Source organism: Pelecanus crispus, chromosome 12 (genome assembly GCF_030463565.1).
Source record: "Pelecanus crispus isolate bPelCri1 chromosome 12, bPelCri1.pri, whole genome shotgun sequence".
Taxonomy (NCBI): domain Eukaryota; kingdom Metazoa; phylum Chordata; class Aves; order Pelecaniformes; family Pelecanidae; genus Pelecanus; species Pelecanus crispus.
Genome location: NC_134654.1, coordinates 20168692 through 20239324, shown reverse-complemented (window position 1 = coordinate 20239324; position 70633 = coordinate 20168692). Strand labels below are relative to the sequence as shown.

General features: G+C 45.2%; 1 protein-coding gene and 1 non-coding gene across 3 annotated transcripts; both read left to right on the top strand.

The window, feature by feature from the left end:
* Nucleotides 1-2159: 2159 nt before the first annotated feature.
* Nucleotides 2160-2339, top strand: LOC142594773 (small Cajal body-specific RNA 16). Its single transcript, XR_012831579.1, has one exon.
* Nucleotides 2340-22718: 20379 nt separating this feature from the next.
* On the top strand, nucleotides 22719-65733 carry SEC14L1 (SEC14 like lipid binding 1). Of its 2 annotated transcripts, none has more exons than XM_075720051.1 (16): nucleotides 22719-22750; nucleotides 24358-24448; nucleotides 46814-46963; nucleotides 47054-47185; nucleotides 49219-49347; nucleotides 50177-50411; nucleotides 51154-51263; nucleotides 52084-52273; nucleotides 55203-55291; nucleotides 56249-56319; nucleotides 57953-58124; nucleotides 58441-58575; nucleotides 60309-60443; nucleotides 60903-61154; nucleotides 62209-62387; nucleotides 62937-65733. In XM_075720051.1, exons 2-16 carry the CDS (start codon nucleotides 24386-24388, stop codon nucleotides 63040-63042), a joined length of 2148 nt encoding a protein of 715 aa, XP_075576166.1. In that variant the 5' UTR covers nucleotides 22719-22750; nucleotides 24358-24385; the 3' UTR covers nucleotides 63043-65733. The 2 variants fall into 2 exon arrangements, with proteins under 2 accessions (XP_075576166.1, XP_075576165.1); XM_075720050.1 differs by lacking the exon at nucleotides 22719-22750 and adding an exon at nucleotides 50587-50589 and having other exon boundaries at nucleotides 24363-24448.
* The last annotated feature ends 4900 nt before the right edge of the window (nucleotides 65734-70633 follow it).

Sequence of the window (70633 nt, the reverse complement as noted above, 5' to 3'; positions counted from 1 at the left end):
GGCCCGGAGCGGCCTGCGCGGCCCCGGCGCCGGGGGGGGAGCCGGGAGCGCGGAGCGTTACCGCGAACGGCAGCGGCCCAAGCCCGGCGCCCCGGGCTGACACGGCCCCGCCGCCCGGGGCGCTCGCTGCCCGGCTGCCCGCCCCCGAGGCCTGGCCCGGGCCCTGCCGGTTGCCATAGCGACGCCGGCCGGGCCGCCTCGGGCCGTCGCTGGCCCTTTAAGGCGGCGCTGGGGACCCGCCGGAGGTCGGAAGTGCTCGCGAGGCGCTCTGCCCCGCGCTGCCTCTCGGTGGGCTTCCGGCTCTTCCGCTTCCGGCCGCGCGGGGCCTCGTGGCGGGCGGCCAGGCTGGGGGGTGCATCGGGGGCTGGGGGCAGGATTTGGGGGGGGCTTGGGGTGCATCGGGGGCTGGGGGCAGGATTTGGGGGGCTGGGGGTAGGATTTGGGAGTACGGGGGCGTGCATCGGGAGCTGGGGGCAGGATTTGGGGGGGGCTTGGGGTGCATCGGGGGCTGGGGGCAGGATTTGGGGGGGTGCATTGGGGGCTGGGGACAGGATTTGGGGGGCTTGGCGGGGTGCATCGGGGGCTGGGGGCAGGGTTTGGGGGGGCTTGGCGGGGTGCATCGGGGGCTGGGGGCAGGATTTGGGGGGGCTTGGCGGGGTGCATCGGGGGCTGGGGGCAGGATTTGGGGGGGGCTTGGCGGGGTGCATTGGGGGCTGGGGGCAGGATTTGGGGGCGTGCATTGGGGGCTGGGGACAGGATTTGGGGGGCTTGGCGGGGTGCATCGGGGGCTGGGGGCAGGGTTTGGGGGGGCTTGGCGGGGTGCATCGGGGGCTGGGGACAGGATTTGGGGGGCTTGGCGGGGTACATCGGGGGCTGGGGGCAGGATTTGGGGGGGGCTTGGCGGGGTTCATCGGGGGCTGGGGGCAGGATTTGGGGGGGTGCCTTGGGGGCTGGGGACAGGATTTGGGGGGCTTGGCGGGGTGCATCGGGGGCTGGGGGCAGGATTTGGGGGGGGCTTGGCGGGGTGCATCGGGGGCTGGGGGCAGGATTAGGTGGGGTGCATTGGGGGCCGGGGACAGGATTTGGGGGGCTTGGCGGGGTGCATTGGGGGCTGGGGGCAGGGTTTGGGGGGGCTTGGCGGGGTGCATCGGGGGCTGGGGACAGGATTTGTGGGGGCTTGGCGGGGTGCATTGGGGGCTGGGGGCAGGATTAGGTGGGGTGCCTTGGGGGCTGGGGACAGGATTTGGGGGGCTTGGCGGGGTGCATCGGGAGCTGGGGGCAGGATTTGGGGGGGGCTTGGCGGGGTGCCTTGGGGGCTGGGGACAGGATTTGGGGGGCTTGGCGGGGTGCATTGGGGGCTGGGGGCAGGATTTGGGGGGGTGCCTTGGGGGCTGGGGGCAGTATTTGGGGGGCTGGGGGTAGTGGGGGGTGCATTGGGAGCTGGGGGCAAGATTTGGGGGGCTGGGGGCAAGCTTTGGGGGCCTGGGGGCAGGATATAGTGTTAGGGTAGTGTGGGGGTGTATTGGGAGCTGGGGGGCAGTGGGGAGTGGGGGGCTGGAGCACAGGTGGGGGGTGCAGGGGGGGCTTGGGGTGCCGGGGGGGGGGTGCAGTGAGGGCCTGGGAGGGAGGATGTGGGGTTCAGCACGGGGGTTGCAGTGGGGCTGGGGTCAGTGGGGGGGGTGCAGTGGGGCTGGGGTCAGTGGGGGGGGTGCAGTGTAGCGGGGGCAGCAGGAGAGCTGGGGGCCATGCAGGGGTCAAACCTGACTTCTGGTTCCTCCGGGGGGAGGTGTTGGAGCCCGCACTGGGGGTGCGGGTGCAGGCGGGGGGTGGGCAGTGCCGCGGGGGGTCTGGGGGACAGCTGAGTTGGGCGCGAGGGGTGGAACGGGTGAGCCGTGCAGCGGGGAGGGGGCTGCGTGGCCAGGGCAGGGCGTGCTTGTGGTGCAGGCTGGTGTCCTTGTGAATTTTCCCAGAATTTCGCATGTCGCAGGATTTCCTGCTGGGGCTGAGCCCCCCAGAGTAGCCGCAGCCCCGAATGGTGACCGCGGGTGGTTACGTTGGCCCCTGGTGCTCCCGTTTGCACGGTGAGTGAGAACCGGGTGAGCCCCGTGCGTCCCTCCTGGGTAGGGGGCACGGGGGGTCTGTGGGTGCTGCAGCGAGCGCAGGGCTGGGGAAGGGCTGCTGGGTGGTGGGGCCAGCGGGCCCAGCCCCGTACCAGCCAGCCTCACCCGCGCCCCAGATCAACTCCCAGGCGGGCTCCGTGCTGGGGTTCATCCTGTGCAGTAACAGGTGTGAGCATCCATGCAGCGTTTTGATGGTCATGTATGATACTGCATACAACAGGCTCCTACCTAAGCCAAGGAAAAACAGCTTGTAGATTAGTTCCTTTAACATATACTAAATCTTCTTTTGAAAATATTCTAGCAGAATTAAACTGACATTGCCCTTCCTTTGCAGGCAAGTTTTACAGACATGGAGAGCAGAACTTAGATACGTTGCTTGTGTATTTTTTCACGTGATTTATCACTGGTGCTATCTGAATTCCAAAACTTTGTTCCCCACAGAGTAGAGAATACTGATAAGGTGGTTTCTTTACTTGAGCAAATTGTAAGGCTTTGTTGGAAGTTGTGTACTTTGCTCTCTTGTTACATCTCTGATTTTCTTTACTGTTTGGTTTTTCTCCTGCAGTTGGGGAGTTCAGCTGGGGGTCACAGCTCAGGTGAGCACGTGCTCCTGCAAGCATGGGAAGGGGAGCGGGAAAGGCCTGTGCTGTGAGCCTGGCACCAAAGTCATGCTGGCTTCTGACAAAAATTCTTTGCCAAAAAAAAAAAAAAAGCACTTTTCCTGTTTGTTGGTGTCAGCTGGGTGATCTGGCTCACAGCGAGGTCACCCCAGATGGTTGCTCCTGTACAAGTGAGGAGCTGTCAGACAGTGGGAGGAAAAAGATGCTCCTTAAAGCAGCTTTGCCATCAGACTGTGTTTTATGTGTGGCTGCAGCTGATCTGCTGGTGGTTGGTGAGCTCTCAGTGCAGTTTGGGATAAAATTAATTAATATTTCATTGCTCCTGAAATGGGAGGTGCTCCCTGCCCCCAGTCCCAGCAAAATGTTTCCTTTGCTCACCTTGACCTGGCTCTGGGATTTGTCAGGCCCGTCTGTGAGCAGATTTAACCCAATAAAGCAGCAAAAACAAGGAGAGAAAAATAAGTAGCTTTCTAGCACATTAATGAAGTTATGGGATAGCTAACAGTATCAAAGGTTGGGAGGGAGAGGAAGGACTGTGTAGTTTGGGGGAGGGAAAAAACTTTTCTGCCCCCCTTTCCTCCCCGCTGCAGTGGCTTTGTTTTGCAGGGGAGTTCCGCTGTGCTGTAGAGACCGCAGCGTGCACAGTGGCTGTGCAGAAGCTGCTAGATGCATATTTCCAATTAGATCTTAAAAACAGGGGCACTGCACACCAGCAGCACCTGAGCTAGAAGGGTGTGATTGATGTGTTTGTCTTGGGAGCTCTCATATGCTGTTGCTCTGTCCAGCTTCATGCAGTTTTAACCAGATGTGTGAACTGTCCCTGATAATTTTAGTGGGCTGTTAATTTGGGAGCCTGATGGTTTAACAAGCTCACTGTTAATTCTTTGTGTTGCACCTGCTTGTCCTTCAGGTGGTGAACTTCTTTCACTGTAGCTCTTAGCCAGCTGATTCTGCCAGGGTAACTGCAACAGTATGAAGTATATTTTTGAAGAAATGCCATTCATACTGTGCCTCCTCAGCAGAAATGAAGCAGTGTTTCTGGCTGGGGGCCTTCTGGTGCCAGATGCAAGTGCTGCGTCCCTGTGACACAACACTGATTCACTCTAAGAGCACTTTGCTGGCTCTGATTTGCTCAGACCAGTCTAGGAGGTTAATGCTGTGCTGGCAGGCTTTCTGCTGGCCACACGTGTGACCTTCTGCTGTCAGCGTCAACCAACACGAGCTCTGGGCTGTGTGTTACAGCTGTTTTGGCAGAAATGCAGTCATGTTCTCATGCCTGGTATGATCGGGCGTGTGCTTGGGTTGATCTGGCAGCCTTATTTTACCATGACATTGCAGACTTGAGAATAGCTTCCCCCTGGCTGGAAAGGAGACGGTGCCAAAAGTGGTGATTGGCAGTGGTGTGCTGTTGGAAGTTTTCATGGTAGAAATGCTATCGGGAAGGATTTTAAAGAGCTGCGGGTGGGATGCTGGTTCTCTTAGATGCTTCAGTTGATGCTGATTGAGAGCCGATGGGTCTGTGTGGGGCAGTGGTCTCTAACTTCAGCTGGATTTCTGGCTAACACCCTGATCGGGTAATGTCTCCTACACCAAGTGAAGCTGCACTCTGCGTTCACCAGATGCAAAGTTGCATGCTTTGAATTTGCAGTGTTGAACTGACCTGCGCAGAGCTGTCTGACAGTCTCAGGCTGCAGGTAGAAGATGTTTCACTTGTGTGCTGCTGCAGACTGACATGTTTGATCACGCATTATTATTTGAACAAGCATTTCCCTTTCACTAATACTGCTCTTTCCTGGGTTACAAATTGGTATTTCTGGCCACATTGGCTGTCAGAATAAAGCATATGGAGCCCTAGATAGGGTGATTGCAAATATCCTGATCTTAGTTGCACTTGGAACATAAGCTGTATTTACCATTTAAATTCAAAACTTACAAAGTTTGCCATATTTAAAACTTGTCAGGTTTCTAATAAAGGAGGGAAGAGTTGGATATAAGTCAGAAAAGTATCTTCTAAGCTTGAAGAATCTTATTTTTAACAACAAAGTTATTTGTCTGACCGAGGATTTTCCTGTCAGCCAACTTCTAAACAATAGAGCATTTTCTCAATTTAATTGATATGCACCATCTGCAGGAGGGCCCTGGACCATGAGCTGTTTGTGAGAGCCTTGTGGGGTTGACTACCTGGTGCACACACTGAGCAGCTCTGACGCCCGTGCCTAGCTTTCCCTGCAGCGTGCTTGCTGCAGCTGAATGTCCTGGTCGTTTCTTTTCAGGTGGCGGGACCGGAAGATGGCTCTGCAGGATGGTGAGAGTGCTGCCCTTGCAGTTTGGTTATACATGTGTGGTCTTTTTAGGTCATAGATAGTAGTTTTGCCTTAACTAGATGGTAAACATGAATAAACTCTGGTTCTCAAAGTTTACTTTCTTCCTTTCTTCATGTTTAATACTTGCTGTTGTGCGTGAACGAAGTAGAAAGATTTCTAACATGCTGCAAGTGTGCATACAGGCAAGTAGGCTATAAAACTACTTCTACACTGACACTTGTGGCTTGTGCCTGGGGTAGTCACATGCTGGAGATGTGGTGCTTTGGGGATTTGTAGGGGTAATTCAATCTTGAATTAGCAGTGCTGAAGGATTTGAAAGCATCTCCTCAGCGTGCCAAGCTCCCATCTCCACTAGAGGGTGTGAAGCTCCGCAGAATGGATCAATTTCACTGAAACTGGAAAACAGGGAGACTTCCTTCCTTTAATCGGATGCACAGGCAGCAAGGCCTCGGCAGGATTACATTCCCGTTGAAGATCCCCGGGCTGTGTGTTGGCAGCAGCCCAGGTTGCTTGTGCATTATACAACCATCAGGTGGGCCTGCCGTGCGCTCCATGTGATGATGCTTGGCCCTGGCCAGCGCCCAGCCAGGAATTACTCATAAGCAATGTGCCTGTGTGCCCAGGGGAAAGCAGCTCTGCTGTAGGTTTGATACAGTTAGTGCCCACTTCCAATGCTGGTACTTGGAAGAGGTCACTTGGAGGGGTTACTTGCATGTGCCAAGTTCCCTTCCACCTGGGTAGTAAAATGTACCCTTGCTAACACCAAGTAGAAGCTTTTCACTTGCACTGCATAGAGCCTGGCTCCTAGATTTTCTTTCATTGATAGAGGGAATTTCCACTCGATCTGCAACACTCCTAAGCCAAGCCTGAGGCAAATGTGCTATGAAATGCCATGAACCTGTGCTGCTTGCTGGGTTGTGTGTTGCGGGTTGTTGTGTGTTCCCTGTGTTTATTGCTCATAGGAAGTGCTGCAGAAGCCACTCAGCTCACGGTGGCCATGCTGGCTCCTTGGCCAAGTACAGGATTTCTTCCTCACTAAATTTGGCTTCTAAGTGTCATGTTAAGAATGAATTCCTGAGCAGAACCATACCCAGCAATGCTGACTTTGCTCCAGCACTGGCAGTGCTTGAGAAGTACCCAAGGAGAGATGGGCATCTTTGCAAGTATGTGATTGCTGCGACTTGAGATGCAGAGGAGCGTGCGCTTCTCTGGCTGCTGGTACTGGGGGGGTGGTCTGTGACATTTTGGAGCTCGATCTTTACATCTGAGAGGGGAGCAGTTCTTGGCTGAAGGATGATGTCTGCCAGTTATTGCTCCTAACACAGCCGGTTGAGTGTCAGGGTGGAGGCTGGCTGGAGAGCAATGGGGAGGCGGCTGAAATGGGGTGGTGCTCGAGGAACACGAATGCTGAGGGTGGGGAGGTGGGGCAGTGCCTGGAGGAAGGGTGGTCCCTTGCTTTGTTTTCAAGGAAATTTTACATCTTTTTGACTTTGTGGCTTCTGCAAAAACAATGTCAGTGTTCTCTTTGAAGGTTTTAATTCAGAATGGGTCAGCAAGGAGCTGGTCACTGTTTGTGTTTAAAAAAAAAATGTGTTTTTTCCAAGCTTCCCTTGGGCTGTGCTGTGTCTTGCTATGGTCATATGCACATGACTGCCAAACGTGGTCCCCCACCCATCCCGGCGCCTCTCCCGGGGTCTTGCTGTGGAAACAGGCCAGCAGCTGAAGTAATTCGTTGCACTAGAAGCACTGTTACAGTAAGAGCCTTTTTGGGCTGACAGGTACAGGCACGACCAGCCTCTGCCAGCTCAGTGTGCTGAGGTCTCTGCTTAACCAACATGCGTAGTGGACTAGAGGTTGTAGACAGCCTTCATTTGAGGAAAGCACAACCAACCTGGGAGAAGTGGGTCAGTTGGATATTTTGGGCTGTGTTACTTGTAAATCATGCTTAAGGATCTTATTTATCACCTGAAGTGACTCAAATTGCATTGTAAAAGTGGCTTGTGCCTGTCTGGAGCAGGGTGAGGCATCCCCTGTCCCTGCTTGCCTGTTCCAGAGCCTCTTATGGCCTCGGGAAGATGGGTGCACCTGGGTTTGCTATTTGGTTGCCCATTTGTTTTTCCTACAACTTGAAGCTGCTGTAAGCCTCTTAAATAGCAATTGAGAATTTATTGCCAAGACAAGCGAGCGGGCAAACACCTTAGCCAGTCAGTGTTGGTATCACATGGATATGTTTTGAAGCCTGTGCTGTTTTACTAGTCTTGCCCGCTAATTGGGCAAAATTAATCCCCACTGCAGTTAGCTCCAGGATCTCCCAGAAGGGAAATTATTTCTAACCCTGTGGTCAACAAGGTGCTTGTTTCCCTCTCCCTCGCTGCTCTCTCTTGTCTGTGTGAAGATGGGCAATGTCAAACAGCTTGTCTTTTCCAAGGATTTCAAACATCCCCTTTAGGTTGGTGCTGGGCAGGGCGCTGGGCAATGCAATGGCGGCTGCGAGCCCTGCATGACTTGCAGAGGGACCCAGGAGAGGTGCTGAGGGCGCTGGCGGGGATGGTGGGTTGCACCCAAACGCAGTCCTTGGGTGTTGTCACCAGGCCCCCAAAGCGGTCCTTTCCCCAGCTCTCCAAGCATACGCCATTTATTTTTCTTCCCTGGCTGTGAAGGAGGCTGTGCGCAAAGTGCTTTGGCCGCCACTGTGACTCTGTGTTTTTGCAAACACAACCTCACTGTCAAAGCATGAGTAATTGTTTGGAGGAGCCTCGTCTGTCATTTGCGCCCTGCGCACTGTGATAAGGTCAAGCCATGCACTTGTTTGTGCCATTTGCAAGCCGTTCCTTCCTGAGCGGGTAAGAATAGTTCATCTCACGAGTACACGAGTCTCCAGAGCAATGAGTTATCTGCTTGGACATGCTCCCCACGCTGACGGTGAGCCAAGAGGAAGCACCTCTTTGTTGGAGCAAGGCCTTTGCTTGCTGGAGGGAGCATTCCTCTTTGGTAGGTCGGAGTCCTGGTGGCCCTCCAAGCGCTGGTTTACCCTGCCCTGGAGCAGTGCGGTGCCTTCCCTCCCACATGGCCCCTGGGTCTCTGCAGCTTCTGGTCCATCTCCGGCTCTGTCAGCCTCCTTGAAAACAGTTCCATGGATGGGAGCTGCTCTAAGCCTTTGCACAGGTGGGTGGGCTGCCCGGCTGCAGCATCCAACCTGTTCTTCCAGCCCCAGGCAGCTTAGCTCTCCTCTGCTCTTCCCTTACGCTCTTGGGTCCCTGTTGCCCAGCACATGGGATTTCTCTGCTGGTTTTGCCCTGTGCCATAACATGGTTCCTCTGGCCGCTCCAGGGGCACAGGGATGGGAGCTGTTCCAGCAGCCTGGTGCCACAGGAAGGGAGCTGCAGTGCTTGCTGTGCTCGGCTCAGGCTGATACTTCTTACTCCTCACAGGGAGCTGATGCAACTCACTTGCCTGGCAGAAAAGCATTTTATTGTTGCTGGATTAAGGAGCTAGGCTGGCCCACAGAAGGTTCCGGTGGGCATTGGGTGAGCCGGACCTCAGCCTTCTGGCAGCATCAAGCCCTTACGTCAGCTCTGCGGGTCAGGGAGCTACAGCCTCGCTGGCTCTGCTTGTCCTAACCTGCTGCCTGTGCACAGCTTTCTTGATTCCTCCATTTCTGACTGGTGAGGTCATGCTCTGCGCCTCCCGTGGCTTTTTGGAAAAAATTCTGCCCATTGTGTTTTTGTGGGGGAGACTGGGATCCATCCTCAGCTCTCCTGCAATGTGAACCCAGGGCACCAAGCAAAGACACTGCTTGCAATCTTCTCTCCTGCTTCTAACCACAGAACTGGGTTTTTTAATGACTTCTCAGTAGTTGTTACTGCAGGGGAAAATCCTGCTGGACTTGAGGCCCTGGAGATCTCACTGCTGAAGGTGAGGTCAGTGCCGAGCTCTGCCAGCCAGCCAGCAGCATCTGGTCCCTGCTGAAGCTGCCCAGGAGAGCAGGCAGCTCTGCAGTGACAGCAGCCAGATCTTCATCACAAAAATGGGTATATGTGCACTGAATGCAGGATGGTAGAGTCAGGGCACTTGGGTTTTGGGAAATATTGGCCTTTCCGACATGCAGCTAGTTCCTTTTCCCGGGCAGGAAAGTGCCCTGTCGCTGTACGTGAGGGTCAGCTGTGGCACAGTAGCATCCATGGGGGATCACTTGGCTTTTCAGCCCATTGGGATGTCAAACTTCTTTTGGGAGAAGTAAAACTCCAGGTCGGGACTCTTGGACCAGGATGCAAATTTTCTACAATAACTTTTTTCTTCCATAATGGAAACAAAGGGGAAAAAATCCCTCTCAACGGGAGAGCTCTGGTTGGAGGTGCAGTAAAAGCAGTCAGTGCCCTCTTTGTGGTGCTTGCAGACACCAATGATAACAGATAGTGCCACACACAGCTCTGCCACCCTCCAACGTGGCCTGATAAAGGGTTGTGCTTGATAAAGTTTGTATAACCTGCTGGGCCAGAGCGGCCACGTTTGTCGTCTTCTCAGACTAACCAGGGTCTGCTAAATGGAAAAAGGAAAATCAGTCTCAGAGAAGGTGGTGTGGGCTGTCAGGCTTCTCTCGGCAAAGCTGAGTGTGAGGCCGACAGCTTTTGCATGGCTGGAGCGGGCACTGCAGGTCCTCCGTGCTTTCCAAACGCTGCCATTGGAAATGTCTTCAGAACTGGAGGCCCAGCTTGAATTAGAGGGCAAACCGTTCCCTCCTTGCCGGCCAGCACAAGGCATGGAGGACAAGCCAGAGCCAGCCTCCTCCCCTGATTTTCCACATCAAATTAGTTCTCCAGGCTGAATAATTATTCTGTCTTCCAGGCAAGGTTTAAGGGGGTTGTTTTTATTGACGGGATGAGCATTCTCCTCCTAAATAATGAATCCTGGTCACAGAGCCCCGGTCTGGCCATCTCCTGTGTATCCCCAGGCTGAAGGATGCTGCCTGGGTACAGAAAGGTTGGGACGTCACGATGCTGTGAGTGTTTCTTTTTACAGTCCTTGATCCTGAATCCAGTGCTCTAGAATTACAGCTTCTTCCTTTTTCTCTAAAATTTCAGGGGAAAAAAAAAAAAGACCTAAACTGTTTGAGTTTGGCCTGATTTGGGTTTTTTGGTGTTGGAATTTCCTGTGGAATAGAAAACCTGGGACTGGCCAAGAGGTCATAAAAGGTGTGTGAAAGTAAAACCCTCAGCGAGGCACCCTGCTCTGCTGGGCTCCCTTGATTTTGCTGGCATCTGTTTTGTGCTCTCACCTGGGTTGTTTGTTTTTAACTGGTCCGTGCATGATGTCCTGGATTTAAAGTATGTGCCCTGTTCCCTGAGTGAGAGGGCAGCCCCATGGGACTGAGGGGGAAAAAGGACCTGCCGCTTCCTGCAGCCAGCTGCAGCAGAGAGGGGTGCGGAGCATGAAACCCTGTGGGCGCCCTGGAGTAGAGAATGGAGCCCTTTCCCTGGCCACGGGGTGTCCGATCCCTCTCATGAGACATCGAATGCTCAGCATTTTTCCTCCTCGATGCAATGCAAAAGAGCAGTCGGTGCCTTTGGCCACTGTGGGAGCCTGGCTTATTCCATTTTATGGATGGGAAAAGCAAGGTGAGCATGGCCAGGCTCGTAGGACCCTTTTGTGCAGACAGAGCAATGGGCTGCTGTTTCTGGTGCTCTCTCCTCCTGGAGCTGCGGGCAGGAGGCTCGAGGCAGGGTGAGGGGAGGCAGCCGCGCTGCAGCATGCAAGGGACGGGTCCCAGCTCTGGGGCAAGGGAGGCCAGCAGGACCACTGGTGCCCCAACCCCTCCTGTGAGATTCTCTGTCCAAGTGCGTTGTTGCCAACACTACGACCCAGCTGAATGGGCGCCGGTGTGAATTGACTCAAGGGCAAACACACACGTGCTTGCAGCCTGAGAGCTGAGCGGAGCCAGGGTTGAAGCTGAGCCAGCCGGAGGAGGCTGGCATGCAGCGCCGCTGGGAGAGGGAGAGAGGAAAGTGAGGCTTGTGGAGCTGTGCTTGGATGGTATTTTCTCTGCACCACTGGTCCGTCCCTGTCCCTCTCCATGCACAGCCTTTGCTGTGCCCTGATACTGTCTTGCGGGGCAGAGCAGAGGGAAAGGACTGGCGGGGCCTTGGTGGACGGTGCCACGCTGCGTGCAGCAGCAGCGCCCAGCAGCTGCATCCCGGTGTGCTCATCCAAGCCCAGGAGTGATGATGGAAGGCAGGTCAGAGACCGACTGTGTACTCCAGTGCCAGATCCTGGTACAAAGCCAGCTGCAGAGCAGCAGCCAGGGTCGTAACCCAGCCAAGCAAAGCCTCCATCAGCTGAGCATGAAATTGATATTTATGTGTGCAAGTCAAAAATAACGAGGAAGGAGGCAGAGGTGTTTGCATATGCACCCATGTTTTACATCAGCTGCACAGAGGCCAAATCCTGAGCGCTGGGGCCAGGCTGGGAGGAAAGCCAGACCCCACAAAAGGGGAGCAGGTCCTGCGCGGGCAGGGGCTATGTCCTGGCTGCAGTGAACGGAGGCTGGGGGTGGGCAGGCGGATGCCAAGGTAGGGCACGTTGGTGAGCGATGGGGAGAACTGCTTTGACCTCCAGAGCACATCCCAGCAAGTGCCTTGCTGTGGAGGTGGCTTCTCCCCTCGCACTAAGCCGTCAGCCCCCGTAGCCGTGAGGCCACCTTGCTCCTCCGCTGGGTCAGTGGTCAGGAGCTGGCCAGGAGGCAGCACCGTGCGACCACACGCTGGGAGCCTGGCCGTGCTCCGAGGCCACCTTCTGCTCTCCCCTCCCCTCCCCTGTTCCTGCTTTGTGCTCAGGCTGGAAAAACTTTGAGGTCTGTGCCTGGCAGGCTGGACCTTGAGCTGGGACAGGAACCGGTTAATGCTGCCAGCATGTTATGCAAAGCGTTGAACTTTGCATTGTCGGAAGAGGAAACGTCTGTACTTTTGCTCTGATTTGTACAGGAATTGAGAGCATGGAGATCTGGGGCTGTGGCCACTTCTGCTGGGTAAACAGCTGGAGAACTGCCTGGTTTCCACCTTTCCTCCCTCTCCACCACCCATTGAAGAGGCTCCAGCAGCTCTCTTAAAGCGTGACATCTGGGAATAGTGCTAGCAACCACCCAGATCCTTCCACTCGGCACTGCTCAGCCTTCAGCGAAGGCTCACCTCTGCTAAGAGGCTGCTTTCAGCTGCTCCCTTGAGAGCCATTTTTAAGTCTGGTTGTAGTATCGGTCTTCTTTCAGCAGCAGATAAAGTCTGATGTTTGCCAGTCGTATCCGGGTGTCTCACTGCCCTGACCCTGGGGAAGGGATGAGGCAGGGCTGGGTACAGCCTGAGTGTCACTTGGGCCCTTAGTTCCCACCCATGCCAGGATTGCACAGCAGGAGTTGATTTCAGTCACTGTGCTGTGATGATGAAGGGAGGGGACAATTGAAAGAAAGCTTAAAAATATATGTATTTTTAAGCTGTAGCTAAGTCGTCTGCCATTGCTCCAAGTTGGACCTTCCAGCCAGAGGTGAGCAGGCTTAATTTGACAGCTATTTCTTAAATATTTAAAAAGCTGCCTGGAATAAACTGAATGCTTCCGAGTAGTGACCTAAATTCCACTTGCTGTAAATTTCATTAGAAAGCGGATTTGTGTGCCTGCCAGGAGCAGGCCGCTTTGCAGCTTCATTGATCTGCCCAAACCATGTGCTGTGCAAGTGCCTTCCTCAGCAGATTTTTAAAGAGCTCATAGCTCCATGCTGCTATCCCAAAATGGGGCTTGTTTCCTTGTTTTCTCCTCCCTTCCTCTCTTTTTTTTTTTTCCTTCTTGGTGCAAATGCATCATTTGTTTACTAATCATGTCGCATCGTTAGCTGCACGGAGTCATCCCACCGGCTGTGTGGGCAAGTATATAGCAGCTGGGAAGGAAAATGTCACTCTCCTTCAGCTCGCTTGATGTGCTTTGCTCTCAAATCCCCATCCCATGCTGTGGAGGCCAAAGACTTTTGCAATACCAGGGGCTGCCTGCAGCTCTCTGCTCTCCAGCGAGGTCACCTGTGGTTCTGACACCCACTTGAAGAAGCTTCCTTCCCTTCTGCTGTTCCCAAAGTGCTGTCTATCCCTGTGCAACCGCGGCTTTGGATCTTGTAGAGAGGTGTGATGGTAGCACAGATGGCACATACTAAGTCTCACTAGGGAAAAAAGCCTGGGGAGATGTGGTACTGCCAGACCTCTGGATGCACGAGCAACATGCGTCTCCCCAAGCCTGAGTAGGGTCACGTAGCTGATGCTGAACTCCCCATGGCAGCATGTTTGCAGCCCACCTGCCCAGGTTAAAGGTAGTGTAGGGGGGCTCCATGCAGCTACCAAGGGGACATAGGGTCTGTGCAAAACTACAGTTGCTCCGGTGTTGTCAGACATGGAGCGATTGCCTGGCTGAGCTGAATTAATGGGTGAGGAGAAAGGTGATGTGTCCCTGTAGCCCTCAAGTTGGGTACCCAGCCCCGCCTTCCCCATGGGATCCCTGTTCTGGGGCCAGGGAAAACATGACATCCCTGTCCCCTTGCCACTTCTATCTTTGTCTCTGCACGAAGTTGATGGTCTCATGGGGACCTCCAGCCTGGGGATAGGCCACGTAACAGCACAAAACATGCTGCATTTTGGAAGCCGCATGGCCTTGCTGTGGCTCAGGGAGGGTTGTACATCCTGGGCGCTGCATGAGGACCGGGCAGACTGTGGCTGAGGCAAAGCAGCAGAAAATAAGGGACTAACCGAGAACCCTGTCCTACCAAATGATGTGCTGGCACCCAGCAGGAGCTCTGAGAGCTCTTCCCAGTTCATAGCACGTGGCAGAGCTGCCTCAAAGAAGTGGTCTCCAAAGGATGAGATTAGAAAATGTGTTTTTTCCTCAGCCACCTCCAGAGATGAAGCCTGTGCAGCTGGGAGCATGGGAGGGACTGAAAATACACCCAAACCCAACAGGAGGGGTGGCTAGTGTCAAGGGTGGAGGCTGGAGAGAAATATCCCGCTCTTCTAACCATTGGCTGTGTTTCTTGCTTATGGCTGAACATTGGGAAGAGACGTTTGGGGGGGCCTCTGGTGCTCCTCTTGCCGTACGGGTGATGAAAGTGGGAAGAAATCCTCGTGCTGGAGCCATGGAACACAGGGCTGTCCTGCCTCCTGCCAAGGACTGCCACGGAGGGGGCTTTCTTGGGCTAAGTTTTGGCAAGATATTGGTAAGGCTGGTCCAAAGCAGCAGCAGCCTTTCCACTGCCTCTCCCTCCCCTTTGGCTGCCAGCACAGACTATGCCCAGGCGCAGTGAACCTGGCTGTCCTCTCCGCGGGGAGAAGCGCGGCTTCACCTCTGCTGTACGATGGGGATTTATTTTCGGAAGTTCAACCTAGGGCCTGAACAAAGAGGCCAGAGCCTGGGACAGCAGTACGGGCTACCTTGGGGACAGGGCCTTGCTGGCTGTCAGCATCCAGACAAAGGGCTAAATTCATTTCCCATAAATCTGAAATGCTCTGCTGATTTCCCAGTTTCTCAGCATCTCTGCTGAGTTGCCTGTTATTTATTTGCTAGTCGAAGGTTGGAGGAGATACGCAGTAGGTTTTACCGAGGCAATGGCCCGGGTCGTGCTCCCTCCTCCCGCCAGCACCCTGGGCTTTGCCTTGCTCTGGCCACTGGTGCAGGGTTTCCCTCCTGGCCCCGGGTGGCTTCATCTGTCCCCAAGCCTTGCCTGTACCCAGCGGCAGGAAAGGCGGGGAGAAAGGAGAACTGGAGGCAGGAGGTGTCCTGGCTCTCTCCTGTTGCGGTTTTGGGCAGCGTGGGTGGTTCAGCGCTCTGACGGGGGACGAGCAGTGCCTGGGACGGGGCGGCTCTGCAGGCTCCCCTGCCTGCAGCCAGCAGAGAGGTGCCGGGGACCGTGCTGGCCCGGCCGCGAGCGGGCGCGGGGCTGGCACCAGGAGCGTCCCCGCTTGGCTCCCCTGCCCGGCACAGTGATGCCACTCAGCAGCCTGGTCTGGGCTTCGGTTATGCCACTCAGCAGCCTGGTCTGGGCTTCGTGGCTGGAGCAAATGCAGCTGCAGTTGTTAGCGCCAAGGAAAGGGGCGGTCAGGGGGTAGCTGCCAGGGGAATCTGGTTTTAAGTGTCGGGGGCGTCACCAAAGCAGCGGTTTCTCTCTGTGACCCATGAGGGGGTTAAGTGAAAAATGAAATTTATCGCCTTCCTTGTGCTTTCTCATCTCCGCCAATGGAGCTGAAGATGGGGGAGGATTTTTTTTTTTCTATATTTAGCTTTGGAGAAATTGCTCTAACTAATCGGCTTTAGGATACTGGGCTCTCTCTTTTATTTTATCTTTTTCTGCTACTAAGACCTCATCATGTGGCTGTGGACTGTGGCTTGCTGGCCCTCTCTGTTTGCTGGGCTCAGTTTTTTTCGTGGAGTCAATTAATAACCCGTAAAAATAACACCTCCAGCTGTTCCACTTGCAGCTGCCGGGCTGGAGTCTAATTACCGGGCCTTGGATCCCAAATCCTGCTTTGCATGTAAAAGTGCCAGTGAATAGGAACAGGCAGAGGAGATGGCAATGCAAAAAAGGAATGCGGTTTGGGGTGCTATTTTTAGCCTTTTCAAGCCAAATGTAAAAAGATCCTTAGGCTGCTTGTGTCCTGCTGAATCTGATCATATGTACGACATTGTTCCCATGGCACAGTGCAGCAGCCAGGGTGTGTTGGGGTTTATTTTTGGCAGTTAGCTTGCCTACATTTAAGACCTCCTTCTGGGTTAGTTTGACCAATGTCGTGTTGATGTGGCTTACATCCATGTACTAATGATTTTTTTTCTTTTTTTTTGCGGTCACCTGTAGTTCTCTGTGTGGTGCTGAACGTGCCCGTGCTGGATGCGGCCACGGCAGTGATGGGGGAGGGAAGGCACGCAGTCGCTCACCCAGTGCAGAGCTTACATCTCACAGAGTGGTGCTAAAGGGGTGCCCAAGTCCTCTCAAAAAGTCCTTTCCTACCAATTGAGATACAAAATTACTTTAGCTGGAGCTCTGGTGGCTATGCTATGACCTTCCACTGCTCTCCCTCCCATGCCATCCTGTCCATCTTGCACCCCCGTCTGCCTCCCGGGCTGGATGTCATCTTTGGGTGAACCTGCTGGGCAGATTTGTCCTCTCCTTCTCTGGAGCCTGGGGGTCTTGCCTCTGCTCGGCTGGTGCTGCCTCGACTCCCCCCGCTGCCATATTCATCTGACCTCTCGCTACCTCCTGGGTGCTCGAGACCCCTCTCCTTTCTTGCTCCCCGCAGAAGTGGTGCAGCGAAGGCCCAGGTGCACACAGGGCGCTGGGGATGGGGCGCTAAGGAAGCATTGGGCTTGTTTCCAGTCTCTGTCCAGGGAGTCGTACTGGGGCATATTGGTTCTCTTCGTCATTGGGCTCTTGTTTAATTCAGACTCAGGCTGGTTATGACCAAAAGCAAATCAAACAGAACAGCTGTTCATTAGCTAATTTGAAATACTTAGTGGTCACACATTAGTCTGTAGCTACCAGCTTGAAACCACAACTGCTGGAGATCATCCCCTTCATTAAACCAAGTTATTTTGAGACTGGTATTTGGAAGCTGCCCTTAGAAAAAACTCCTACGCATCCCACTTGCACAGGGGTTGCAGAGCCAGTGCTTGACTCAAAAGGCAGCTCCACCTTTTCCTTCCCTAGTCAGGCTGCCCCTGCCCCATGCTGACAGCTACAAGAGCCAGGAGGTGTTAAATGTATCATCATCTCTCATCCCTAGAGAGATGGAGCCAAACTCTCGGTGGGTATCCCTCCAGTGGAGCTCTGCTACTGGTTCACTTATCCAGGGATAGAGGATGCTATCAATCTTTGTTCAGTCTTGCCTAGCAAAGAGGTTGCAAATATGGCTTTCCATCATGTGGTACATTAGCCAAATTAATTCCAGGACAGAGAGTCAGCCAGTGGTGCTCGAGGCCGAGAAGATTAATGCTGCAGCCATGGCAAAATCAGCAGAGCTGCTGCTTGCAGCGTGCCAGCTCCCTGGATGCAGCCAGCCTTCTGCTCAGCCATGCCCTCCATCTCACACTTTTCAGGAGCAATGAACTTGCTGGAATCAGTGACACAGACAATTCAATTGGAAGGAACATCTGTCTCTAAATTGTGCTCCCCATTCAGGCTGCCGCCACTGCAAGTGGGTGACATTTTTTATGCATCTTGCTTGCTTTCTTTAATCTCCCAAACACAGGCACGCCTGTGGAGCACAGGAAGGTCCCTCCCCCGTGACAACGAAAAAGAAATTAGCAAGCAGATCGAGCATGTATAGCAAATAATGAGATTGCCTTGGATACAGGACTGGAATTCATGCAAAGAATTCTGCTGATCAGAGAAGATAAGCAGCATTTCTAGGGCCTGCAAATAGCGTCATGCGACTTATGTTTCTCAAGTGTTTTCTAAAAGATCCTTGGATGAGGGCTGCCAGCACAGGCCTGATCCACAGAGAGCGTGATTTAAAAAATAAACCCAGAAATAGCTATACTGGTAGTTATTTTGGTGTGCGAATGCCTCATAATGCTATGCCTCATTTTCCTTCAGGCACGGGAATAAGCTATACAGATACCCGCACTGTTTTGCTGGCAGAGCAGGAGCCACAAAGAAGGCTTGTCCTGACGGAGCTCCAGTGAAAGCCCACAGGGTGCAGACCCGGTACTGGTGGAGTCAGTGTGTACTTTAAAGGGAGCTGGATTTGTGGAATACTTTTAATAAGAAGTCATTTTTTCTTATTACTCCTCTGGTATTAAAAAAAAAATCAACGTTTTACACGTAAACAGGGACAAAGTCTATACCTGGTGAGCAACCCAACAGCTCTATTCAATGCTTGTTGAAGTAGATGAGAGTATTTGTACTGTCCAACTCATTAAAAAGAGGGACAGTAAACAGCCTTTGTTTTTATTTTTATAGGAAATTTACTCATCCTTGCATTTGCTATGCCTCTTGGCTGAGTCTGATATTTTTCTAAGGACTGAAAAGTGTTATTAATGAACTGATCAGATCCAAGCAGTCCTTTAAGTCACTTCAAGAGACGACTGGTAACAGGCTGTTCACTGTGAGGCAGGTACCGGGCAGCTCCCAGGCAGTGGCACACGGGCACAAGGGGTGTTTCCAAAGGCAATTAGAAAAGTTGGGCATTCCTGACAGCCCAGTAAACCCTTGCTTGCAACTTCAGCTCCCTGTATTACGAGCATGACACCTTCAGCAACAATAAAATACCCCAGTAAGTCAGTTATCGGTCCAAGTGTTTTTCCCTTCATACTGGAAAAAGGGTCATGGGGATGAGTTCTCTTTGACATTTTGGCCCCCCTGTGCCACCTCCTGATGTCTGAGGGAAAAAATAATCCCGTGGGAGCCCCAAAGGGTGTCTCTCTCTCCTCACGCTCCCCCAAGAAGACTCTATCAGCCTTTTGGGTGTTACAAGTATCCAACACAGGTATTGGAATGAGTGTTGGATTAGACGCTTCATCCAGAATATACGGTCCGCTAGCTCCTCATGCTTTAATTATTTCTGTTCCAGCAGCCCCCCCTGCACCACCTGCTCACATTTGCTTTAGCACTGCACTGCTTATGAGCGGTGATGCTGAATTCGATGCAGGAAGCCTCGTATGGCTACGGGCTTTGCAATGAGAGGATGTGAATAAGGGCTGGGATGCTTTCCACATGCTCATCCCGATTCCTGTATTTTATGAATCAGGACTTAGTCCTATTTGCTAATGTTCATCTACATAACCTTTGCTATGTCAATGGTGCCCGTGCTCTGATGTCAGCTGCTGGAGTCCAGGCGCTGGCAGCTGGTGTCTCTGGCCAGCTCCCAGCCTACAATTCAATTTTCCTATCAGTCACTTGAGAAGAAAGGAAAAAACATGTTTCTGACTGTAGCATCAAAACATAAAGGGCTCCATTCTACAAGGTCATTTAAAGTTTTTCTACACCGTGACACATGGGAAAGTTCAGAAAAATCAAATAATGGTATAAAGTTAATACAACTTGTCTTAGACTGCACTAAACTACAGTAAACTACAGCCAGTTTAATCCTAAATAAAAATCTCAGCACAAGAGTTTAATGCTTTCTAGGTTTTGTACAGTAACATCACTTCTCTGAAGCTGGCCAGTCTGGAGATGTTTTACCGTGTTCCCAATCTTGCCAATGATGGAAAACTACTGGAGAGCTAAAAGGCGGCAGTGTTTGGGAATAAGGGGATCACCCTGGGAGTGAAGAGCTCTGGTCTGCTTTCTCACACTGACTTACTGCATGACTTTTCCTACAGCATTTTGTAAGCCTCAATATTTATATCTGCATATTGGGATTATTAGCATCTTCTCTGCCATTACAAAGGGCTTTAAGATCTCCAGAGATACATGGAGAAACTTCTCCTCCTGTGTACCATTTCCCCAGTATCGGCTATACAGGGAGTTTACAAAAATACGTACAGCTGTTACGGATGAGCACATTCAGGTATGTGTCTGGAGGATTGAACCTGGCTGTCACGGTTACTTTAGTTTTAAGATTAAAGGAGTGAAGGAGTTCAGACCACCTCATATCCAGCACCACCCGATACTGGCTCCCTAGACTGACAAGGGAAAGAAAAAATTGTGACACCTAGTTAAGTACCTATAATGCATTTAATAAGAACTCTGTGTAAAGCAGAATCACATCCCCAGGGCACAACTCTGTCCCATTAGCTGTTTGCCAGTCATCATGCTTATTTTAGCTGGAAATGTTATCATTTAGGACCTTTTTCATGGTTTTAAAGGTTTAGGAAGCAGGCATTTATTTCAATGTAGCCAGTGGTACATAAAAAATTCCACTGACTTAGATGACACTGATTTATTAAGGAACGGCTCTTGAAGAACTTCAGTCTATCTGAACTCAAAATCTCACCCCTCTTTCACATACTTTTAATAAACTTACAGCTTAGCAGCAAGACCTTGAATGAATGCATGTTCTGTCTTGTTGAGAACTCCTAACAGTCTTCTCTCTTTAGTACAAAAGCTGCGAAGATGAGACCTGCTGGACAGTAAGAAGCCAGGACCATTTCACTTCTATTCGCTCTCTGGGATGCAAACAAAAGAAACCAGAGCAAGTCCCCGCCTGCTGAAATTCCAGGGGCTCCAAATGAATTACAGCAAGGCCCGGGGGCGTTTGGAATCTTTTCTTGTATACATCAGCCCTGCACTGCTCCTAGACAATTGTACTTTAAGTTAGTTATTATTAACAATAATTAACAATAATTAACAATAAAAGATTGACTACCAATAGTTCTCATTAATTTCCATGGCAATATTGCCTGAAACAAGATGAATGACTGGGCTTTGAGTTGTGTAACCAAAGTTCATAACGTGAAGGAATGCAAGCCAGGAAAAGTGTTCAGATGGTGGGGAGTGACCAACCTTGCATAACCTTCCAAAGGCCCAGCTTCCCTTCATATCTAACAAGCGGCATTCCTAATTTCCTGAAAATATTGAATAGCTTGCACTTTCAGCCTCTGTCCTCTGGGCTCCAGTCTTCAGCATGCCTCACAGCATTCCTTAAACATCTCATCCACCCATTTATTCATTTATATTCCTTCTAACGATGCACTGCTGGAGCTTCCATAGGAGAAGATGTAACAGGAATATAAACAATAATAGAAACATTTAAAAACATACTACTTTCCTCTTCTGTGTCCATCTTGTTAAGATTATTGTTTCTGCAGAAAACAGGCGAGACACCTACCATGACTGATTTAGACATGAAATTATTGACTTTAATGCTTTCAGTTTATCAATAAACTCCAAATGCCTTTAAGTCCAAATAAAGCTTTTCTGTTTATATGGCCATTTGGTTGAGTAGAATAGTGGCAGTCAGTAAGAATTAAAACATTTCCTAGAATCTAAAGAGAGGAATGTTACGAACAAAGAGGAATCTGAGTGGGCGTAAATTCCTTGCCCTGGTATGCTGGTAGGATTATATCTCAGACTTTCAGAGCAGGAAAAGGATGTTACAGGCATAACGGCAGGGAATATCAATCAGATAACTAAATCTAATTACAGAGTTACTAGATTAACTAGTTGACTTCAGCTACATGAAGGCAACTGGCCAAGTGCCACAACAGAAACCAGATTCAGAGAAACAATTTCTCAACACATTAAACTTCTTGTAACGACTAGTTTCAGATTAGACAACAGACTATTCTTGACTAACTTTAAAAGACACATGGTTTGTGTGGGAAAGAACTGTAGCTGGATCACTCATTAATAGCAACCACAAATTCAGCCTTCTTAGAGAAAGAATTGCACCAAAAGGACAGGATAATGACCTGGAATTTTAGTAGAGAGATTTATTTTCTCAGGGAGTAAGCCAGTAATAAAACATGTTCTGGGTAAAAGAATTGCAATAGAGTCATTGAAGGGAAAAGAGGCATTGGCCCCTGATTTTAAAGTCTTTATTTTAACACAGTTTTTGATACACTGGTACTGTACAAAACATAATTGCATTTCCTGGTTTTAGTACATCATACTCAAACCATGCTAGACACGGTCTAAGATGAAACTCTTTCAGACATCCCAAACTGCAGGGCATCCCAGGCTGGGTGACTGCCGGCTAAGGACAGAAGAGAGGCAGAAAGATGCTCAAGTGGTGACAGAGGCAGGTCCCTGGGCCGGGCCCACGCTCCCACGGCGGGTGTTTTCCTTGTGGACAGGGCAGAGCTGCGTGCCCGCAGAGCTCCCTGCCGCTGCCGGTGCCCCCGCCTGCACGGCTCCGAGTACCTGGGATGAGTCAGGCACTGGTACCTCCTCAGGTGATTAGCCTAAACGGGGTGACCGCTTACTACTCATGAAATGATATAGTACTTTGTCTCAGGAGATACCACCTGTGATCCTAGGCTGCAGTTCTTTGCCCTTTCAGCAGAGATAAACTATGTCCCAGCCAGGTCTCTGGGGCAGTTTCTCTCCCGCGCTTGCTCCCCCCGGCCTGGCACCATCACCCTGGAGCACCCAGCAATGCCACCACAGCTGCCCCACGCTGTGGCTGTTACTCTGGGCTCTCACCTGAGACTCAGCATCGCTACTTAACCTCACCCCCTGCTTCCGATCGTATTTTGCACCCGCCCGGAGCCCCTGAGGAGCCCCAGGCCCAGGCGGAGCCGCGGCCTCGACTCCAGGAGGGACGTCACGTGCCAAACCCCCTCACGGAGGGGCGGGATGACGGGTTTAGTGCCAAAGCGATGCCCAGGGAGGCTGCGGGAAGCGGGTTGCCGCAGAATGGTGTCACACCCCGCGCCCCCGGGGGCTGCCCGCGGGTGGGTGCCAGGGGCACCCCTCCTTCACGCCGCCGCGGGCGCCCCGTGCCCCGCACTGCGCATGCGCCCCCCCTCCGCCCCGCCCCGCGGCGCCGGCGGGCGGCAGTGCGCAGGCGCCAGGGCCGCGCGGGGCGAGCGCGCCGCCGGCCCTCCCCCGCCTCCCCGCCGGGCGGCCGCGCATGCGCAGCGCCTGGCCGGGGGCCAAGCCCCGCCCCCGCCCCGTCACCAGTAACGACAGGCGGCGGCGGCGGCACGCGCCCCTCCCCTGCCGGAACCGGCGGCGGCGCTGCCCCGCGCCGGCATGAGGCCAGAGCCCGGCCGGCCGTCGTGACGAGAGGCGGTAAGGGTCGCCGCGCGGGTGCCTGCCCCCCGCTTTCCCCTGCTCCCCGCTTTCCCCTGCCGCCCTCCCCGTGTTTCCCCCTCCTCTCAGCCCCGCCGCCGCCGTTGCTGTCCCCCGCCGCAAGTTTCCCGCCGCCCACCTCCTGCCCGCTCTCCGCCGGCTCCCCTCGGCGTTAGCGGCGGCGGGCCGGCGCCCCGCGGTGAGCCCTGAGGAGCCGCCGGCGCTCCCCGTGCGGGGGTGGCGGGGGGGTAACGGCGGCGGCGCGGCCGCTGGGCTCTCGCCCCCCCCCGCCCGGAGCCCCCCCGGGGCAGCGCCGGGCTCTCCCGGCGCGGAGCAGCCGGCGGCGGGGCTGTCACAGGTGTCCGCCGGCTCCCGCCCCCCCGCCCGGCGCGTCCCGGCGGTGGCCCGGCCTGGAAGGGGCCCGGCGGGGCGCGGGCAGCGCTGTCCGGCGAGCGGTGGGAAGCGGCGATGAGTTCTTTGTTGTGTAACTCTTTTTGTCCGGGGATTAGAGAGGGTTTGCGGCTTTTTTTTTGCTGATTCAGGTGGGGTTTTTTTAAATGCAGGGTAGTCATGGGTAAATTCTTCTCTTGAGTAGGATGTCGGGTGAACTTTCTTGTGACTCTTGAATTGATTTGTTGGCCGCTTCTCGTCTCTGAGAAGCTGCCGTGCCCATCTGCCGCCCTCCCTAGCTGGAGTTGATAACGCTTTCCAGAAGCACCCTAGATAACGTGAGAGCACATTAAAAAATGAAAATCCTACTAACTTATTGTAGTAAAGCCACTTTTCGCTGAAATGAGTCTGGCCAGCAGCCCGTGTTTTCATCTGAAAGTGCTACTGCCAGTATTTTTTTTTTTTTTCCAATAAATGTAACTGCATTCGAGAGAGTTTGGGTCAAACACTTTGCTGGGGAAAGCTGACACAAAGCCGTTGGAATAGCTCCTGTCTGCTTTGGCAGTGAATTTTTTCTGGCCGTATATTGGAATGTTTTTAGTTTCTCCTAAGATTTTTTCCCCAGCTATCTATTAAGTTTCTCTCTCAAAAGTCTTAATTAATTTTATTTGGAAATGATGAAGGAATGCCTTACATCAGTGTGCTGTAAAGATCCGTTTTTTTCTTTCTTTCTGAAAACAAGGGTTTTTAACACTTGGTATATTTTTTAACCTACTGTTTTTTGGGTGGTTTTTTTTAACCAGTCGTAATTCAGAATGACCTATAAGCAAGGCAGCCCACTTACTGTGCTGCAGGACTGGGCTGTGTTTTTCTGCCTTTAGCTGTTATGTGTCAATGTTTGGTTCTCAGCAGCAGCACAGGAAGTATCACCATCCTGATGAAGAGTCATAAAGTGTGTTGGAGATTTGTTGCTAAAACTGAACTGAAAATGTGCTAATTTTGTGTTGCCTTTGGAAGAAATGATAAGTCATTTCTGACAAAAATATATATAGCTTTTCAGGGCCCCATTGTGTCTTCCAAAAAAAAAAAGTCATCGAGGAATTGTGAAAGATTTCCTACAGAATTGCTAGCATGGTATCATGCACAGAATACTTGTAAGAGAAGATTGAAAATGGCTTCCTACATTTGACAGATGGTTTTAAAAATTTCTTTTTCAGGTTTGAGTTGATCTTACGAACTGCAGCTATGGTGCAGAAGTATCAATCCCCCGTACGGGTGTATAAACACCCTTTTGAGTTAATTATGGCTGTAAGTATTAATTTTTGCTGTAACTTTCTTCCTTGACAGTTCCTTGTATTGCTAAGTAGTTACTGGGCTCTGTTTGATAGGTACTGTAGAACACACAAATCTGAAATGATAGACAAAATACGAGAGAGAGGTGTGTTGATGACTTTTTGTTTCCTCTCCCCAGGGTATTTTTTTACATAACGTGTTCTCTTTTTCTCCCAAAGTTCAGATATAGTTCATAGATTTATTTTAAAGTTAGAGCAAAAGTTTGCTCAAAGTGTACTTCCCAGTTGATTACTGGGAGCAATCTATTCTAGCGTGGGAGAAAGTGTCAAGTACATTGATTAAAAGATTGTTGTGGTTGCATCTTCATCAGTATAGAGTTTACAGGACTAGAGAGCACAGAGAAAGCCATGAAAGCAAGGGTGAGCCTGAACAAAAGAGTAGACAGCATTCTGAGCATTGGTAATACTTTGGGAGGGAGGGAAAAAACCCATGATTGCTACGAGGGCCAGAGAGATGAACAAAAAGCCTTTTGGGTGCACAGTTGCTAATTTGTGTGCCAATGTTGCAAATCGTAACAAAAAAAAAAAAAAAAATCCTAATTAGGTTACCTCTTCTTTCTCTCCCTCTCTCTCCCCTTCTCCCTCCCGTTTTTCTTTTAGAAAATGGAAAGGAAGTATTTGACATTTTTAAGTGTATTCAGCCAAAACCACAGTTGTGTGGCTCTCATGAGTTACGAAGAGCAGTTCAGGAGAGCAGTCAGGTCTGCTTCCACCTGATAAGAACAGTTAAAACTAAATAATAATCTAAATAGTAATGGGTTCTTTTCACTTGCTGAAAATACTGTGTTTAATGGTTTCAGTGGAGAGTTTTAATAATGTTCGTAGTGTAAATATTTAGATAGATCACACGGTTTGGAGTGCAGAGTTCCTTACAGAAGTGATCCTTCACAGTCACAGGGCAAAAATAATTAGATTGCTCTAAGGGGAATACTTCAATTTCTTTTTATCTTATTCCTGAAGCTGCCTCCAGTATTACACATGCAGGTCTTGCTCTTGTGAACACTTCAAGGCAGAGAGTGGTTATTTTCATGAGGGGTGAAGAGTCTGATGCTGATATGTTGAAGGTCTTTTAGGACCTTACTACACTCTGACAGCTAGGCTTCTAATGAATAATGGAAACCATCTAATAGATGGTTTCTAATTTAAATTTGATTGTGTGTGTAACTTTGGCCTTCAGTGAAGTATACTGGTTCTTAGCTCAGTCAACAAAAATGAGTTTCTTGGACAAAATTCTCTAGCTACTTGCTGAACTGAGGAGTCTTTACCTTGCTGTTGAATTGAAGGCAAAAATTCTTAAGTTATTTCTTCAAGGCTATTTTGAGTTAAAATGCTGACATTAGGATTTTTCACAATGCTTTATTGGGTGTAATTAGAAACACTTTTGACTATTAATACTAACTTTGAGTTCTCAAACTGTTCTGTAACTTGGGGATAACATTTGAAGAATAATCTTTAAGAAATATGAAGTCTTTCCTTACGTGAAAGCTTTTCTCCTTTGGGAAGAAAGAGGCTAGACTACATACGCAACTAGGATAAAACAATAGTTGAAAAATTAAAGCAGTGAACTAAGAGGCGAAGAATATTTATAAAAAGAAACAGCCCAACCGGATGCTTTCTGAGACTAGAAGTTTAGATTAGCGATAATACGTATGATTTGTCTATGTCAGGGCAGCAAGTTGTCGCTTGAACTTGTTCAGAATGTGATCACTGGATGAACATCCTTTTCCTGCCACGTTGCTTCTCTTATGTTACTGGGTTTTAAAATGTGTAAAATTCCTGATGGCGATCTATCAAAACTGTTCAAGCATTTTCTGAAGTGCCTCCATGTGCCAAATTCTTTAAAGAATATAAATAGTATATGATAGTTTCCCACTTTTTCTCGCTGTTTTCCGTTGGTTGAATAGTGATTGCATAAGTTGATGAAGTATTTCTGGAAGGAATATTCCTGTCAAATTTTGTGCTTACTAAAGTGAAAGTACTATGTTGCATATTCTCAACAAAAAGAAGTGCTATAATGTTATTTTTAACTGTATCAGCAGCTCTTCTGAAATGAGGAACACATCCTGGTATGTACCAAACTTGAATTTAAGGCACCCAAACACTACGGTTCTTATATTTGATTTTTTTTTTCCCTCTGTCCCTCTCTTTCATATGCACTCAAACTTTGAGAGAGTGTGTCCTCAAACAGAGGTTTAAAGCCACACACCAGACATGCCCGGCTGTCAGTAGAAAGCTGCTCGAAGAAACCTTTGGTCAATGTGGCAGCAGTGTTCTTTATGCTGAGTTGTCTAACAAAAATCACTGTTTCTAGTCTGGGTCTTGTTGCATGGGATCTTGTCTTAAGGTGCTGAGTACTTGCAAAAATGTTATTTGGAAAATTGTCCTCCATTCCCTGAGACTTCCATGGAAATGAAGAGGCAATTCATTCTGTATAGTAGTAATGAAGATCACCAGTGTCACTGAAGCCCGTGTGGACGATAAAGATTTCCTGGATGATACGTGTTCCAACTACCAATTGGAACTCATTAAGTCAAACTAATACTAAGCTTTCAGACAGAGAAATCGGCATAAAATTCTTTTCTGCAAGCAACCAAGTGAATGCCACTTGCAGAATGGGTCATTTACACTACAAACTTCCTATTTGCCCACTTTTCCTTTCCTGGGTTTCAAAGGGGTACTTGAGGGAGAATAAAGTACAATCAGCATTCCATTCATGCTGCTCTAGTGTGTTTTGAGAGAACGAAGTTCTCTCTATGAAGGGTGAGTACAGCTATATTAAGACAAAAAAATGGATTTAATTCCACTTTGATCCAAGCCAAGATTGACAAGTGTTTTGCAGACAATTATGATATAAAGACTTTTAAAATAGATGCAGTGAAAATTCTTTTTCTAAGTTGAATTGGCGTTGAAAATAAGTTTCTCTTACGCTCCTCCACTGAAATCCAAAAATCATCTGTTGAGCCCTAATGTATCTCTGTGATAATATACTTCAAGGCGCAACCCCTTATTTCTCAAGTCTGAGAGAGAATTGGTGAAGTACTGTTGTTGGTAGAGAGTTGGGAGATCCATTGCTGCACGCTTCTTGCCTTCCTTTATCATTAAAGGCAAGCTGTGTAAAATCTAATATAAGCTACTTCCCCTGAAGATTTCCTTTTACTGGCAAATTGTGTGGTTCCAGATAATATCTAAGTCGCTTTGAAAACAGTAAGAACTGGATGCAAATCTGTTAATGAAAGTCTCTCCCGAACTTGAAAAGATTCTAGAATCATGGGCTAGGAATTGTGACGTTTTAGTCCGACACACCTAACACAGGCAGTATGATTTCACCAAATGGTTACCAATGCTGCATGATGACTTTTGGCTGCTCTGTGGCGTATCTGTCATAATCAACTTCTTGAAAACTCTGTGTGTGTATATATGTATTTAAAAAAATGCATCCAACTTGCACAGCTGTTCATCAGACCGAATAGAATCTCGCCTCGTTTTTCCTTCTGTTCATGTTGAAGTTTACGTAATGCTGGAAGCAGCTGAAATGTGGAAAAATGACTGTTTACTTGGACTCACTTGTCAAGTTACCAAGGTTAAATATATTGGAGAAAAACTGAGAAGCTGCTTTTATAAAACTTTTAAAGATTATAGATTCAATTTTTGATACTAGCTTTAAAGAGGTTTGCATTTAAAGTAACATAGGGACTTTGCTGAATAAGTAGTTCTTGATGTTAAAAGGCAGTTAAGAACTCGAACCTTGAACCTTTCTTAACACACATGGGACTAAAATTAACTTTGGAGATTCACAGCTCATTTTCAGTCCGACACGCATTAGGTAACTCCCTTGGAGTTTAATTTCCAAAGTAAATTTAAATAATGAATAATCAGCTACTATGGCATTCCAAGGGTGGAACTTAGGTAAACGGAAAATAAGTAAGATTTTTGAAAAAAACATATTGAATTGAGCCATTTACCAGAAGGGTTTTTTTTTAATTTTCTGGAAGCTCTGGAAAATGTATTGCTCTTCAGCCCCTTTAGAAAAAACATCCTATTTACAGCCACAAATTACTTGGTTTCAGAAATAAATATGAATAGTAACATGACTGAACATAGCAAGTGTGCTCTAAAACAGTCCTGTTACGTTTAGTCAAATTAACGTAGATTTTAAGAACTTGTGGCTTTGTGAAAGCTAAGATTTTCAAATCTGCCTGTGACAGGAGACAGACTTTCAAAGGTATTTTGCAGTCTTTTGAATATCTAAAATAATGTTTCCACTTTGTTAAAGTTCCTGGCATTTATCAACTTCTAGTGGTGCCAAACAGTGAAGAGAAGTCTGTAGGTAAACTAGTTGTCAGTGTCAGGAGTAGTAGTGTGGAAATAAGGCATTTGATTTTTATTTTAAAATAAAAACAGTAATTAATCTTGCACTGCCTTGAGGCTGAAAACTACCTCCTTCCAAACTGCGTATTCTCATCAAAATACTTTCAAAAAAAAAAAAAAAAATTGGTCTCATGTTTTTCCTTTGTTCTGTTAGGATATCTTAAAGTATCTAAAGCATGAATCTTTCTTAAGTATAATGTGTAGTACCCTTTTGATTGTATGGCAATTTTTATGGTTCAAATTTGCTGCTTTTGGACAACAGGCTGACTGGCTTGCTTTGGTTTTATAGATCTGAAAAAAACCCCAGTGTTTAAGGTAAATCTCCATGATTTAAAGTATCCCTAAATTACAGGAAAGTAATAAGATTGTAGATGGCATAAATGTGCTTCAACAGTAGATTACTACTACTTTAACAGTAGATTAGAAAAAAATTTATCTGGTTTTTTCAGATTGCCAAATCAAAGTATAATCCCTTGATCTAGACTGTAATGAGTTTCCTTATCAGGCAGTACATCATCTTTTCATTTTAAAGGTTATTACTTTAAAATGTCATTTAAGAAAAGAAAACAACCAAACTGTGTTTCAAGTTAAGTGCCACACCTCCTCATAAATCCCTACAATTTTTCTTCCTTCTAGTCTCATTTTCTTTTTCTTGGAAAAAATGCATTCCACACATCATGTGGAGAGGGGCTGAAAGGCCGGTGAGAAAAGGGAAGCTGTTCTCCAAGTGCTTTTGAAAGCACAAAGTAGGCTTTAAATGTATAGAGAAGTAATTTATTCGCCTGATGTGGTGCACCTTCTGGAGGGTTTGTCTTGGATACCTAAAGCCTGGGGAAGGGAGCAAAGTGAGTGTCCCCTCCTGAAACTGCTCAGCTGTTTTCCCTTTGGTTGTATGACTCCCAGACTCTCATGTACTTTGCTTCCTGTCTTTCTTGAAAATTCAGGCTTATTTACTGTTGGAAATGCGTTGGTAAAACTGCCATGGAACCGCACCTTGTATGGATTTTCTTATTTTATATTAAGTGCCTGCAGTTTAACTGCTGTTTTATGTCGTTGATGGTCTCTTGTGTTAGCACACATTGTAAGAACAAATGAATTTTTGGCCACTTGTTTGGAATGAGCTGTGGTTAACAAATGTAAGAGTTAAGTTGAGCACTAGGGAAAAATATTGACTTAGCAGCCTGCTTACTATGCAATTTATGTGTTGTTTCATGGCCTGCTTGGATATTTCCATGGCTAGCTGTTTCCTGTTTTTTTGTAGGCGAACACATGACCTGACTGTAGCTGACAGCTGCACTTCTCCTGTTCACCAAATGCTTTTAGTCAGTTTTTTTTAACAAGTCTTTTACACTTTAAAAGCTAAAACACCACTACTGTCAAACTCTGAAAGGTGTCAACAGAAGAAAAATATGTATCAAAACAGTTCTTGTTGCTTTGTTCTGAAAGCACTCCAAGCTTTTTGCCTTTTGCAGGTGTTTTAGCTCCGAGACTGGTGCGAAGTGCTGCTCTAGGATCTGTTGATCAGCCAAGCGATGTTGCCTTTAAGTTAAAAATCTCAAAGTTAAACATGTGGGAATCTGGCAGAAAGGAAATGGTTAGCACATTCCGCAGAGTCCTAGACACCTGAAATACTACAGTTATGATCTGGAAAAGGTGTAACTTCATGATCGTAATTTAACGTGTGGTTAGCCATTAAGAACTGTGTGTGAAAGCCTTCAAAACCTCATGGGAAGGAGATACGGTGTATTTTTTTTTTTCGTTAATTCTAAAAACATGTCCAACGAGGAGCCAGAGGCTGCTTAGAGATCAGAGATGTTGGCTGCAGACGTAGATAAGGTGTTTCCGTATGGTATGGCCAGCTACGTGCAACTCCAGCACGAGCAATACGTGTTTCCTGTTTCTGTGGAGCTCTTACTGCTGTCTTACAGCAGAGTGTTTCAGCTGCTGTGCTTTTAGGAAGCAAGCACACCATGAAACAGGGAGTAGTAGAAGGAGAGCCTGAGGAATTGGAAGCAACCCCTGAGGACTCTCCATAAAGCACATTCAATCAGAGTCCAAATTTTGGACCACAGAATTGAGGAGCGTTCATTGTAATTTTCATAACCAAGATTGGTTTTGCTTTGCACTTCACTTGAGTTCAATAGGTTTTCTGGAAGGAGGGTGGTGATGTGATCTTAAAACTGTTGCATTCTGAATATGGAGTGAATCTTCTGAGAATTTGCAAGATCTGTTAATTAGCTCCAGTTAAAATTAATTACAGGTTAGTCTTAAATGGTCTATTTTCTTTTCTCCCAAGTGAATTTGTCTTCAAATTTTTCATGTAGTTTAAAACTACTGTGTATATATCCTAAATTAAGAACTAGGCTGTTAAGCTGAATTATTAACTCTTTATCTCATTTTTATGATATAGTTAAGACAGGCCAGGTTAGCAGCTCAGGTAAAACCTTAAGTAGGGCCTATTACAGGTAATTTAATAATTTGGCTTTCTCACAGTCAATTTGCATGCAGCTTGCTTCAGTTGTAATCAGTCAGTGATGTTTGAGGTGCCAAGAACTCATGCTGGTGGAAGATAAGGTGGCAACATGGCTGGAAAGCCCGTGTTGGAAGGGCTGTCTGGCATCATCTGGGCTCCGCTGCAGCGTGGGCCAGTGTTGTGCAAGCAAGCAACGAGCCATCAAAATTTGAGATCAGGTCCCAAGGTCTTGGCTTTTCTCTGCAATGCTCTTGCTCAAGTAATACTGATTTCTGCCCAGTCCTGAGGTTTTCAGCTTGTGGTTCGTGGGCTGTGTCTTCTAAGGGTCAGAGAAACATAACTGAATATGTGGTTTCCCATTACACCTAAGTTGGTGTTCCAGCTTGCTCTGTCTTGGAGGGGGGGAAAAAAAAAACAAACCCCACCAACAAAACATTGTCAGCCTGATTTCCTCACCAGGCTCATTTAAAGCTGATGAGCACCCCTGTGGGGGCAGGGGCTTGTCGTCGTGTCCCCCCCCCACACACACACACTGTTAGGGAGCTGATGGCAGCTGGCCACAAGAAAAAGCGAGGAAGTCAAAGTCAGCAGGGCATTTGTTGGTACATGTTGCACTGCAGGAGCCCTTGATTCCATGGGGAAATAATTAGGGATCTGCAGTTTGAAAAATGCTGAAGCCCGTTGCTGTAACAGTAAATGATGGGGCCATTAGAAACTTGATTCAGCAGTCTTCAGGCCTGGTATTATTTAACAGTGCAAAGTATTTGCAAGTTGTGCTTAATGGCTTGGAGTTGCGGATTCTATGAGTTGCTTTGGCATAAAGGGGAATCTGTCCTTACCTTAGAAAAATAAAAATTAAAAAAGTATTTTGTATGATGTAATGGGGTAGCGTGTGAGCTGACTGGTTGGTTTTCTTGCTTTGTATTCATGTATGAAACTTCAGATTCGAACATTTTCTGTCTTGGATTCTTCTTGGGTTTTCCTTTATGATAAGGTTTGGGGACTTCAGTAAGTTTGAAAATAAAAATATCATAGGGCTCTTGGAACTTAACAGCTTTAACTCTGGTGACAGCAGAGGGATCATGGATGGGAGCAAAGAGAAGCTACCCTTTTGTATTAATAATGATTTTTTATTTAAACTTTTAATTTGTAATTATATACATTTGGGTTCTCAGCATTTCAAGACTTTGTCATGGTCAGATTTCTGAAGTTAAATATCTAAATTGGTAGGGTTATGTATGTTTTGGATTACTTGTTGAATAATTACAACTGTTTTCATTCTGATGTTATTTCTATTCTCAAAACTTTAGTATAGGTGGGTTTTCTGGAATATATGCAGATCAGTCTGTGTAACAGTTGAACACTATATTGCAAACCTCTTAATATTTCAGCCTTTCTGTGACTGATAACTTTCTGCTTGCCTACTGCTGCTGTAATATTATATCATATTGCTTTGATAATAATACATCTCATTTTCTGAAAATGAATATTTCTCTGGTGGTCAGGATGGCAGTGTGTCATTTATGTTTGTTTATGCCACAACAGAAGGGGAACAGCTAGTTTCCTGATGAGAGAACTTCCTTTCTCGAGTGCATTGTGTCTCTTCATTTAGTGTAAAATGTGAATGCCATAGACATTAAATCCAGTTCAGGAACATCAGTCAGCGGAATCCTTTCCAGAGGACATTTTTCTGGCTATTTCATTCAGTGTGTAAATTATACTACTTAATTTGCAAAACTCTCTCTTTGCTGTGCAATTCATTGGCCTGTGGATAAATTCTTCATTACTGAATGCATGGCTCTATGAAATTACTTGTTTCTATTGAAGTGTTTCATGGTCTGCATGGTGTAGCCACTGATGTTGTAATGAACAGGATTTAAAGCAATTTCACTTGAACTTGTTTGTTCTGTGTTGACTAAACTGATTCTTGCTTTTGTTTGCCTTTCTTTGCTGTAAAGGAGGGTAAAGAACAAAGAACTGCTGATCTATAATCTAAGATTTTAATTGCTTTTTAGAAAAGAATCAAAGGAGTCTTGACTGTTCTTTTTTTTAATTGGTTTATTTTTTTGAAACTAGGTGATATCTTTCCGTTTGTATTTTATTGGGGAGCAGATTCAGAGGTGCAGAAGCTGTACCACCTTAACATGCCAATGATGCACCTAGCAGTGGTATTTCTTGGTTATTGATATCTTAATGATGTGTTTGGATGTGGGGAGAAGGATTGTATTCTGTCTCTAAAGGAGAACCACAGTCACCATAAGGCCTATCTAGCTAGTGCGCTGTGTATCTGGCAGTGGCCAAGGGCAGTATCTGTCTGTAGGGAAGAGGATAAGAACGGTATAAACATATGGTAACACTCTCTCGGGATACTCTTCCATCCTACAGCGATGTGTCTTGACAGTCCTTCTGGTCCAGAATGTGCCCGTTGTCTATAATAGCACTGCATGTGGTTTCTTTCTTGTGCCTGCCCAATTCCTTTCTGGAGCCAAGCGAACTCTATCGTGACACCCTCCAGCAGGAGTTTGTGCTTCATGACACTCTCTGTCAAGAGATGTATCCTTTACCTACAGCCTGGCTCTTGCTTGCTCAGCTTCACACCACCTGCTCCTTGTGTTGGAAGAGGCAATAAAACCCTACTCGCGTTCTTCGTGCTGCTTGCCCTGTTAGATCTGTAAGATACCTCCCTCAGTTTTTAAATTATTCTTTTTCATGGTGATGAGTCTTAGTCTGTTTTATAGTTTATGATTCCATATGAGGAACTGCTGTTGTTCTGTACTGTTGATCTTCCACTATTGATGTCTAACCTTTTTGAGCATCTCCTGATATATCAGACATGTATGTAAGGTTAAGATTTTTTTTAAATGTTACATTTAACTTCCCAGCTTAAGAGGTAAATTGTATGCAAGCCCCAAACCCTATCATGCTGCATTTTGATGACATGCCGCATTTTGATGACATGCCATTGACATTAGTGAATGGTCAAAATTTAACTAATGTACTTAATAAATTTTAATTGGTTTGCTTAATAGAGTACAGCTGCTCTCTACCTGGAAGCTGGTATTTTGCTGGTCCAGAAGCCAAACCGAGACCTTTAAGGTTGAGCCATGCCACTTATCTTGAATTCTTGCCCTTTTGGCAAAGCTTTCTTTACTGTACTGATTATACTCTTGGTAGAGTGAAATCACTTGCAGTGCTTAGAGGCCAGTTGCCTCTGGGCCAAATTAAAACCTGGTGGGTGCAGCCTGGGACAATGAAGTCAAACCTGTTTCACTGAACCTTCGTGGGGGGGGGGGGGGTTGATCTGGATGGAGATCAGGAGACTTTGTTTTTTGTGGTAGTACAAGTCTTTAACCTTTCAGACAATGGTATAATGAGGAATTCTGAGCCTATACTGTATCAATGCTGTAGTCATCCTTTCCTCCCCCGCTCATAAATTAGATTTTGTCTACACAGTAATAATTTTATTTAAAATACCCTAACATATGCCAGGTGTTAAACATATTTTAACAGACCTGCTTATTGAGAGTGTCTGTGATTCCAAGACCAAAAAAGTGACAAATACCAACTGTAGGACTATAAAAGTGAGACTTAAGCATGGAGCAGTAGAGCAGTAAGGAATATTTGACTGTTCCAAAAATAGATCCTCAGTGGACACAGTAGGATTGTAGCTGAATTTTAAAGTAAAACTGACTGCAGAGGAACCAGACCTGCAATTTTGTTAACTGGAAAGGAATGGGGAAGCTAAGTAACCAAATTCTGCTTTCAGTGTGACAGTATACTGTGCATTTGTGAGATGCCTGTTAGCAATGCAGAACACAGTTGTCATTGTTCAGCTGCTGTAAGACAAGCAATGTTTATTTACATGCAATGGTAAGACAAGCCTAATGGTTTACAGTCATTTTGATATGTGTATCTTAAAAATTTCAAAGAAAGACCTGTTCCTGTGTTGTGTAAAGGTTTGTATATTACCATTGTTGCAGAGAAATAGGAAGTGCTTGAGAATAGCTTGCATTCCCCAGTAATCACATGTTGGTTTCCAAGCATTTAAGCTTTCACTGGCCTGTTGCCAGCCTTTACTGTGATGCTTTTTTGGAGGTCAGCCTCTTCTCCATGGTACTTTAACCTTGAGCCAGAACAGTCATGTCCTGTGCAATTGGGGTCAGAAGCCAAGTTTCCTATCCTAGAAACTACTGAAGTTGACTCTAATTGCAGGGCATATTCTGTCAAACAAAGTGTTGTGCTCAGTGCTACGTGGCTTCTGGGCCAGAACTGATTTCCATCTGTCTTGCTTGGAACACAGGCAGAGCAAACACTCATTTCCTCTGTAGAATAGTTTTGCACATGCATTTAATATAAACAAGTTAAAGTGAAATTGCAAGTCAATCTGATAGAGCTGTTGGCCCCACTAAGTCAGCTAAGGTATGTGTATACTGAAGAGCAACTTACAGCAGCATAGCTATAAAGTCTGTCTTTGATGTTCCACCTTCAACCTAGACCAGAGCATTGTTGGTTGGGTTTTTTTCTAACCAGCAATTTGATACTGGTCTTCCAGTCACAAGCCAGCCCAACCTGAGTGATCAGGCTTTCCCAGTTTACTCCAAAGGAAAGGAAGGTTAAAATTATTTTATTTACATTCAGCATGTTTGGGTTTTCTGTCCTTTTTTCTTGAGGAAGGAGTGGTACTTGCCCAACTTTTCTATTTTAGCTTCTTGTTTTAGAAATTCATGTTTCAAGATTATGCAGAGGCTGCAACTGAAGTTGGCCTTGCTCAAAGTGGCACTATGCCTTGGGCTCTTTGGGGCTCTCTGGACTTCCTGAAGGGAGGAAAAGAATTAATGATCTTCTTGTGAGTGTCTGGGAAGCAAGCAGGTGTAACTCTTAAACTCTTACCCTGCCTATCCACTTTCTCATCAAATCCCACCCTGGCGATTCATTTCTTCTCTGAAGATGGGCATTCAGGCTCCCACACAGAGAATCAAGTATTACACAGTTCCAGCTGTGCAAATTTATTTAAGCAAACCACAAATGACTTGTATCTGTTTTAAAGAAACCACTCTTCCAATTAAAGTACCGTTGAGGCATGCCTGTGGTTATTAAAGATCATCTTTTGCAGATAAAAGATGGAATGCTAGCCTTTGTCTTCAGGTCAGATTCTTTATCCCCAAACTGTTTTGCCTGCTGAATCAGTATACCTTTACCACTGAAAGCTTGAATAAAGTTTCATTAAATCATTGAAGAGTTTACTTTTTATCTGAGAGAAGACTGTGTCTCTGCATGTAGCAAAATGGTTCTTAGGTGGTTAAGAGCCAGTCCCCTGCTCTTTACGTTTCATTACGTGCTGCTGTATGCAACAGTCAGGCCACTATAATTTTGCTAGTAAAGCTTCTCTATGTGACCGCTCTTCTGAAATGAAAATGCCCAGCTATTGAATAGTATCTGTGCAGGAAGGGTACGCTGAGGGGGGATAAAGTTGTGATCTGTGTAGACAGAAGGTATGTGGGTGGCTTGACTGGTCACATTCCTCATGAGAATAGAGGTTTCTGTTTCTGGCTATTTCTTCCGGTGCAGGAAAGCAGAATCTCTTTGCTTGGTCTGGTAAGTTGGTTACCAGAATTGCATAACTCAAGAGTGAATTACCAGTAAAATTCCACTTATCTGGAAGGGTGTTTCATAGCCTGTTTTGAATCTCCTGCTTTATTTATAAGGTCTAAATTAGTTTAATGAAATATTAAAATACTAAAGTAACTTTATTCATGCTTGAAAACATTGGATACTGAGCTTTGCTAGCTCTGTAGCTTACGCATTTATGCTCCTATACAGAGGAAGTTTGCTTCAGACCTTCCTGTCCCTCAGTAACTCCTTGCTCTGGCTTGCTAAGTTTTCAGGCGGCACTGTAGCATATTTTAGTCCGTTACACCTCAGAGAGACTCAAAGCTAGTTTGCAAGAACTAGCCTGCAGGGTAATGATTAGGGCTCTTTAAAATGCCAAGCTATGCATTTGGTCTGTATCTGGAGTGTAGTTAAAGCCAACAGGGATCAACACTGTAACCATGGAAATGCTGCCTGAATTAGAGATGAACAGAAATGGCAATGTTTGTGTGTTAGTGCTATTACATTCACTTGAAGGTGCTTTGTAGCACTGTTAACGCATGAAAAAGGTCCTGTTGTCAGAAACCCGGGGTGGTATGTGATGTGTGGTGTAAGCAGCACTCTAACTGCGAGCTATTGAGCATACAGTTTCATTTATAATACTATTTCAGTGGTGTTTCATGATTTTTGTGGTTGGCGGTGTGTATAAACTATTGTTATGCCTGAAATTTAACATGAAGCTGTTCCTTTTACACTGCAGAAGACTTCAAAGGGCTTCAGTAAGTGAGAAGTAGCCTGGACTGTGTCTACAGCAGAGGTGCATGGAGATATGTGTTGATACTGCCTGCTAGGCATATTAGAGCTTTGTTCCTTGTCAAAAGCCATAGGGTCTCTGTTCTGAAAGATGGTTTTGCTTCCCCTGTGTACATCCCGTACATGTTTTGGGTGACGGGGGGTAAGTGCTGTTTGGAGTGATGGTGATCCAGAAGCAAACAAAAATTTGTCTCCAAATTTTTGTGGTCTCGGCTACAGTAACTTATTTGAGGTAAAGCACAAGAATAGTTTCTGTGCTGTTTCCTGACTCCATAGAGATTTTTAATTTATTGAATGAAAGCTCTTCATAAACATTATGAAGTAGCTATTGAATTTGAGTTTAGTCTGTATACTGTGTTGTTTTGTAATGGTTGTGGGCAATGTCCTCATTGCTTTCAGATGCTTTCTGTTGCAGGAATTTGCAGTATGGATGTGAAGGTCAGAAGCTTTCTTGCTGTGATTGTAGGATTTGAGCAGCAAATTGCTGTGCCTGCTTTGCATGTGGCAGGCCTGTTAACCTGTTTGGTAGAACAAATATGTATTGTTTATTCTGTGGTGACATCCACAAGATTAGTTTAACAGATTTTCATTAGCTCTTTTCATACCATCTAGCAGCAGGGTGTATTTGAAATGTGCAAGAAACATAACTGGATACTTAGTTAGCTTTAAAGTACTATGGGCTTCTAATACATCTAAATGTAAAAATGGACAGAACAGTCCTGCTCTCTTCTTCATACAAAGTATTGAAACCTAAGGCTTTCTATAGTTAAGCTAAGAGGAGAATTTAAATGTATTAGAATAAATGTCTTTTCTCATGCTCCCTTCCTCTCTCTGTGTGGACATTTGCAAGGTATAAGAGGGTCATTCATAGCAGTGTAGGATCTGAAATCCTTTTCAATGAAACCTGATTAAATCAAGAGGACCCCTTTAAACAAGTATGAGCATCAACAGATCACGAGGGGGAGTAGGGATTATGCTGTTCTGTACACCGAACTAAAACTTTTCTTTCATGGAGAGAACTCTTGACAGAGGAGCTGTCAGTGGCAAGAATTTCATGGCTTTGGTGAATTCCAGAGAAAGAAATGTTTTCTTGTCCGCCTCTGCTTATAGTTGGTTTCATTACCCTCAGCTCCTGGTTTCCTGGAGAATTTCTCAGGAATTTCATTTCCATTCCACAAAAGGAGAGGCAAGCTGAGAGAGCTTAATTTACTGGCTTGACTGGCTTCAAATCCTTTTCTAGAGACAAGGATACTGTAAACAGCAAGTCATCTTAGCACATCATACTCTAACAAGATCAAGTGAAGCCCTGGTGATGCTAATGAAACGGTTTCTGTAGTGATCTTCAGTGCTTGTAGGGTTGTATGGGTGCTTAGAGCACAGGTTGCTGTGGGTGTTTGAAGCACAGGGAATACTTTGAGACCTGTTCAGGATCCAGTAATGTCTGCGTGGTCATGACTGATTCAGTTTGTTACTCTCTTGAATTAGTTGAGCCCTTGATCTTCTGAATATAAGAGATGTAGACCTGGGCTATAAATTTGAGCACCACTTCAGTGCAATATCATAAATACAGCATTATAAAAATCTGAATATTGTGCTGCAGAAAGTTCTTGAACCACTGACAATTTTTCTTCCCAGATACTCTACCTGAAAGGTCTGTTTACTGCATTGGAGAACATCAGAGATCGTTTTTCAACCTTGTGTTTCTCACCGTTTGAGAAATTAATTAGCCTTCAATTAGAATTCATGAACAGAATCTGTGCAGAGTAGATTTGGTTAGGACTTGTCTTAATTTGTATAATAATGTGTATTTTTGTGGTCTATATTAAAAACCACAAAAAATTAAAACTTCAAACACTAGAAAGCTATTGTAGTTCAAGGATTTGATGCATAATTATATAAAACTTTAACAGCCCCCTTTATGAAAATTTTAGCCTAGCTCCATCTTTATGAAACTTTAAAGCTGGGGTGTATTTCTGCAAAGTAGAAGCAGTTGGGCCTTCTGGGGCAATGACTTGGGAACACTTCACTTTGGTAGGCTGTATGTGAGCAGTGCAGGCACTCCTTGTTCCCAGTGCTGTAAGCTTACACTTTAAATACACTAATGATCATTTAATCAGAAAGTCCGAGGTCAATAATGCTTTATACACTTGTGTGGTAAACAAGAACTTTTTAGCCTCTTAAACTGAAGCAGAATGCTTGTCTTACTGATATTGACTTGTCGTATTGATTTTTCCATGTAACTTATAGAAGGGTTATTTATTTTATCTTGGATATACTTAATAGTCGTCATTAATGCTTAAGAGGCCGAATTTCATCTTGTACCAGGGAACGGAGGGTGAAGTCTCCTGATCCTGAGTGACTCGTGCCACAACAGGGTAAAATGCTTTTGGACTGTAATGGAGGGAGAACAGAAGAGGGGCAAGGTAAAATAAGATCAAGATGCTGTTGCCGGTGGTAAAATGTGATGGGGAGAAAGGAAATTTGTTGTGCAATTTTTTGCCTGTAGTTTAGGGTAAGGGGCTACTCGCATTTGCCAGGTGAAAGTCAGTTCTCATTTTAAGAGATTCACCAGAATACATCCCACCACACAATGCAGCTGTCCCCTCAGAGCCATCTGCATGGCTGTCAGATTGAATGTTCTGCCAGTTCTTCTCTGCTATTCACACCCTTCTCAAGTATAGCTCGGTTTGTAAAGGCTGGATTTTCTTCTCTTCAGTGAAATTCTGCTCTTCATAGAGTGGAAGAGTTTTTTGCCTTCCAGTATATTAAAATGAAGATATATTCAAATGTGGGGTATTGGGATTTGGTTTATTTTTTTTCACCAAACAAGATGGAACACAACCTTCCTTTTTAATGGACACTTGCTGCCTACTTAATTTGTCTTGATTTTTAAAATCGTTGAAGTAGCTCTTGTTCAGGTGAAGGATTGTAATTTTTAATTCAGACAAAGGTATTCCACACAAGGTGTTTCCTGAGGTACTTTCTCATTGCTTAAATCCAGTTCAGTGATAAGTTGTTATGCAGGCATTTTGTTGATCTTGCTGTGATAGCTAGCAGGTTAACCATTGGTGAATCTTGCTGGAAGAGCTTGGGAGGATTGTGTTGTGTTCTAGTTCTAATTTGATTTTTTTAAAACACTTTCTTTTAGTAGAAATTGCAATGGAAAGTTTAAACTCTCTTTTTTTCCCCCCGTCTTAAAGTCATAGTGTTCTCTACTCTGTTAGAAAAGTAGAATCAGTAGGGAAGGTCCTCTTGCATGTAATATCCACTTTTACAAATACCAATTGTGCAGTGGATCATCATCTCAGTACTTTGAAAATCTGACTAGTCATATCTCGATGGTATGGACTGAGCCAAGATTTACAGAAAAGTGAAAAATAAGGTTGGTTAAACTACCTCATATTTGTCAAGGACCAGAAATGTGCATATAGAAAATTTTTGTGTTTCGGATGATATACAGCCATTCATTCATAGGTCTGAATCTCCCTCTTTCATGGTGGGTGGGTTGTCTGTAGTCCCTATAAGCCTCATTTGTAGTCTTGTGTAACTAAAGCCTTCTTGGTCTTTTCCAGAGAGCGAGAGTTCTTAGTACGGAGTCACTGCCAAGCAGTGTTTGTTTCCCAGCAATAAGAAAATAACTTCTCTCTTTCTAAAAGAGAACATTTAACGAAGTGAAAACACAGTGGAGAAAAAAAACAGTTAAGCCTACTTTGAAGAAGGGCTGCTGTGGAGAGCCGTACTGGTGGGGGAAGTTACCTGCAAAAAAGCAAAGTTTGACTGTGCTGCTTGCATGGTGGCAGGGGTTTGGCTTGTAGCAGTGAAGGTTTTAGAGGCCTGTTTGTCCTTCCAGAACTGACTTCACAGAAATGTTCCTTTCCAAAAAACTGATTACCTGCATATTAAAGATGCTTTTTGTTTCCCAAGCTGCAGTCCAGTTTGCTTCCCCCTTCCTGGTGCCTGGGAATGCTACCTTACCAAAAAAATATTTCTAGAGCTTTTTGAGGTATATCTGCTCTAACCATCTGCTTTCTTCCACATACACACCCTCAAGCTGATTACCAACATGTGAACTAACATGCATGAGATACGCTGGCACTGAGACACACTTCTTTACAAAGTATAATGATTTTTAAACATATGTATGTGTTATAAAGAGAATGGCAAAGAGCTATGAACAGCAGTAGATGGGGGATGAGAAGGTATTTGCTGATTTGTGAGAATTAATCCAGAATTGTTTCTTTCCAAATGTAGCTGCCAAGAATTTGAAACCTCTTGGTTGGTCTCCCATGAGTTAATGTTTTTCCTATTGATCTACAGTGCTCTAATGCAGGGAGAGGAAGGGCATATAGTGATATGCAAGAATGATGAAGCTGCTGGAATGCAGCCTGTCAAGCTAGGGCAGCATCCTGCTTGAGTGACCCTTCTTGTTTCTTGTGTGTTTAGGAATAATTCAGAAGTTCCACATACTCGAAGTGGATAGGAAAGCATGGTGAATGTTGGTATGCACTTGCAAATTAGTACCCAAACATGGTCAGGTATTGCAGACAAATTAAAAGTTTTCATGTGGCACACACATCCTGGATTGCCAGGATGAATCTCTTCATGTGCTCTCTTGAGGTGCCCTTGGAGAATGTTGTGCTACTCTTTAGAAGGTTACTGTTCTAGCAGTTTTGAACAGAAAACATCTAAAAGATAAAACATCCTCACTGCTTGTTTCATGCAATTATCTATTAAGAAAGCACTTGATGTGCTTCACTTTCTGATTGGTGACTAAAATTCCTACTTATTTCACCAGTTCTATTTGGAGGATTCAGCTACTATAACAGCACAGTGTTAAGATTGCTTGCAAGTTTTGTCAGATCTTTTTTCTTCTTGTAAGCATAGAAATTAGTTTTGAGTCATCTAATGGAAATACTGAACAATTCCTTTCCTTTAAGGCAGGAGATTGGGAATTTATTAATCTGGCTAGAGAAGCTGAGTAATTTACTTGCATAAATTACTGACTTTCTCCACTGAGGACTGAGCACATGCCGATTATCAAGGTATTTTACTAGCCCTAGGCGTGGTTTGAGAAGCAAAAAGCCACAACAGAGTCTTTGGTCCTCCTGAAAATTGGGTTGGGGTCATACCTAAATCATGTTCTAAAGGTGTTATTTTGAAAGGATCCCGTTACTGCCAATATTAGAATCCCAAAATCTAAGGGCGGCAGCAGCAAGTATAATTCCCTTGGGTATGAAAAATGGGTATGCAATAGGTTTAAAATAGTCTCACTTTTGAATTGCTTTCATGTCTTTAAACACAGCTGAAATACTAGCAAAGATAAAAGTAAAATAAATCCTGTTATTTTGACTCTACTCTGAACATAAGTTGCTAAGGGAAGCAGTTGGAAAAGAAGCTTTAATACTGTGCTATTTTGGTTGAAATTATGCTTGTCAGTGTTCTTACTCTTAACATGCATTAAGAAAGTTAAGGGGTTTATATAATGAGCCCATTAAACTTGAAGTTCAAGCTGCTTCACCATACTGTGTTTTTCTTGATGCACAATACCAGCTTCTAATATATTGGAGTACACAAATGTTCCAGAGGCTGGTGGGAAATTGTAAGTACATTACTAGGGAACAACAGAATTGGAGGCTTAAAATAATTTTTTTGAAAGGTCTGTGTATAGGTATCTCTCTTAGCCAAAAAGGTGTTGCAACTTTTCATGTCAAGCCCAGCACCAATTGCAGAAGTTTTGAGGATGAGCACACCTGCGCTTTTTACTTCTGTTACATATCAGAATCTCCACATGCTGTATTTTTTTAAAATGTGACAGAAGAAAATGGTAAAATTAAGTAATGTCCTTGCAACATCCTTCTTAGATGCATTTAGTCCTACAGCAACAGCATTTCACTCTTGGCATTGAGTCCATTGGGATTACTGCAGTTGCTTTGCTTTTGAGGAACTAATTGTCTTTTGTGATTGTATCTAAATAGTACAATTGAAACCCTGAGAGAAAGGTGTGTAGTATCTAGTGATTTTATTTGTAAAGAGACACTTATCATATCAGAAAAATGTGTAGCATTTTATAATACACTCTGCTTTATCAGACTGCTAAAGGAATATTGGATAATGCAGTTCAGTTATTTCCTGTCAGCAAAGCTGGACTTGACACAAAATTTCTGGTTCAAAACACCCCAATAATGTAGAAAAACCCATTCAATTCTATTATTAGAAAAGAAAAAAGTAGCATTCGATCTTTCTTTAATCTTCTCATGCTCTTTTAATAGCTCCAGTCTTGGCAATGCATGTGCTGCTTTGACTCATGTGTCTGTTATTGTGTTGTACCACAAATTACAGGTTTTCTTCCTGTGCTGTCTTGGTCCATGGTGAAGTGAGATCTTTGTATCCTATAGTCTGTAGCAGCTTTTTCCTTCCTACTCTGCAGTGTGAAAGAGAACCGTTTGCCACATGTGGAAGAGAGCGCTATGCTTAAATCAGATTGAATATTTCGATGTGGCTAGGGTTTACTATTATCACCTTTTTTCAAACAAGGCTGTGCTGAGAAATGATGCATTACAAGAACATATTGGCTAGGGTACATAAAGAAATAAAACGAGCCTAATTTAAGAGCCCAATAAAATTGACTGTGAACAGTTTTCAATACTCTGTGTGCATGTTCTTTAGGGAAGAAATAATCCTGTGTTGCTGTTAATCTCTTTGAAACCTTCAAGTACTTTGTTGCTCTAAGTATTGGGCTTGCCAACTTTTGGCAAGATAATTATTTTGTTCTCTTCCAAATTGAACACATTCAGTTCAGTCTTCCTGTTCAGAACAACAAATTATTTTGGGGCATTTTTTTCTCACAGTTCAATAAACACTTCTGAGCAGGTAATGTTGTAATTTGCAAGTGTTCGCAGGGCAAATGGGAAGCATTTTGAGGACTAAGATGAGAAATGCATCAATATGTGCAATGAAGGAGACTTGCAAAGGCTTGGCATAGAGGAGGCTACTCAGATGGGGAAAACTCATTGTGATCCAAAAGTAAAAATACTTTTAAAATAGCGAGAAAAATGTTAGATATCTACTTCCCCTTCTCTCCCGTCTATAAAATAATTGTTGTAACATAAGGACCTCAAATAAATACAATAAAAATATTAAATGAAGCAATCTGAAAACCAGAAGTACTTCTTAATTCTGCTGCTTCTGGAAATCTTTACTTTTTCTGACCTAGGACAACATTAACAGTCAATATAGTTAAAATAGGAATTAATTTAGAAAGAATGCTGAGACTCAGTGAGAGGGCTAAGAGATTCTTTGAATGACTGTAAAATGTATGGCCTTCTGTCCAGAACAACAAGAGCCTCATAAAAGAAATAAGAAACTTCTTATACCATACTAATAGGACCCGTCCTCCCTTTCTCTTGGAGCTGTGAAAGGTTTTTTCCCTGCTGCTTGGTATTGTGTTACAACACTAATGCTCTGTCACTTCTATTGTGCACACATCTCTGAACCAGAAATTATTTCTATTCTTAATTTAAACAAAACCAGCTGTGCACAGATTAAAAGTTTGAAAAAAGGAGCATGCATACTTGCTCACTGGTTGTACTTCTAGTATGTTACAGAGGAGCTTTATGAACTCAGGACAATCATGCTGCAAAAATGGTTTAAAAATATATATGAGGGGGAAAAAAGCTGACACTGTTTTAGTGCATTGCACCACTGTCACCATAGTAACACAGCGTTCAAACTGTGTTTTATTCTTATAAAGGGAGAATTAAGAGACCTTTTCTCTTCCAGTGCCACCATTGCATACTTTCTGCAGCTGCTGCTTGTTTTCTTCCACACCCTCTCCCTGTTGGTGCTGTTCTTGTGCTGCAACCCAGCTATACTGAGAGCAGTTAAGACTATTTAAAAGGCAGAGTGGATATTTTAGCTCTTTTAAAGAATTGTTTCAGGTTCTGCTCTCAGATTTACTTTGTTACTGGAGTTTTCTTCTGCATTGGGATACCTTGCAAATCCTACCTTTTCACCAAAGCCAACTAGGCTCTGATAATAGCAAAAATGAAAGAATTCAGAATTTGGAAAGAAGGCTAAAGAATTAGTTACTTTTCTGCCACCCCATGAGGGAAAAAAGCGAAAGAGAAGTACAAAGAGGTGCACTAGTGACTATGAAAGAAAAGGGAGAAAAAAACCAAACAAAAAAAAAAAACCCAAAAGCAGTTGTTTTATATCCTCCAGCCATGGTGGTTCTAAAACTAAAATTCAACAAGTTTACCAATGGGGACAACTCCTATTTTCCTCTTACCTGTTTTACTGACCCCAGATTCTTAACCATCCTTTCCAAGTGTGTCTGATTTAATACTGTCTTCCCTGTGTGTGTCAAGTATTTAAGAGATGAACTTATTTACAAGACTGTTCTTTAACCAGAATCAAACCTATTGCTAGCTCTGCATTATTGCAAAAAGTTTAAATTTTCAAAAGTATGAAATGGCCTCATTTTATTGGAAAGACTTACTGTATGTTGTTGGACAAAATTGTAAGCTGATAAACTGTGCAGTGAAATTATGAATACTCTGTGCATAGGAAGCTTGAGAGCTCTATTAGCTTAAGAAACAGGCTTTGAAATGTTTTTATTAGACCTTTGGGAGCTGTATGGGAAACCCTCTAGACAGCTTGGTGAAACACCGATAATTAGCATGTGGGGTTTTTTAATCCAACATGTAATTGTTTTGTCTTGTGGTATTTTAGAACTAGAAGGTCTTATTTCCTGTTATTGCTGACAAGAGGACTGTCATTGTACATAATGAACAATTTCCTTTTTGGAGGGAGGGGAGAAATGGGGTATTTCGTGTGTTCTAAAAATTGGTTTACCTGGAAAGGGCTATATTAGGAACATATTAATAAATGGATTGTTTGGAATGCACTGTGACTTTTTTCAGCTATAATGTAGATTCCAGGAAGGCTCAATCCCTTCTAAGATAGATCTGAAAGGCATTGTGCCTCCAAATGCTGGTGATGTCAACGAAGGAACTCTACACGCACTCCCAGGAATTAATTGTGATGGTAGTTTGTTTTCTTCTCTTTCCATCTTTATAGGCATATGAAAGGAGGTTTCCTACGTGTCCTTTGATCCCTATGTTTGTAGCCAGTGACACTGTAAATGAATACAAGAGTGAGGATGAAGCTATCCATGTGATTGAACGGCGCTGTAAGCTGGATATAGATGCACCACGGCTATTGAAAAAGGTGATTAGGTTTGAAGTGCCTGTTCTATACTTCTGGATATCCTTTCACACAAATATTGTATCATAATGGAATCTATGTCATCTTCCTCAGATTGCAGGAGTGGATTATGTCTACTTTGTCCAGAAGAATTCTTTGAACAGACGAGAAAGGACTTTGCATATAGAAGCCTACAATGAAACCTTCTCTAACAGAGTCATTATTAACGAACACTGCTGTTACACAGTGAGTAATAGGCTCTTGGCGGTGCTACAGATGGAGCTAAGTCAGTGTTTAGATTTCAGGACTCATACACAGAAGTTGGGTTGTTCTTGGCTTTTGCCTTGCAAGAAAAAATAACCAACACACCACCATGAGTGATAATTGTTGTTAGTGTTAAATGTAACACACTTGCTTGAAGAACTGAAATGAGCTTAGCACCCTCTTGCTTTGAGTGTCTTCTCAGAGAGTAGAGCACAACATAACTTGCTGTGTTTGACAGCTCTGTTCAGGCAAATCTGTGGTCTGTAATAGTGTAGGGCTTGGTGAGGCTGATGATACCCTGACAGAACTGTTAAAGGCAAGTTCAGTGTAGCTTATTTGCCTTCTGCTCAGCTTAGATAAATGTTTGAGTCAGCTATGTATTAACCTAATTCTTTCCACTGTGGCTGTTCTGGTCTTCAGTGCAGATGTTTTCTGATACAGAGGAGTCTGGTGGCATGCTTGCTGCTATGCTCTGGTCATGTTTTTTCTGAATGGCTTAGCCAATACTCATAGGCTCATACAGCACACATGCATAGCAGTACAACTTCAGATCAATGTTAAAGGTCAGATTAAAGCTAGCAAACGTAACCGATTTTTTATTTGTATTGTAGCATTCCTTTTATGTGCAGGTGATAACATTTTCTGTTGTGTACAGAAGGTGGTTAAAAGGTCACTGGATGTCAAACACATTTGACACTATTATCTGATAATTTTTTTAATTATTATTTCTGCAATTATTTCCAAGGCACATTTAAAAATAGTTTTCCACCAGCATTTTTTTGTGAAAGCTCTGTTTAAACAGGGGAAATGCTATACAGAAAAGTACATGTGATAAATATGTACAAAACACAACACTTCCCCTTGCCATTGCTCTACTTGATCAAGAAATTAGTAGGTGAATACAAAACCAGAATTTTAATTCAAGAGTAAATTGTTTTTAAAAGTTCATGCCTATTAAAATTATTTTATAATTGAATTTTTGAAAGGACAGGAAGATTCTTAAATGTTAATACTATGATTTGTGCTTATTTAGGCTGTACAAGCTATTCTTGTACCCCCCATTCCCTAATGCAGAAGAAGCAAATGAAGGGAAATGGCTTGTTTTCTCTAGTTGTCTCATCTTGATACTGTTCCCAGTGAATTTTAGCATGTTTGGAGGGGGAGGGGAACCTTAAGGCATCAGAAAAATTGCATGCTCAGAAATCCAGCCTTCCGTGATGCTTGTATAACTACGAATTCAGAACCCAGCCTGGAAATTCCTGAGACAAGTCTTTTTTAGCTGAAAAGAGTTTAGAAAACAGCTTTCCTTCAGAGTAGTAATATCTCTGTTTCAGGATCATCTCTCAGCAAAGCTAAGAAGAAAGTTAGGAGCCCTAAGATAGCTTATTCAGCTGTTAACTGAATGAGAAGTTTATACTTCTTTCTGTGGCATTAGCATAGGAGAACAAAGTAAAATAGTTTTCGGTCTATAAAATACTAAGGTACTTCGTAGGTCAGTGAGGGAATGATCTATTGCAGTATGTATGTTGCAAACATGTCTGGCCTGCAATGCTTAGAAATGTTTACACTGTACTTGCTGCAGTCTGTAAGCTAGCTGGCCTTGGTCTGTCAGTGTAACCTGCAGCAGCAGCAGAAAGTTCACTGTGGAGTATTTTACCCTGTTCCACCAGTACACTACAGTCACAACCCATATCTCGATTGAGATAGTGTTAATCGTGTAAATGTGCTAGTCCTTTGGCTCTTGGCTGGTGCACTGGTATTTCTCGACCCTTTCCTTTCTTGTTAAGAAAAAAAATGCACTGTGCTAGCCATGAGACTATAGGAGGGCTTCTCAGCTTTTTGTTCTTTAGCGTTACCTTTTCTGAACAGTGTTTTGCAAACAAAGCAAAAGACTGCAAATTCCACTTGAATGTTTTTGAGTATGCGAACCTATAAAACAGTCATTTAAAATATAGTGAGGAAAAAAAAATTACTAAATGAGTAGCTAAACTGTATGACCTCCTTTTAACTAATAGGTTCATCCTGACAATGAAGACTGGACCTGTTTTGAACAGTCAGCAAGTCTGGATATAAAATCTTTTTTTGGTTTCGAAAGCACAGTGGAAAAGATTGCCATGAAGCAGTACACCAGCAATATTAAAAAGGTGAGCTTGCAGTCGTGAAGGAGGTGCCTGGCTCTAAGTTACCAAAAGACAATGTATCTGCTGCTAAGTAACAGGCTGCTCTGCTCAAAAAGCTGGGATGTTTACTCTTAGCTTGGGGCAGCATGTGTGTGTAGGTCTGCATTTTCAAGTGGAAACTTTAGAGAGGTCTGGCCACTTGTCCTGGTTTCGGCTGGGATAGAGTTAATTTTCTTCCTAGTAGCAGGCATAGTGCTGTGTTTTAAGATTTAGAAATGAGAAGAATGTTGATAACACACTGATGTTTTAGTTGTTGCTAAGTACTGCTCATGACAGTCAAGGACTTTTCAGCTTCCCATGCTCTGCCAGGTGCACAAGAAACTGGGAGAGGGCACAGCCAGAATAGTTGATCCAAACTGCCCAAAGGGCTATTCCATACCATGTGACATCATGCTCAGTATAGAAACTGGGAGGGGTTGGCCGGGGAGCAGCGATCGCTGCTCGGGGACTGGCTGGGTATCGGTCGGCGGGTGGTGAGCAATTGCACTGTGCATCACTTGCTTTGTATATTATTATTATTATTATCATTATTATATTGTTATTATTATCATTACTATTTTACTTTATTTCAATTATTAAACTGTTCTTATCTCAACCCAGGAGAGTTTCTCACTCTTACTCCTCCAATTCTCTCCCCCATCCCACCGGGGCAGGGGGAGTGAGCGGGCGGCTGCGTGGTGCTGAGTTGCTGGCTGGGGCTAAACCACGACACCACTTAATGGGTTTCCAGCCCAATCCTTTCTGTGTCTAAATGGGTGGCTTTAGTAGCTGAAGTAAATTTTCCTTTTTGAAGGGAAAAGAAATAATAGAATACTACCTGAAGCAGCTGGAGGAAGAAGGAATAACTTTCGTTCCTCGTTGGACTCCTCCTGTCGCATGTAAATCGGAAAGCAGCACATCCCACATAAGGCGACCAGTTTCACCTGCCATTAATATACCAGACTCTGCCACAAAGGAGGGCTTGAGCAATAAGGAGATCCTCAACACCTCAAGCAGCCCCTCAGAGCCCACAGCAGGAACGCCTGATGGTATGGTGGTCTGACTTGTTTTACTAGGATTCTTTGCACTGTAGAGGCTCTCAGCACTGTGCTGCTTCTCATGGGCAGCCAAAAATCTTCACATTGGCTCTTTGGTAACATACAATGTTAAAGTGCAGGTTTGCAAAGCAGTAACATGTGGGATAGCTTGGATAGCTGTTACGAGCTGGTCTTTTTAGTAAATGAAGATCAGATATGCGTGGAAAAATTCTTCACTTTGCTGTTCATTAGATTGCAAATGGATGGCGGACTTCTTGCCCTGAAATTCAGAGATGGGTGTAACTGTAGGAATAATGGGGAGGAAGGGGCTGAAGCTTCCCTGGACACAGTCTTCTGTTGTATCTTCCTTCCCCTGTTAACAAGGGAATTTGAGAAAATTCTTGCAGTGGGAGGTTTAGATCAGAGCTTCTCTTAAGTATTTCCAGAAGCAGCAAGCCCTATGGTGCTGTGGATTGACAAATCTGAACATACTGGCAAAATGCTTTTATAAATGCCTGATTATACTCCTTTCTTAGTTGCAGAAGGAGAATTAATCTTCTTGGTTTAACATTAAGATGACTGTGTATGTTGCCTTGCTAATCTTTTCACTGATGCAAAGAAACTTTATTAAACTCTGACTGCACAGAACACAGAGCAGCTGCTTCTCTGCCTCAGATATCAGCATACAAGATCATTTGCTACTTTGACTAGGTCAGTTCAGGGCCACTCTAATCACATGTACGTCTCCTTTTAGACAAGCTAGACGCAGACTACATCAAGCGTTATTTGGGTGACTTGACGCCAATGCAGGAAAGCTGCCTCATTCGACTGAGACAGTGGCTCCAGGAGACGCACAAGGGCAAAGTAAGTTGCTGTTGGTCTCTTGTGGCTCTATCTCAGAATGTGTGATATGCAAGGTGGACCTGATGAAATATCATGCCACACCTCCTGTGGCTTAACTGTTCCTGTTAAGTGGCCCTCCATGATCAAAACAGAATACCTAAATTAAGTCTATACAGTGGCAATAGAAGTTCATTGTGACTGTTCAGCTGACTTTGCCAGTCAGTGTGTGTGACTGCCTCTCAGAATGTCAATAAACCAGCACAGGGGAATAACGTCAGTTTTATAAGTCTGCCTGGTTCTACAATAACCTTATTTTTACATCTGTTTGTTTTGGCCACACCTCATATTCTCAAATCTATGTCCCTAAGTGCAGTACTGAAAAGAAAGCAGTGTGGCCAGTTAAGTCACTGATAGCAAAGCTGGGGGTTTTCCGGTGGCTTGTGATTTGCATGTTTGTCTCTACTTCGTTTTACTTTGCAATGAAATAACAGTCTTTTTTGTCCCTAGATTAATTTAAATTGGACTGACTTAGTGTGGCCATATGGGTGTAAGTGATTACATTAGAGTTCATGCAATTTTTATATACCTCACATGAAGGTAGCTGCAGTACCTGACAGGGCTCATGTTTCTGTTGCAAAGACTGATTTGCTTGAGTAACTTTCAGTGTTACATACCATCCTCTTGCATTGGTGCAGAGGTGCATCTTTTCCAGCTTCTGTTGTTTGTCTTTTATTCTTGTTTCGGACCCTGAATACAAAATCAAGTGGTAGTTTTTTGATGTTTTGTTTTGTGGTTTGTGTTTTATTTTTTTGTTTGTTTTTTTTTTTTTTTTTTTAAATAGATCCCAAAGGATGAGCACATTTTAAGATTCCTGCGTGCCCGGGACTTCAACATTGATAAAGCAAGAGAGATCCTTTGCCAGTCACTGACATGGCGTAAGCAGCACCAGGTAGATTATATTCTGGACACCTGGAACCCTCCTCAAGTACTCCAAGATTACTATGCAGGTGGCTGGCATCACCATGACAAAGGTATGCTCTATAGGGTGGATATTGAACAGCCTTTTCATGCTCTGAATTAAAGGTGATAGCTGTCCCTATGTTAACTAGAGGTGACTGGAAAGATGGTTAGAACTTCTCCATTGTTATGTACTAAATGCATTTAAATTGATGTTGCCAGCTCCTTAGTTGGTGGAGGCAGACTCCTAGGTCCTAATCTTTCTGACTAATGCTGACATATTTAACTCCCTAAAGAGCTCTGCTTTGCCAGTAGCTTAAAAGTTATTAATTGCACTTCTGTAGTGCATTGAGATGCTTGGAAGAGTGTTATGCAAATGCTGAGTATTCTCTTTCAGTGATTAAAATGTGTTTGTAAATAAGTGTATCTTTCTAATCAACTTATTTCTGATGTTGGATAAGTCTGCTGATGGCATAAATGAATATTTATTTGGCATTACAGTCAGCTTAATGATGAGAAGTGGGATGTTGCAAAAACATCAAACAAACCAGGTTTATTTAAGAAGGGAAGAAGCTTTGCCTGAATTCCCTTTGTATGGTGAGCCACGGCCAGATCGGTAAAACACAGACAGCTATGCCTGACACGCTCCCCTATCCCTCCACTTGCTTTATCGTGCACTGATCTTGTTGCTCATACATACACAGAAATGAAACATTTTGGAATTTGTTGCTTGAGGCAAGCTGGGCTCTTTAGATAAGGAAATGATCTCTTACTGTGAGCTATCTGTGTTCTGATGTACTCTTTTCCCCGCTAGGTACCATTGTTTCTGCTAGCTCTTCCTGTTATAAGAAGCATGTGAGGCAGGACAGGAAGCTGTCAGCAGTAGTGGCCAGGAGACAGGGAGGACACAGCAGAAGTTTAATCACTATAAAGCTGAAGAGCTTGAATAGCTCTCCCCTGCTGCTTTGGGTTTGACAGACCTCAAACTGAGAAAATGGAAAATGAGAGTATGCTTGTAAAGACTGTAGGGAAAAAGACCTGTGAATAAGTTCTCCCTTTCTATCAGTTCCTCATCCTTACTCTGCAAAGACTTCCTCTTGTCAACAGCACATAACTGGGCCCTGCCAGTGAGTAGAAAAGTACAGAATGCATCAAAGGGTTGTTTAATGTTTTTCTGAGAAGTTCTTCAGTCTTGTGGTGAACTTCATGCTCCCCTCCCTTCCCCTCCAGTTCCTTTGGTCTCTTTTGCGGCATGCCCACAAGTGAAGCATGGGCTTGTCAATAATGGAAACAGAAGTTCAAAATGGAACAATTCTCTATAATTTAAAATTTTACAGTGGTATGTTCTTTTTTTAAACCCTTTTTTCTAGTATTGCTCCTTTCCTCCTACACGTGCTAAATGTGCCAAACTTAAGCTAGCTGAATTCTGCATAGCTTTTAGTGCTAAAGCAAAGGCAGCAGTGATTATGAAGCGTGTTGTCTAGAATGAGCTATTAGTACAAAAGAATAAAAGCTGTTATTTTGGCTTGCGATTAGCACAGTTTTTTATACATCTGAGTGGCTTTTATTTTGACAGGAATGCTTCAATGAAATGTTTTTTTAAATCACAAAGCTCTAATGTAATATAAAATATACAGCGATAATACAGCACTGTCAGTTGAGACTTTTCTTCATGTGTCATTTGGGTGGACCAGGGTTAGTAAACTATTAGTTTGGTTTTGGATGTGTGTGCATCTGTGAGGGAGGGAGACCTGCTATGAAGCTTAATAGCACTTTTTGTTTAGTGTTTCAAAAGATAAACAGTACATTCCAAGATAAGTGTGTGCTGATGTTAAAACAACATTTTCTTTTAGACCACTTGATAAAATACAAAAGACTCTTAACTTTCATGGGGGTAGTGTCTTTGCCAAATAAATAAGTTGCCTTGGCTCTGCAGTTTTGGTTGGTCGGGTTTTTTTTTTAATAGCATATCTTGACAGTTTCCTTGTATTCCAAAGGACTTGATGATAATTTGATACCTCTCTGTGCAGTTCTTGGAGGGAAGTGAAGCTAAACAGACAACAGGACTTGAGGAAGATTTTTTATGTAGAAAGCTCCTTTTTTAAATTTAGTGTCCTAGCATATTCAGTTTTATAAGTCAGCGATTATTTAGCTTGTGTACTAGAATAGATGGAGCAAAGCTTGAAAAATGCATCACAGCTTTGGGAGGAGGATGGAAGCTGTTTCAGACAACTAGCTCCTATTACGAAGAGCCAGAAATGCAGGCTTTGATTCTCAAATTCAGCCAATGCAGTTGTTAAGCTTAATGCCTTTGTATCCTGGACACTATCAGGATGTCCCAGTATGCAGCAAGATGACCGTGAAAACGCAAGGCCTTGAATGCAGAGGGTCCATCTGAAGCTGATCTCTGGAACAAAGTCTGTTCTCACCAGGCTTAACCTGCATAAGTGAGGCTGTGTGCCAGCTGCGCATAATATGTAATGACATAGCTGAAAGGTGTGACTCCAGCAAATACTGCAGAAAGCAAGTCTCTGGGAATTAATGAAACAAAGTGTTAACCCAGAACTCAGTGTAGCTACTTTTCCAAAAAGGTTGCTGTAAGCTATCCAGAGCAGTATTGCGTCATGTGTGATAGAAGGCTTACAGCCTTCATTGCAACTCATCAATTACACCAATGGACTAAAGCTTTTCCTGTATCTTGGCTGTCCTGGAAGCTAATTATAGTCCTTTGGACTTTCCTTGCAGATGGGGGAGCTATTTTTGCATCAAGACATCTCCATTAAACTTTCGCAGTTCATTTACAGGCAATCTTTCGGTGCGGCTGGACAGGGTAAAGTTTATATTGCCATCTGCTCCAGGTTTTCCCTCTTGCAGCTGTACAGCAAAGTTTGAACTAAGTATGGTGTGTTTCCATGTGGATTTTTAGCATAAAACTAGCTCAGTTGAATTGTCTATTGCTGTAAAAATAATGGTTATATTGATACATTTGTTCTCATTATTCAGATGGTCGCCCACTGTATGTGCTGAGATTGGGACAGATGGATACCAAAGGCTTAGTGCGAGCTCTTGGGGAAGAGGCCTTGCTTCGATATGTAAGTATTTTGGAGCCAGCAAGTTGCTAACAATGTGATATTTTCATTTAGAAATTTCCTCCTCTGCCAGAACATTCATCACTCTGGATATTTTGATGTACTCTCTGGCCGTCTGTTTTTGGTTTGAATACATCTGAAAGCTCCTGGTAGCTGATCTTCTGCATTCTTTCCAACTGCAAACTGATGGCGGAAAGGCGTAGTTCCTGGCAGCTCCTATAGTTAGTTATTGGTTAGCATTTTCGCAGATTCTTCTGCAGTTTGTGCAGTGCTTCAAACTTAAGTCTTTGCATTTGTACAGAAGAGAAAATGCCATGCTCAGATTTTGTCAAGCCTGTACTCCAAGGATAAGAATAATTCATTTTTAAAGAAAAAGTACTTGCCTGTAATTTTGCCATCTCTAAAGGCATCACTCAGACTGTGTTATTGTGGATCTGCTCAGTTTCCAAGCAGAAAGCTGGCAGAATCCCAGCTTTGCAATAATCTTTTTGACTCCTAGTAATGAGTCATGGCCATAGTAACCACTGGAAGCAGGATCTGGATTTCAGTTTTTCTCCAGTGGCATTTCCAGGCACATACTAAATTTTCTTTGTTTGCCCTAGTTCTGTTTCAAGGTTGCTTTCTATGACTCAAAAAGAGGCTTTAATTTCTGAGTAAATAGGAAATCAGTGCTTAAAGGGGCAGAAGTGTAGGGAAACTTCTTGTCTGTATCACTTCTGGGTCTCAGTTTTCATGAGGATCTTGTTTACATTTTACTGCTTTTAAGGAGAGGTGTGTTTATTTTTCAACAAGATCAACCAATGTGGTAAATATAGTGATTTCTAGTTCATTCTTTGGAAAAAAAAGATTATGCTGGTTTGAGCTTGTAGTTTTAATTAGTCTTTGGATATAAACTTTTTTCTTTATCCCATCTCCTGAGTTTAAGGCTGTCTTCTCTAGACAACATGTTTTCTTCTACAGGTTCTTTCAATAAATGAAGAAGGACTGAGGCGATGTGAGGAGAATACTAAAGTATTTGGCAGGCCAATAAGGTAAAATACAAGTGGATCTGCTTGTTGGGAATTACCTGGTTTCATGGTGCGCGTTGAGGGGAACATCAGGCAATGTGATGCTGCTGAGCAAAGTTTATTAAATGGAATGAGCAACGGGTAGGCTGTGTCTCAGATGCAGATACAAGCACAGTTACAGTTAACTGGGAAGCCTCCTCAGTTAACGCTAGAGTGAACCTGCATGGTCAAACCTGAGGGAAACACACCACCTGCTCCAACAGTCTCGGTGTCATGCTCATAATGGTTCTACATGGGGGGGTGTTATGCTTTCTTCTACTGTTGGATGTCTGCAAAGCAATGCAGTCTAACTCCCATTTCTATTTCTGGGGGATTTTACAGACAGACATTGGTACAGGCTGCCAAAAAAATCAGGCCATGATAATATGAAACTACCTTTCCAGTAGTTTCAGGTATAATTTTCGTGTCAGTTATTCATCCATAGTCCGTACCAAGGCTCATTACACTCAGTTCTTGTTTGCATTCTCCGTTTATTATATGCAGTTACTCAACTCTTGATCCAAGGTACAGTATTGAGGCTCCTGTGAAACCTGCAGTCTAGTTTTCCAAGTACTAGCATGACTTCATGTGAAGTTCAGTCAAAAAAACCTTGCTATCCCATCTTTAACTCTTGTAGGGGTTATTTATGAAAGTGTTAACTGCAAAATGGATTTAAGGGTGTGGAATGAATACAGGACTGGCCCTGAAAAGAAACAGTGTTTCTTGGAACTCTCTTCAATTTCTGATGCCTTCCCTTAATCTGTAAAGGTTCAGGGATGCATGTTATGTCTGCTTATCTTTTCCCTGTTAAAGAACTTGCTGTCCTAGCTCTCAGTGGGAGGTCAAATCGAGGAGATGGATTTCATGTGTGTAGCTATGAAATTGTGCTGCCTACTGGATATTCATTTGTAGAAGTAATCCTAAAGGACTACTTATTAAACATTTAAAGTGAAACAAAGAAGTGTTTGCTGTTTCACAGAAGCCTTATGTATAATTTAATGGATGCTAGCTGGTGCAACACAGCAGTAAATCTTGAATTCATGCCCTGGGTGAGACCTAAACATGGAAAGTAAGTAAAGCATATGCTGAAGCTTAGTATTTAGTATTAAGAACATATCTCTTCCTATAGAAAAAGCTTCCATCCCTGAGATCTGACAACAGAATTAGCTTTGACGTGTAATGGCACTGTTACTGTACTGTGTTAGTAGGAAACATGCACCATGAATGTTAAATTGCTTCATAGCAGTGTGGCCACTTAATTGATTTCCCAGTAAAAGCAGTGGTTTAGTATTTGGGCTGGCTGTTGACAGGATCTTTTTTGGCTTCATACTAACCTTCACCTGGAATCTGAAATGTGCGTAGGGAGATACGCGTGATGTGCAAAGTGATCTTTGTATGTACTCTGTAACTGTGCTTGGCATGCTCTAAGACATTTCGGTTTTAAGGACCTTAAACTCCAGTGTCTACAGGTAAGTGCAAAGCAAGGAGGTGAAATAGAAGAAACCAAAACATGCAGTGGGGTCCACACATTTCAGTACACTGGACACTTGTGTAAGAAAGGAGAATTTTGATGCTATTGAGATTTTTCTTTTTCTTTTTTTGTCTTTCTCAAATTCAGTTCTTGGACCTGTCTAGTAGATCTAGAAGGCTTGAACATGCGGCATTTATGGAGACCTGGTGTCAAAGCATTGCTAAGAATCATTGAGGTGGTTGAAGCTAATTACCCTGAGACTTTGGGTCGTCTTCTAATCCTAAGAGCACCTCGAGTATTCCCAGTTCTTTGGACACTGGTATGTTTGTAATTCAAGGCATTCCTCATCTTTTTCAGTATACTGCTATACACTTGTAGTTTGTAAAAGCACTTTAGAAATCAGGCTTTATAATCAAGAAATGCTACCATTTGGAAACATCTCTTGTATATGATTCTTGGAATGGATTTAAAAACACTACCTAAGAACTTGCTTAAATAGTTGGTTAATTGAGCTGCTTTATAGTGTGAACTTTGCATAACAAGGATGGTAACACTTAATGCAATCAAACGGATTCCTTCAAAATTGACTCAAGAAAAATGTGGGAGTCTAATCTTCTGTTTTTCTTTGTTTGTAGGTTAGTCCATTCATTGATGACAACACTAGAAAGAAATTCCTTATTTACGCTGGAAATGACTACCAGGGTCCTGGGGGACTGCTGGATTACATTGATAAAGAAATTATCCCTGATTTTCTTGGTGGAGAGTGCATGGTATGAATATAAACTAGTGCATATAGCAAATTTATTCCCCCACTCCTCTAAACAAAGAAGCCTAGAAGTGCAGAATGATTCCTAATGTAGTTTGGAGGTGGGAGCTATGATGTAGGATTCCAGGCTTAGTGTTTTCTTCCGGATCCGCTTTAAAAAGAGAAGTACAATACTTCTTTACAATGAATATCAAAATAACCAGGCACAGTTAAAAGCCATAGTATCTGTTACCTGTCAGATATGGTAGCACAGCACTGAGCAAGAGCTATTCACCATCAGCTAATCAGAAGAGTCTGTGTCACCTAAAAAGCCTGACTGTTACCATTGGGAGCCCAAGGAAACATGTGGCACATGTGCTAGCAGGGCTTAGCAAACAGACAGGTCTCCTAGTGCAGTATGCATGTTGACCACAACAAACAAAAAAAATTGTTTTACTGCAGGATACTGTAATTTCTCAGTCCCTTTTCGTGTGCCTTAATAGCTGCTTTCTGCCTAGACTATGGGTGTCAGTTGAATCTGTTGTTTTAACATCTCAGTGATACTGTAAGGTTTTGTTTTCTCTGTAGTGTTTTTGACAACACAGGCTCACTGGTGTGACTGAGGTGTAAGGGTGCAACTTAGGCATTCTCTGGAGCCTCCATCACAGTAACACTTAGATGAACCCACCTGTGTTAAAATACAATTTCAGGTTTGCTTTTTAAGCCCCTGTACACTTTCGAGGTTAATTTCTGTACCATTCTTGAAAATTCATCTAGGTCTGTTCAAATACAGTCTTGAATTATAATGAAGTACTGTTAGATGTGTTGGAATAGTGCATGTGTTTTATCTTCAGTGGGCTACTTTTTGCTGCAGCAGTAGCTTTCAGTGGAGAGAGTTTGTGCTATCTAATTTGGAGCTTGAGAAGCTGGCAAAATCCACTGCTTAACTAAGCAAAAGTCAGTGTTACCAGAAAGCAAATTGCTGCAATACTTCCTGCCGGTCACAGACAGTAATAAACTCTTTTTCTCTTCTTCTTTACTTCTGGATATTTGAGCAAAAATGACTTCTCAAAGATCCTTTCAAGTCTCTCTTGTAGTCCAGTTATCAAACACGTCTACTGCCCCAAACACTTCTATGGAACCTATTCCTGATCAGATAGTTGTCTAACTTCATTACTAGAGACTTCTTAAAAAAGAAGATTGCTTAGGGAAGTTGTGTAATCAGTTCTAGTACTGAGCTGTCAAGACAGTTGTAACTTGAAAACTTGTTACCTTTCTGACTGCAATATCCTTCTACCTGTTAGGAAACTTACTGTATCTCCCCACCATCCTTTGTCCTTAAATTAGCTATCTCAGTTCTTTCAGGCCTCTGTGGGCTATATTTTTTAGACTGAGTCGCTATTGCCCCTTTCCTCAGGATTCTTAAGTGGCTCACATCTTTCTTCAGTATAGGGCAGTATAAGTGATAACTATAGTGTTTGCACAGTCATTTTCTGTGGTGGTGGCTCTTGTGTGTATATATACAAGATCTGTTCCTCTGGTGTCTAGTTCTGCAAACTCACTTAAACCAGATCATTGTAAAATAAATCTATGTATGTATGATGTACAAGCTATAAAATTACTTTCAAACTGTTCCTATCTCATTCTTCAGAGTACTTGCTGAATGTGAGGTTTTGTTTCTGAAGCTAGCAGGCAGAGATCATGGCAGGGTGTGGATGTACAGAGGGGATACTTTTTAATGGCTGTTTATGCTTTTAGTGTGAAGTACCAGAGGGTGGGCTGGTTCCCAAGTCCCTCTACCGGACAGCAGAGGAGTTGGAAAATGAAGACATAAAACTTTGGACTGAAACAATCTACCAGTCTGCAAGTGTCTTCAAAGGAGCTCCGCATGAGGTACAGTTGTAGCCTACCCTTCTTTTCTTTCACCTCAACCCTCTGCTCTGGACTCTGTCTCTTGAACTGAAGATGGCTTAGAACTTAATTATTTAGTTGCCATGCTTCCGCCACCTTCTGTAGTTCTGGTGCATAATGATGCTATAGTAGCTGAAGTTTGTGACCGTTCCTGGTATCATCTTGTTGTCATTTAAAGAATATCACTGTTTTTTGTTCTATTCAAAGCAATGTCCTTCTAAGCAAAGACAAGTGATATTCTCAAAGCTACTTGAGAGCTTCTGAAAGTCATGTGTTAAACTAAAGACACTCCATCAGGAGAGACTTTGTGTGTATGCTGCCTTTTTAAAAGTCTAAATTAAGCCCAACAACAAAACCTCTGTGTTTTGTCTTCTCTTCTGGTAAGAGTTTCTGCCTTTACTGAGCAAATTGTTATTGTCTAATGTGATTTTTCTGTCTCAGGTTCTCATTCAGATTGTGGATGCCTCATCTGTGATCACGTGGGATTTTGATGTGTGCAAGGGCGACATTGTTTTTAACATCTTTCATTCCAAAAGAGCCCCACAGCCTCCTAAAAAGGACTCTCTGGGAGCTCACAGTATTACATCTCCTGGTGGGAACAACGTCCAGTTGATAGACAAAGTCTGGCAGTTGGGGTGCGATTACAGTATGGTGGAGTCTCCTCTTATCTGCAAAGAAGGGGAGAGTGTGCAGGTAAGACCACCGAATGCTCGTGCGGGAGCAGATGGAAGCTAGCCCCAAAACTAGATGTTCTAATTCACAATTGTACTGATGACTGAGTGGTGATTCAGCTCCGGACTGTCTGCTTGCTTTTGGCCGACATTTCAGCTTATGCTCCTAGCTGTGTGCTGCAGGGAACGGGGATAGTATTTACTTAGGATCTGCTGCGAGGGGAGGTTGCATCAGTCCAATAGTGATAAAGATTGATCAGCAAGGAATATAGGGAAGCCACCTAGAAAGTAGTGCACATCCAGAAAGTAGCAAGATGTGCTTTGTGCTGTAATTTTGACCGTTATTTTTTGAAGCAAACGGTCTGTGTTTGAAGAATATCATAGTGTCTTACCTCAGTAATGAGAGAAGTCTGGAAATTAAGACTGAGCTTCTGTGTGTTTGTCCCTCTAACAGGCGCCTTAAGGAGCTCCCTATGGCCAAGGTTCCTGAAGTCTTTTTTTATGGCATTTGCAACCTATCCTTTAATTACCAAGTTTGATATTACATGCAGCTTATGTACAAGCACACACTGCCACTGCTATTCCTTTTGACTTGAAATAAGTGTTGAACAGCCTTTGAAAAAGGAGCTCCTTAAGTCATCTAATTGGAAATGTTAAACTGGAAATATGGGCAGTGACCTCTTGAACCACACTTTCTCTTTCTGTGAGGCAGGAGCCTTGACTGCTCTTTTCACAGTCTCAAAGGACAACTGTTAATGAAAATAAATAGAAAAAAATAGTTGTGGTTTTTTTTTTTTTAAAACAAGGACTTTGTCCTTTCAGTATATTTCAATCGTAACCCTTTGACACTGTCAAAAAGCAGGAGGAACTGCTGGCATTCTGTCATAACTTTTGTAAGCATGCTGTGTGGGGAGAGCTGACTAGCACTGCCAGTTGGCTGAGGAGCTGAAATATTGGCATTGGGAAAAAATTCTGGGCATGTAGGCAGTTTTTCTAAGCTTGGAAAAGAAATGTCAAGCCTACAGATCTTTGTGTTAACAAAGTTAATTTTCAATTTTTGCTGTGGCTGCTTCCAGGGATCACATGTGACCAGGTGGCCTGGCTTCTATATTCTCCAGTGGAAATTTCATAGCATGCCTGCCTGTGCTACAACCAACCTGCCTCGTGTGGATGATGTACTAGCATCTCTCCAGGTGTCCTCTCACAAATGTAAAGTGATGTACTATACAGAAGTAATAGGATCTGAAGATTTCAGGTATGTCTGGCCAAGGTTCGTGAAGGTCAGCCCATGTCAAACCTTTCTGATACTTAGAATATCAAGCCAGTTCACTTGTCCTCACAATTTACTTGTATTTTTGTTTTCTTAGGCCTCAAACAAACAAAAAAATTCAATGAGTACTGGCACTGGGGGCAACTAATGTATAAAAGGGGCTAATTAGTTACCTCGTAAGCATCACTGGTCACCTTGCTCTGCTTTGAAAGTGTTGTGTGAGTTGTTGGACTTGGCAGGTTGTCATGTAGAAATGGGTGCAACTCAGAATGGAATTGAGTCAGTTCAGTTGCCTGCCAGTTGATATACTTGACGGAAACTAGTTCTCAGGCTTTGAACAGCATGTGTTTTGCAAGAATGTGTTCGGTGTCCCCATTATCTTACGTGGTGAGGCAGAAAAGCTTTTGAGTATCTGCACCAAAACAGTGACTTGCTTTGTATTCAGTGTGCAAATGAATATGGTATAGATACATAGCAAAAATCAAAATCTTTGTATGTTCTGAAGCTTAGAAATAATTGGGTTTTTTATTGCAGGGGATCTATGACCAGCCTTGAATCAAGCCACAGTGGATTCTCCCAGCTCAGTGCTGCCACCACCTCGTCTAGCCAGTCCCATTCCAGCTCCATGATTTCCAGGTAGTGCCACAACAGATGAAAAGCAAATGGATGAGATGGCTGGACCCTCGCCTGTGGCAGCTGACTGCAATACAGCATATTCAACTGGCAATTGTGCAAAAAACCCCCACCCCACAAAAGCCTTTTATAGATAGTAAAGTAGCTGTTTGAATTTTAAACTTAGTGGGTTTGGTCCTTGTTAGACCCAACAGCTTGTCTCTTAACTCTAACCCTTTTTCCTAAATCAGCCATAAATATTTTTGCAAGTGTGCTTTGCACAAATCCTAACTCTGAACACAAGGGCTCTCACTGAAAGGAAAAATAACCAGTGCATCAGTTGAGAATAACTTTTTTACCTGTGTAAATGTTAAAAAGCAAAAAAGAGGAAAAACCCTACCAAAAATGCTCCATAGTGCATTAGAGATCAACTGCAAGTCTCCTGTCAGGACATTCCTTGCCATTTTAAGAAATCCCCTGTGATCTTCCAGTGCTGCAAACTGTTCTCCCATTGCCACTAAGTGATGTCCGAGACAAAGAAAAGCAGTTGCTGGATACTTGACTTTGTGAGTCCATTTTTTTCAAAGCATGCCCACAGAGCTGTGGCCAGGCTGTAAACACTAATACCTTTTGTATGAGCACATTTTTGGGGAATTTGAGCTCTGGGTCTTGATGGGTTACAGCAATTAATTCTTTCCTTGGATTTGCGCTTGAAGCGCTGCAGAGAGAGAGGCAGAGAGCAGGCTCTCCCTCACTGTGTCATGCTGGGCTGATCCAGATTTGGTCTGAGGATTTGTTCCCAGCTCTGTGCTGGAGCTCCGCTGCACTTCCTTAGTACACTCCATGTGAATTGATTTTACTGAGACTCAGTTCTTATCAGGAATTTATGCAGAGCTTAAGCTTTTTTCTTAAATCAGTCTGAAGGAGGTATGCCTTACATCCTTCCTGTGCACTTTTCAATCCCTCTTGCCTCCTGTCCTTCCCTGTGTATGTCAGAAATAGAGTGCTTTAGTTCTGAGCAGCAGAAGCTTTAATGTAGTCAGGGAGCACAGGGGTCTTCACTTGAAGTGATAACAGAAGATGCTCTAAGCAGCACGTGCTTGACCATTTTCACTATTGCTACTGCCAGTGGTGAATTGCCGTTTTGGATTTTGTCCCTATTCTACCCAGGTCCAAGCAATCCTACTTGAACTCTTTTTGTTAAAGTCTGTTCAGGTATTCTTACACTTCGAGCCCTCTCTCCCATGCACAGCAAAAAGCACAAAAGACTAAAGTGCTGAGCAAAGGGCTGTCAGCAGACCACTACAGACCATAGCTGGCAGTGGAGCAGAGAAGATTTCAGCCTGAAATGCAGCAGGATTTGTGTAGTTAGACCCTATCTGGTCTTCCCTCACCCTCTTAGAGCTAAACTGTCTATCCAGGCAAAAAGGAGCTACTGTGCTGGCTGCAGTCCCTACTAGAAAGCTGGATAGGCTCTGTTAGGTCTTGGGAGGCAGCAGTGTTGTGGGTAAGTGGTAGAGGAGCTTGTGGAGGTCTTGCACTTTCAAAGCAGAAATCACTTGAGATGCTGGATGCTCGGCCTGAGGAAAGCTGGTTCTGAACTCAGTATAAATCTTTTTTATGACTGCAGAGCTTCTGAGAGGCAGGTTACTGAGCAGCACTTCTCCTGTGGGCCAGTTCTGGCTGTGGAACGTGGCAGGCAGAGCTGATGAAGTATTTTGGTAACAGATTTAGAGGTCCTGAGGCCAGTGTCCTTAAACTGAACCAATCTGCTCTATTTTATCTTTTTTGGACTTAGAAATTGAAGATGGAGGTTAGACCATTACTTAGGCTGCCGAAGTGCGCTGTTGTGCAAGACAGGCCACCGCTTTGGCGTCAAGCAGCTCCCCATCCGGCGTCTGCACAGCACGCAGCCACGCGCTGTGGCTCTCGGGCTGCTCGTGTGAGCTCTCTGCCTAGGAGGAACCCAGCTTGCTGAAGAGGTGGTTTGATTCTTGACGTGCAGGAACCAGTATTCCCAGGCTCAGGGGAGCTAGTGCAGCAGGAGGCACAGTGAGGTTAACTTCATGACACTCACGGCTCTTTGCAAATGCCACTTTCCATTTACCAGGCTGTAAGGGTTGAAGATGGTCCCCTCTCTTTCTCTCTTTCTCTCTCTCTCTCTCAGATGGCGATTTTGCTGACAACTGTAAAGAAACTCCTTCATTCAACACTCCACATCTGTCCAGAGGTGTCTGGCTTTGTAGACCTTTTTGAGTTGCAGTCACTTTTCAAGTCTGAAGATCTATATTTTGTTTTTCACTTGAGCTGGCTCAAAAGTGGCACTTTGGGGTTTTCCTGCTGTTAATCTTAACACATCTTTTAGAGCTCAAAGCACATGACAGCACAAACAGATGGGGAGATGAAATTCCAGAAAAACAATAGTTAATCCTCCTCTAAGCAAAGTGCTGTGGCAATATGACTTGATCACTGCAGTCTGACTAATTTCCCATACCCTGGTCTTTCTTTGTGTGATATTATTGCTCTTCTTCCTTCTCTCGGCCAATGACTCTTCTGTTGGCTTTTTTCCTGTTATCAGTGTCCTTCTGCACTTCCCTGTCTGTACTCATGAACTGCATATCAAATTCTGTAAATGTTTTGTATACACAATACCTCATTCTTGGTAATAAAATACAGATAGTCTTTAAAAGATTTTTTATCGTTATCAATAAATGTGAACTGTTTGGAAAAAAAGGTCAGCCTCTTTATTTTCATTCATCTGATGCAAAGCTTCCAGGTTATTTTATGTGCTGAATTCAAGTCTGCCAGAGCTGCTCCGGGGCAGTGCTGTTAGGCGGGACGCAGGAGGTGCTTTGGCAATCTGCCACCGTGGAGAAGTTTCAGCAAAGCAGGCTGTCCTGGGGAGTAGAAACCTGAGCAGGTACAAGGTATGAGGAAATGTCGTTTCAGTAAGAAAACGGCCCCTGCTGGGCACTTCCCTGTCACATAACAAAATCTTCTCCTCCCCACAGTACATGTACACAGGTTTTTTTACTAGTCTGTGAATATACAAAAGGAACAAAATGCTGGGCTGAAAAAGTCTTCAGGTAGCCCTAAAAAGAAAATGGTTACTTTTATGGATTATATGATGACTTTATACTCTCTTATCACAGTTTGAAAGGGAGCTTCAACCTCAGCAGTTCAGCTGATTGCTGTTATGTGTGTTATCGAAAAGGCTTGCACTGGCAAGCTTAGCACAGCATGGGTACAGATAAATATCTCTCACTTGCTCTGTGCAGGCTGAAATGTCTGGCTGCCTGAACTAGCAAGTGCAATAACTTTTCTTTTTCCACCTGCTTATTTCTTTTTACCCAGTGGCCCTGTCACAGGCTTTCTGGCAGAACAAATGGCTGACTGCCCCCCTAGGCAGAGCATGTGCTGTCCTGGGAAAACCGGCGAGGTCTTACTGCAGGCATAGCCTACCTGAGCAATAAAACTGCCCCTAAATCCTGCTCTTACCAACCACGCTGAGCTCTTCAGGCCTTGCCTTGGTGTGCTTGGCGAGAGCTGCTCTGCTCCCCGGGGTGCAGCGTGGGCTTGGGGAGGGGGACTCTGTTGAAGGGGAACGTTCAGCTGCACTGCTCTGTTTGGTGGATGCAGCTGCTGTGAGGGTTGGGTTTTTTTTTAACTGAAATTTAATAATACAAAGGTATAATAATTTCTTCTCATTCAAGAATAAGCATGCTGATCTACGGAGCTGCCCATATAGGGGTTTGGTACTGCCTGCTTCTGGGGTGAGCGAGCCATACGGTGCTGAGGAGATGGGCTCCTCAGCTGCCCCCCCCACTGATGCCACCTTGGGTGGGAGGCTGAGGCAATCACATTTGGGGAATTAAGATTTTTTTTTTTTTTTTAATTAGTAGAAGTAGACAAAGCTTTAGCTATTTTTAAAACAGGAGCCAATAAATGTCAGGCTGTGGTTTTTCTAACCCCTGGAGTTGGAGCAGTGGCTGAAACATCCATTTATGGTTGGTCTTTCAGATTTTATCCAAGCTGTAAAGTTTCTAAAATGAGAGTCTTTAACTATGGTCATGGAGGTCTGTCAGCAAGACCAGATGGCTGCCTGACCTGCTTTTAAGTTTTAACATGTGGCAAATATTTTTATGCCAGTGCATAATTACAATGGACTGGCTTGCTGCTGCTCTGAACGTTGCTAAATACAAAAGCCCTTGAAAAGACATCGTATGAGAAGGTGGTTTTGGCTGTTCTGCTGAGCTGTGCCCAGGGAGGCAGCAGGAAAGCTGCCTTTCCAGGCCAATGCTCCTCGCTTGAAATGGCAATTAAAACCGAGCGCCTCAGACTTTATTTGAGCTGAGCAGGTAATAACAGTGCAGGCAGGGGTTGCTCCACCATGCGGAACCATGTATTTTGGTTTTTTGGTGGATTTTTGTGAGACAAAGCAAAATTCCTGGAAGAACTTTCACCTGCCAGCCCTCCCTGCTCCCTGCAAAGCCGAGGGCTCCCTGTTTGCCAGGTGTGAGACCCTGTTGTCCTTTCTCATCTGCAAATCTAGCTTGCTGACGAGCCCCTCAATTCTGTCACCCAAGATGAAGGGTCCTGAACTGCCATTTCAAAGTCTCTGCTGGAGCAGGGGCTGGCGCTGGCTCACTGTCCAGCGTCGCTGCCCAAATAGCAGCACATGCATTCCCTGTGGAAGCAGCCAGGACCAGTTGCTCTTCCCATCGCTTCGCAGGGTAGGCTAATTCTGGTGCTTGGTGTAGGCGGACAAGTTAAAATGAAGATGGAAAAAAGACTTCTGTAATCCCTGCTAGTGCACACAGTGCAGGATGCATGCAGAGCCCTCGCTCCGTGGTGGTGCTGTGCTGCGGGTACCCGGTGCGTGCTGGGGCCAGCCTGGCACCCTCCTGCGCCCCGGCTGCTTTGCTCCGAGCTCCTCGGGGGCTGCGCAGTGCCGGCTGCTTTGGAGGAAGGTGCAAGGTTGGCTCAGTGCACAGCAGCTGGGAAAGCTGCTTCCCAGGGTGGGGGCTGCTTAATGCCTCCGGGAGAGAAAAATCCGAAGCCTGAAGTGTTAGGTTTTGGCTGTCTTTCAATAGTCATTAACATCCAGCACAATTCAGGCTCTCAAAAAAAAAAAAAAAAAAAAAAAAAAAAAAAAAAAAATTGCCATCTCCCTTTTTTTGGGAAGGGGAGGAGAGAACTTATTTTATTTCGCTAACTCATGCTGTTGTAAGGAGTTTGGATGCTGGGAAATAAAAGGTCAGGATTTTCTAGCTTGTTGTTTTTCTTTTATTCCCACCCCTACGACCGCTGCTGAATTCATCCCGCTTCACGCTGTAAGCCTTGGTCCCTCAGGTGGCACTTGGCAGCCGCAGGCCCGAGGGGAGCAGGGAAGGGACCCCGGTTTTGTGGCGGGTGCCAGCTCTGATTCAGGCTTTTCCCCCGTGCGTGCGGGGCTGCGGGAGCAGGGGCTGACGCTGGCCGCGTCGCAGACCGGGGAAGTCCCTGAGGACGCTGCCCTGGTGCCAGCACACATCCCTGGCGAGGGGCAGAGCTGAGCCTCCCCCCCTAACCCCCTCCTGGCTTGATAAACAAACGAATAAATAAATCTGAGGCTTTTCTTGGTGCTGACAGGGCCTTCCCTTGCTGCCGTGGGGTCACCTGAATGGGGCAGCTCCCCCCTGGTTTGGGCAGCCCGGGGGGAGTCCTGGCTCCCAAACCCCCCAGGCAGGTCGGGCTTGGGATGCTGCGGTGACCCAGCACTGCCCCACACCTGAGGGACGTGATTTAAATCGTTTAAGGAAAAAGGAGTTAATGTGTTAGGTACACTTCATCCGGCCACTACCCAGCACCAAAGAAGTGCAGGGCAGCCCCAGCCACCAGCTGTTTCACCCACCCCTTGGTTTGGACACCCCTGCTTTTCCTAATGGCGCTTTGCGCAGGAAGCACCCAGCCGGTGGGCGCGGGGCGAGTGCAGGGTGGGGCCCTGCGCAGCCCCGGACACCCCCGCCCCGAGCTGTGCGGGGGCTCAGCCGCACCCAGCCGAGGGCCCCGAGCTGTCGCTTGTCCCATCCGAGACCCCGCACTGCACGGCCACCGTGGCTCAGCAAGACGTCACCCCACGGCCTGCTGGCCCACGCTGGCCCCTCGGGACCCCCCATTGGGGTGAGGCCGGCTGAGCCGGGCCCTGCTCTGCCCAGGCGCGATGCTGAGCCGGTGCCTGGGGCAGCCCAGCTTTGCGGGCGGCCTCTGTACCCCCAAATACGCCGGCCGGCACCGCCGGGGGCACCCGCCGGGGGGTAAAGGCACAAACCCAACCAGCCCAAGCCCGGTGGAGAAAACCCACGCACCCGGGGCGCAGGGCTGGGGGAGAAACCCACGAGCGGGGCAGCACGCAGGGCGGGCCGGGGCTGTGCTGCTGTCCCAGGGGAGAGGGCACAGAAATTGGGGTGGCTGCAGCACAGCGAGGCGCTGGCAGAAGCCCCACTAGATGGTGCCAGCAGCCCACGCAGGGCCCACGGCCACCCAGCACCGCCGGCCCGGGTGGCTACGGCCACCCAGCACCGCCGGCCCGGGGGTTGCGGCCCCCGCTGCCAGGGGCTCGGCCTGGGGCTGGGCCTGTCCCGTCCCCTCGGGCTCTGCTGCCCCACCAGCACCCCAGGGTGCTCCATCCTGGGAGCCCAGAACAGGGCAGGGGTCCCCCGTGGAACCCCGGCCAGCAAAGGGAAGGCGTTTTGCAGGGAGCAGCCGCCCGCCCTGGTCCCCGGACCCGCAGGGCGGCATGGCCGGGCCATTGCCTGGCCCTGGGGCCCGACCCTCGGCCTGTGCGCCCTGCCCTGTGCAAGCCCCTGACCGCCCGGCCGGTGACGAGAGGGTGCTCGGCCGGCCTGCAAGCATCAGCCTGTCTGTTGTTTTGCTCTCCTGCTACTAAGCATCTCCCAAAACAGTCACCATTTCACGGCATTAATCATTTCGCGTCATCATTTCACCATGAGAAAGTTAATCAACATTGGAGAAACCCCTTGAGGAACTGGTGGGAGAAATCCTGTAGGAGTGAACAAATATTCTGCTTATTGCTATGGCCCCAGTAAGAATTAGCCCACAAGCTGCAATGGGCTGTAACCAAACATTTAAGTTTAATTATGCACAGGACTCCACCAGGGAAAGAGAGACGGAAAGAGGAGGAACAACACAGTGAAAAAGATGAGAAGTGAATATACAACATTGTTCCTCACAAGAGGAAAATAAATAAAATAAACTGACCCAGGGTGGGTAATGGCCAGGGCCATCACACTGTGTTTGTAGTAAAACTTGGCGTCCCTCTTGCCCCATGGGACTGCAGCATTGCGAGCATCACCTCAGATCCCACCCCGGGGCTTTGGGGACGCAGGAGCTGGGCAGGGAACAGGGTCTCCGTCAGGAGCCATCGTAGACCCTCCACGGCTCTCCAGGGCCACCCGCTCTGGCTCCAGCAGCAGTCACAGGCTGAAAAGGGCAAGAACAAGGTAAATGCATAAAATCTGTCCTAAGAGACTGTCTGTGCTTGTGTGCATTCACACCTGCAACATGTGTCCCCCCGCAAGGCGCTGGACCCCTGCCCTGCCTCCCGCAGCACCCCTCAA

What these genes read in the sequence shown, in the direction of transcription:
- SEC14L1 (XM_075720050.1), top strand. Translation starts at nt 24,386, where the DNA reads ATGGTGCAGAAGTATCAATCCCCCGTACGGGTGTATAAACACCCTTTT. An exon ending in ACGAACACTGCTGTTACACA is followed by an intron (nt 47,186 to 49,218) that starts GTGAGTAATAGG and finishes TTTAACTAATAG; the next exon opens with GTTCATCCTGACAATGAAGA. An exon ending in TCCCAGTTCTTTGGACACTG is followed by an intron (nt 58,125 to 58,440) that starts GTATGTTTGTAA and finishes CTTTGTTTGTAG; the next exon opens with GTTAGTCCATTCATTGATGA.